At 47.8% G+C, this 71,336-nt stretch overlaps 3 protein-coding genes across 3 annotated transcripts; 2 read left to right on the forward strand and 1 right to left on the reverse strand.

Moving 5' to 3' along the window:
* Positions 1-37,939: 37,939 nt before the first annotated feature.
* Positions 37,940-42,160, reverse strand: LOC135388281 (uncharacterized). Its single transcript, XM_064617718.1, has 11 exons — positions 42,082-42,160; positions 40,911-41,138; positions 40,766-40,840; positions 40,615-40,707; positions 40,490-40,525; positions 40,315-40,395; positions 40,181-40,222; positions 39,902-40,119; positions 39,682-39,844; positions 39,486-39,588; positions 37,940-38,117 (listed from the first exon to the last, which is right to left on the reverse strand). Exons 2-11 carry the CDS (start codon positions 41,131-41,133, stop codon positions 38,087-38,089), a joined length of 1,065 nt encoding a protein of 354 aa, XP_064473788.1. The 5' UTR covers positions 41,134-41,138; positions 42,082-42,160; the 3' UTR covers positions 37,940-38,086.
* A 261-nt stretch (positions 42,161-42,421) lies between these two features.
* On the forward strand, positions 42,422-48,464 carry LOC135388280 (uncharacterized). The gene is made up of 6 exons (XM_064617717.1): positions 42,422-42,781; positions 42,869-42,937; positions 43,492-43,560; positions 44,821-44,871; positions 44,944-45,012; positions 46,378-48,464. Exons 3-6 carry the CDS (start codon positions 43,538-43,540, stop codon positions 48,149-48,151), a joined length of 1,917 nt encoding a protein of 638 aa, XP_064473787.1. The 5' UTR covers positions 42,422-42,781; positions 42,869-42,937; positions 43,492-43,537; the 3' UTR covers positions 48,152-48,464.
* Positions 48,465-53,886: 5,422 nt separating this feature from the next.
* Positions 53,887-58,413, forward strand: LOC135388282 (prolow-density lipoprotein receptor-related protein 1-like). Its single transcript, XM_064617719.1, has 2 exons — positions 53,887-56,939; positions 57,330-58,413. The coding sequence occupies exons 1-2, from the start codon at positions 53,983-53,985 to the stop codon at positions 57,445-57,447; spliced, it is 3,075 nt and encodes a 1,024-aa protein (XP_064473789.1). The 5' UTR covers positions 53,887-53,982; the 3' UTR covers positions 57,448-58,413.
* Positions 58,414-71,336: the final 12,923 nt, after the last annotated feature.

Below are 71,336 nucleotides of genomic sequence, written 5' to 3' on the forward strand. Positions count from 1 at the left end.
CCGAGGCACCTCCGTATTGTCACGCATCTTGAGAGGGAGGGGGAAAGCGTAAATGGCGTTCTCTTTCTCTCATAAACGAAGAACGACACATGCGATGCGTTCCTTTTGTGTTGATGTCTATAGGTAACCCAGCCTCTCATTCCAATATTTGCAATTTAGTGCCCCTTTAACTTTCAGAACTCCCTGTTGCATACTTTACAATATACTTTTTCTCTCTCTTTTTCTTCTTTTCTTTTCTTTTTTCATGAGCAGCAAAACAGAGCTCTTGCCATCAAAGTAGGATGAGTGCATTTGTTGAATATGGTATAAAGCTTTTTGTTGACTGCATGCATGTGCACGAGCCATGCATGCACCGCGTCGATTTGGATATGTGAGCCCTATATCGCTGTAAAGAAAATGAAATTGAGAAAGCCACAGCAAAGCTCTCGTTCCGAAAACCTTTCGCAAGACACACAGTTGCGTCAGGTTGAACATTGGATCGAGTTTTTACAGAGTCTCATGTTACCATGGAGAACGGATTGAATGGGATTGGAACAGAAAAATAATAAGGAGATTGCGGTTCCACGAATGGAGAACCACGTGCCTTTGTGATCTCCGCCGCATATCGTGTTGCTCATTTACTATAAGACGACCGCGCATCACCAATATGGGAATCCCACACATACTGCTATTGACGGTGAAATTCCTATTACACATAGTTACAGTTCCTATTATACGAGGGGCGTTCAAGTCAAACCGGGACTTTTCATTTTTCGCAAAAGTACTTACAGGCGAGAAATTAGTTTTATTTTTCAACGTAATCTCCAGCTGCACTAATGCACTTGTCCCAGCGTTTCACGAGGGCTTGGGTGCCAGCAGCGTAGAAATCCTTACCGACGCGTAGCAGCCATGATCGGACCGCATTCTTGACCTCGTCGTCGCAGCTGAAGTGGCGGCCCCCAAGGAACGCCTTCAGTGACCCGAAGAGATGGAAATCGCTGGGGACGAGGCCTGGACTCTAAGGGGGATGTGGCAGCAACTCCCTGCCAAGTTCCTGTAAGGTGCGTGTCGTGAGTTGCGCGGTATGCGGGCGTGCGTTGTCCTGTAGGAGGAGGACTCCGTTGGTGATGAGGCCCGGCTTTCCGAAACTGGATGTGTTAATGAATGATAGTGTTCAACGTTCCCACAGAAAAGTCCGTCTTTCGAGCCAGTTCGAGAAATGTTATCCGTCGGTCCTTGAGGATCAGGCGCTTCACAAGTTGGATGTTCTCAGGAACTCTGACACTGGGCTCTGAGCCGCCCCGGCCGGGGTCGTCCTGCACTGATGTACGGCCGTCTCGGAACCGTTTGCACCACTCAAACGCTTTGCTGCGGCTAAGTGTATCGGGGCCATACTGAGCCTGAAGTCTTCTGTGAATTTCAGATGACTTTACGCCTTCATTCACGAGAAACTTCATGACAATTCGCTGTTCGATGTGCGCCCTCACCTCGTTGTCGACCATCTTGTCTGGCACGTGTCTTCTGTTTTGCACAAACTTTGGACCACTACGTGGTGAACGCGGAGGCCTGTCGCGTGTGAAAATGATGGAAAAAGAAGTAGCGGGAGCCATTTGGGTACACTCAGGAGACAGATTAGACCCGGTTTGACTTGAACGCCCCTCGTTCATAACATCTTGTATGGTCGTGCAATCAGCGCACATCCTACACTCTTAAAACAGAACTTCACCACATAACACGCTCAGAACAAACCGGTATTGGAAGGCGTACACTCTTAAAAATAAGTTCCATCACATAGCACGCGCCTAGCCAACCGTCATCCCGAATGCCAACGTTCTCGCCCCGGATTTGTTGAAAACTGCAGGCGGAGCCTATTTTGTATCCATTATGCACGTGCATAACGATACTAAATAGGCTCTGCCTTTCGTTTTCAACAAACCAGGGGCGATAACGTTGCCACTCGGGATGATGGTTGGCTAGGCGCGTGCTATGTGGTGAAACTCATTTTTAAGAGTGTACGTCTTTTTGTGACACTTCAAGATTATCATCATCAAGATACGTTAATCATCACAAAAAGTCACAGCTCCTTACACAGCTCAGGAGTGATTACGGCGTCATTCTTCGGAATGGTTGGATTTCAGCGCTCCTGACTTGTGTAAAGCCCGAGTCGTATACCGTTTTGTGACAGTTAACATAACTGCATAAGTGTCACACTAAGGCGTACCCCTCCCCTTTTCAACGAATCAGGGGACAGAACGATATGTCATACGGAATTGGGAATCGCTTGCACTCACAACGCGCTAAGCCGGCGTTCACACGGGGCAACTTTTCCCAGCAACTCGAAGCAACTCAAACCAAAGTCTTTCGAGCAATTTCGAGTCCGCGTTCACACGTAGCAACTCGGTAGCTCCACCCACAAGCAACCTTATGGCGACCGGACAATGTGGGTTCGAATCGAACTGGTGGAATCTTTTCTTTAGCTGCTGTTTATCAAATTTCAGTCAGTTTTATTGCCCAATAGATCATTATTGCCTTCCAGAAGTGGCAACTGATATGTTTTCGTGAAGTTCGTAAAAAAAAAAGAAAAAGTTATTTCTCAGTTGCACCTGCAGGATTTGAACCCATGAACCCACAACGAAATCCACAACGCCATCGGGAGTCACGTGGCAATGCTCCGCTTTCTTATTGGCCGGTGCACGAGCAACTTCTCAAGTTTTCGGTCGGGGAGCGATTCGCAGCAACTCTGAGCAACTCGAGTTGCTGGAGGTTGCCGGCTGACAGCAACTCCGAAGTTGCTCATAGTTGCTGGAAAAAGTTGCCCAGTGTGAACGCTGCCTAACGGGGGGTGGGGCACTCGTCGAGAAGCGCACGTGACAAAACACGTGCACGGCGCCCTTCGCGCGATACATGAAGGGCGTAGCGTACGTCACGCGCAATGTGTCACGAGCCCGTTTTTTTTTTTTAATTTCCCGTCCCTGGTTAGCTCGTTAGACGTACAAGCGATTAAGCTATAGGGGCGTGTTACGCCGTCAACTATCCCGGAGCTTGCATTTGTGTTTCCGAGAAGCTGCCGCCGCATAGCCTGCCGCGTCATCTGCGAGGATCATTGGATCTCTATATCTCCTTTCCTTTCCCCTGGCCGTTTCGTCGACAACGCTATCCTCCTTTCCGTCGTGCATACAACTCTATGTATTTACTCACTCACGATCTTCATATACGAGCCACACCTGGACCGGCCATAGTACGGCCGGTACGACGACAGTGGTGATATTACGATAGGCGGTCCTGCCTCAAACATCGCATACATGACCCCTGGCGGAGATGCCCCATAATGAGGGACAGATTACGTTCCTTCCCGAGCTAGCTGCTGACGACGCCTGATGACACGGCGCTCCAAACGACCCATTAGTTGGCACAGGTACATATAACCCCTCGCTGTCGTATAGTAGTACTCTCCGTGCTTTTCTGCTGAGGCGAATATCATCTGCCCTTTATTGCGGAGGGGACGCGCTCAAATTGAGCGTCTCCGCGAGAGCGCACTTTATAAAGAAGCGGCCCCCATCGTGTGAAATGTTAAAACTGCTCGTTATGTGATGCCTAGATGACGCGCGTGAGTGTTCGCTAAAAAAAAGAAGTGCAGCTAGAAGAAATTCGAGCGAGGATTAGGCATGCATTGGGGATCATTCCTCTTTGTTTTCTCTTTCTTGAATAACGTCAGTTGAAGAAAACGGACCAGCAGTGGGATTCGAACTAACATCCTCCGATTGCTTTCTGTTGTCTTTGCCCGTTTGTGTTTAGTTGTCTCATCGTTTTCTCTCGTATTTATTTTGTTTTATTTATTTATTTATTTAAAGCTGTTCTCTTTTTTTCTGCCAGTCTCGTAGCAGAATGTCGTCTGAGGGTGGGTTTAGAGAAATTAGCTGGGTGAAAACGACAACAAACATAAAAGAAGAGAATATTTTCGTGCACTGGCCAAACGGAGGGAATATCCTGCGAGTCTGCGACACAGCTACAAAATTCTCCGTAGCAGACGACAGTAAAACACGCGCACGGTGTCATCTGCTGTCATCTGCTAAGTGCGCAGTACGCCACTCCCGATATTCCGGCACCGTGCAAGTGCTCTACATAATACGCCTTTTTGTGTCAACTGGATATACGATAATTGACATGATAACAATAATGATACAGCAATCCTGTCCACAAACACCCAGGCTCGCTTCCGGACTGCTACCTACCGTTAAAGGGTTTGGGACACCTTCGTAGCTCTGGCTCATTACATCATGGACGCGTTGTGCTGAAGTCCAGAGTACTGAAGAAAAAAGAAATATTCGTCTACGCGTCGTACTTAGCAAGATACAAGCCCTCGAACACACTCCCGAGCAAAGCGCCGACGTCAGAGAGCTCACAGTTGCGCCCATTCCTATTGGCAACCATAAGCACGTGACTTCTCGTGCGCTGCCTCACTGGCGGCGGCGTGCGCGATTCTGTCAGAGCCGCCTAAGTTTCAGTATTCACAGTGCCTATTTCCTCCGTTTCTGTTACCCTCTTCGTTGTGAAACTTTCAGTGCAGGTTCGCATTGGTGCAAAGAACCGTCGTTTATGTTTATCTGGTATAACGTGCGATAACCTGTTCCAACCCCTTTAATAGATAAGTAAGCAATTCAGTCAAGACACTTGTTCCTGACGATGGGAGCAGTACTGCTCCCGAAACGTCCAGCTTTTAGTTGTTTTTAATGTCGTAGTGCCGGTGCGCGTTTTTCCCAATAAACATGACAACTACCACCCTTTGGACTATATTCAAAACAGTAATAATAATAATAATTCACACAGAAAGGCGTACGCCCACTCTCTGCTCGAATCAGTAGCGATAACCCAATCATTGGCAATGGTTGGCGCATGTGGTTGGTGAAGTTTTTAGAGCGTAACGGAAGAGACAAGAGTGTTATTGCAAGTGCTGCTTGACCATGAACGTCTTATGTGGTGAAGTTCTGCTTTTAGTGTGTACTTTATAAAAACAGAACTTCACCGCGTAGCGCGCTCTGCGCCAACCATACTGTCATGGATTATAGGGTTATCGGTTCGGTTAGTGAGGAATACGTGCGCCTTTTTGTGTCAATTTCCAGATATGATAATTGGCACAAAAAGGCGTACGCCCCTTTTTTTTTTCGTGGCAATGGTTGGCGCAGAGCGTGCTATGCATCTTTGTGAAAACGCTGGGAGCGCGCCCTTTCGTGGCAATTAAAATAACTGCATAAGTGTCACAAAAAAGGGTCCGCCTCTCGCTTTCAACGAATCATGGGAGTGAACGATGTCATTTGCGATGACGGTTGGCTAGGAAGGTGTTATAAGGTGATGTTCTGTTTTGCACCTCACCGCATCCCCATCGTTCAACCTCCTCTATCCTCCATCCGTCCGTCCTTCCTTTGTGTTTTGTTTTGCTTTGCGTTCTTTCTAATTCTTTTTTTTTTTTTGCTATAGTCCTGACGACGCCCACTTCAGTGTGGCCAATAACGGCGAGCCTATCCTGCCATTACCCCCCCCCCCCTCATTTTTAAGAGTGTAGCAGTAGCTGTCGGCTCATTTCGGCCTGTGTGCGGACACGCATTTGAGATCACGTCACGCCCCTGAATATTCATCTCATCCAACAGTGAAAGCAGAGCACAGCTTTCCACAAACTCCACTCTAAAAACAGAGCTTAACCGCATAGCACGATCCTAGCCAACCATAATCCCGAGTGACAACGTTGTCACCGTTGATTTGGTGAAAACGGGGGGTGTACGCCATTTTTGTGGCAATTATGAACTGCATAATGCCACAAATATGGCGTACGCCCCTTGTTTTCGGCAAACGAGGGAAAATAACGATGTCGCTCGGGATTATGATTGGCTAGGAGCGTGCATACGTGGTGAAGTTTATATTTAAGAGTGTAGGGGTGTATGCCTTTTGTGGCGCTCGTACAGTTATGTTAATTGTCACTAAAAAATATATGCACCACGCTTTCCGCAAATCACCAGTGACAACCGTATCATGCTCTGGAATGTTTGGGGTTCTGAATGCTATGTGGTGAAGCTCTGTTTTTAGAGTATTATAATCAATTTTTTCCCATAACGATGCAAGCAAATCAGTTCGAAATTTTGGGTTCTGTGTCACAAATTTGTGCAGTTCGGATGGAGGGCCGCGTGGAACGTTTTCAAATATATCAAATATATATCGAAATATCGGCGGCTTCTGTCCTGAGGCAACTTCCTTCCTACATTCTACCGGTTCGCTGGATTTCTACAGACGAGGTTCTGGAAAACCGAAAAAATCCTGACGCGTGCCAAATAAGCTTCATCACAAGATATTCCAACGCACTTCCAAACATCAAAGCCATTCTACAGAAGCACGAGCCCCTCCTCCAAAGCAGTGACCGACTTAGCAATATATTCACAAATCCTATACAGGTGACATACCGACGTGCAAAAAACCTGGCAGACTCCTTGGTCAATGCCAAAATCAGCAAAACAAGCACCCCGTACACGGGAACACGACCCTGCAACCTCCCGCGCTGCAAAACATGCAAGCACGTTCAACACGCTAACTCCATCAAAAGCACTGCGAGCAATTACACCCACCCCGTTAACCACGCATTCACATGCACAAGCTCCAATGTCATATACTGCATTGAATGCGGCGACTGTTCTATGCAATACATTGGTGAAATCGGCCAACAAATGAACAACCGCCTTACCGGACACAGAACCGACACGTCCAACAAACTCCCCAAAGCAGTCGCCGAACACTTTAACGTTCCTGGTCACAATTTTGACAACATTAAACTATATATTCTAGAAACCGGGTTTAGATCCACACGTGACAGACGTGATAGGGAGTCTTATCTCATATACAAGTTCAACGCTCTTCACCCGTCCGGTATCAACAAATCACAAGGCACCCTAGAAACACTTCACAAATAAAATATGCTTTTCCCTTCTACCTCCATTATCATCTGTTATGTTATGCATGGCCACTGCTTTCTACTTTCTTTATTGCATGCCACAACTTTGCATTACAAATAAAAAAAAACAAAAAAACCTTTGCTGGTTCTGGAATTTTTTTTTTTTTTTTTCCCACGTAACCACTAACCTCCTTATCTTTCGCTATGCTTGCCAATTCTTGCCTGTTGTCCGGTTTCGTCCACGTGTTCGTGAACCTTCCATTTTTCTATAACCGGTCTGTAGCCTAGATCACTACGTTCACATAATCCCCTCCACACTTTAACAAAGCAGCCATTTACTCCGGCCGTAAAAACCCGTACGGAACCTTTCTTCCCTCCGGGCTGTTGACCCACAATTCGCATGAACCTTTAAACACGTCACACCTAACCCTTTAAATACCATGCCAATGATGAGGACGGTGCCCAGAAGAAGAACAGTCTCTGTTCGAAATATCGGCGGCTTCTGTCCTGAGGCAACTTCCTTCCTTCCCTCAAATATACAGGGTGTTTCAAAAAACGTGTCATTCGGACTTTATAAAAAAACGGAGCGACGGAAAAATACGGGGTAAACGGCATTTGTGTGGCAACTGAATTTGCCATCTTGCAAAAATATTTTCATTTGATTTTAATTAAAGAAATCGAATATCTTTAATTGAACTCAAAAATTTTCCAAGTCAACCTAACGTTTTTTTTAGAGAATTAGAGAGCCCGTAGCGAACTTAGTCAGATCCACCAAGAAATCCGCTCAATATTGCAAATGGAACTGCCCAAAAAAGTCCCGAAATTGAGGCTCCAAAGTTTCGGGTGCACCAAACCAGTCCGAAAGATGCGCGGAGAGGAAGACATGCTCCTGCCCCCATGAAGCTAGAAGAATTTATCGCCGCACCGGCGTGCAGCACGAGACGCGCCGATGACAAGGCGGGTGACATTCCACCATACGTTGATAATCGTCAAAAAAATGATTCCGCCTCTTCCTTCCCGCCCTCTTTTTTTTTTTTTTCGACCTTCTATCTTTCATGGGGGCAGGAGCATGTCCTCCTCTCCACGAATCTTTGCGACTGATTTGGTGCGCCGTTGAATACCCGAAACTTCGAAGACTCAATTTCGGGACTTTTTTTGGGCAGTTCCATTTGCAATATCTAGCGGATTTCTTGGTGGATCTGACTAAGTTCGCTACGTGCTCTCTAATTCTGTGAAAAAAAAAAAAAAAAACGTTAGGTTGACTTGGGAAATTTTTGAGTTCCATTAAAGAAATTCAATTTCTTTTAATTAAAATCAAATGAAAATATTTTTGCAAGGTGGCAAATTCAGTTGCCACACAAATGCCGTTTGCCCCGTATTTTTCCGTCACCCCATTTTTATAAAGTCCGAATGACACGTTTTTTGAAACACCCTGTATATTAATTCCATGGCGCCTTAGAGATGTATTACGTCCTTGCTAGTTGAAAAATAATGTAGATGTGGGGTATGTACCGTCTGTGGTTCGGAGTGAAGCTTCATTGGGTATCTGGGTATCGGCGTCTTGAACTGAAGCTGGATTGTACTCTTGCCTATCAGCTAAGAACACATGAATGCAGAGTAGCGGGTCCAATCTTTTGGGACGCATGATTATCTCCTTCCATCCGGAACGCAATTGAGATCGTACGCGCAAGTAATCTGGCTTCTATTCCTTTTTCCCCCCATCACTCGGGCTACAGTTCATAGTACCAGCGCATCAGTCATTCCATGGTCCACAATTTGGTTCGAATTCTTTCGAGGCGCCTATACTCCTTTCGTGCCCACACGCTCCGATTGGTTCGTTCTCATTCTGTTTTCTCGCGCCGCCGATGGGAACTCCTTTTTGCTGCGGAACGTGATCAGACTACCCAATGTTGCCAGGTGCTTACCCGTTTCGTAGCCCCGAATTGCTCTTTTCATTCCGCTAGGCAAAGGATGTCCGCCTGTTAGTAGTTCCCTCTCATCTGGTCGAAGCATTTTTCCTTTCTTGCTTTTTCCCCTCTTCTTCATTCACACTTGCAGTGCCTCTCCTCTCTGTACACTGTTATAACCTTGGGTGTGTTTTTCTTTCTTTTTTTCTTCCTTTTTTTTTTTTTTTGCGGTTCCGCGATTGGGTTTCTCTTTTTTTCCCCTCTTCCCGAGATATTCGGTGATCTGTAGCGCGCCGCGTCAGCACTTTGCGCTCCCTCCTTTTTTTTTTTCTCTCTCTCTCTCTTCTTTTCCCGTTTAGACAGGGAAGAGTTGGTAAGGGCGGGACTCGATTATGTGAAGTGGGTTGATTGGATCCCGTTTCCAAAGCACGATAAGTTTGTTTCGTAGTTCCACTGTAACTCGTGCGGAAGAAACTACGAGGAAAGTGTGTTGGAGTGGGTGTTTGCTAAGGGGGTAGACCGAGAGGCGGGTTAAAGAAAGGGACGCACGTGTAAGTGGTTTAAAACGACGAGATGCCGATGCCATGTCGTTGTGTGCTTGTTTAGCATGGTATCTGTGACAGAATGAAGGAATTACGAGGGGCCCCGCCAGCGCAGGGTGAATGAAATCATTTGCTTTCTTTCTTTCTTTTTTATTCGTGTGTGTGTGTGTGTGTGTGTGTGTCTTTTCTGTGTTCTCGCTTTTCTTTATTTACTAGTGCCTATTTTTAGCTTTAAAGGGGATCAGCAAGCATGGCCGTACCAGGCAACGGAATGATGTGCAAGGCGCTTGCGAACACTCTTAAACCATTAAAACAGAACTTCACAACGTGACTCACTGAAGGCGAACTATTGCACGGAATGATACGGTTATCGCCTTCCATTTGTAGAAAGCGCAGGGCTTGCGCCGTCTTGTGGCAACGTCTCGTGACAACGTAAGTGTCAGATAAAAGCGTACGGCTCCCGTGTTCGAGGAATCAAGGGAGGGTATAAGATGTCGTTTGAGATTATGATTGGCTGGGGGCGTGGTATGCGGTGAAGATCTGTTTTGAAGGGGCACTAAACAGCACCCCGAACATTTCCGAAATACGACGCCGCGTGAAAGAACGTGGTTGACAATATTCAAACGTGTAATTCCTTTACTTGTAGCGAGCGTATTTACCAATAAACAATGCCATTCAAAGCATAATCCGCGTGCACTTCTCTTTCCTTCTCGGAGAGCATCTACGTCACACGTCTCACAAATGGAGCAAAGCTGCATCCCAGTCACGGGAGGTGGGGGTGATTTCGGACTCATAGCCAATGACGGGCACCGTTGAGACAACCTGCGATGCGCGGGGAGAAGCGGTTGTGCTGTGACATCCCCGAGCAATATAACGCTCAAGATATAATGCGCATATGAAATGAAACATTGCGGACTTTGGTACTGTTTGAACTGGCTATCTTGTGCACTTCAAGTGCAGCGATGTTTAGAATTTACCTCACTTCCCGATATTACAATAAATCAATGTATAAGGGTCTCGAATTTTGGCTGCTTGATGGAGCGTGACCTCAAAATATCAAATCGTCGGCAGGGCATCGCAGCGCGGGGCATGGTATGGAAAGAGAGCAGTGAATATTGTGTCGGCTTAGAGACATTATTTTCTTTTTGGTGCCAATAATTTTGGGAAAACGTTCACCGCCGGGAACGTAGGATAATGTATTAACAAAAAGTGCACCTTGTATACCAGTTTAGTGCCCCTTTAATGGGACTACCGCATCTGTTGCAGTCGATTCCGAAACTACAGTGCCATTATACTCTTGGTTCATCACCGACAATAACGACAAAAATCCGACGCGAATTAGTAGAGTTGTTTCTGTGCAGTTTGATGTAATGCATGACAAGGGCAGACGACGGATGTTGAGAGCATTCCGGAATTCCCTCTCTGTAAACGTCACTTCGACAAGGCCAATCAGTGGGCGCCCTTCGGCACGGACAAGGCCAATCAGGGAGCGGTAGAGAGACCTTGGCTCCCGACCGTCGGAGCGATGGCGTCTGTAGGTCGCGGACAAGTCTGAGATCGGCCCGTGGGATGCTCTTTTCTGGTTAGTCTCGTACGTGTTTTTACTGTCAGGAGCCTAACACCGTGTCCCACGGAACATTGTCACGTCAGCTGTCACACTGGTAAGCGGAAGTCGGCGCATTTGCCGAGGTTTTTTCATTTAGTATATTGCGGTGCGAAATCGAAGCAGACGACCTCAGAGACAATCACCTGCGCTGCGCTCCCATTCGTGTGCTCGGCTTACGTCATTCTACTCAGCTGCAGAGGGCGTATGAATCTTTAAGGCTCGTTTATTTAACAAGTAAGCTGTTTTCGGAAGAGAAACTTGGCCAAGTAGAGTGTGAAACCATGCCGGACATTACCGTATCGGTCTCATACACACCTCTCGGGATGCGATAGTCCCTGTATGAGTGTGCCCTGGGCATCTTGCTCGGGTGGATCGTGTGTCATGGGCCGACTTCACAGGAAGCTGTGCGGGTGTTTGTCTTTAAAACTATGAGGAGAACTCGGGGAAACCGCCCAGACAGCACAGCCGACATTTGTCTTAAAGGAAATGTAAAGTGAAATATAACCACCACGTTTCAAGATACCATATGTAGAACTTGACTGTGTGCTGATCACACACACAAGTAATCACCTCTCAGTTCTCGATACTTTTCGTGCTAATTAATTTCGAAGAGTTCTACACTCTCAACGCAGAGCTTCACCGCATAGCACGTTCCTAGCATCATCCCCGAAAGACAACGTTCACTCCCTTGAATTGATGAAAACGGGGGGAGTACGCCATTTCTGTAGCAATTATGAACTGCGCCACAGAAATGGCGTACGCCCCCCCCCCCCCCGTTGTCAGCAAATCAGGGGAAAGATCGATGTCACTCGGGATGATGGTTACCTGTAGGAATGATGGTTACCTGTAGGAGCGTGCTATGTGGTGATGTTCATGCTCGGACGCTTTCAGACATATGTCGGCACAGCTCCCTTAGAAGTCGGCCCAGGACGCACATTCCCCAGGACGTCAGTCGTGATGTTGCCCACCTCTGTGAGGCAGAGAACAGCGGGCCCTTTCACTAGCACCGCCACCACCACCGCCACCACCATTTTAAGAGTGTAGAAACTGAAAGGTGTCGACCATCGACTTCCGCAGACAAAGTGGGAGCCGGCCCCGGGTTGGCGGACAAATATCATGTGATGCTGAAGAACTACGTAATTACCGTTAGACATGTTTTCAAGAACAACGGCAACTCTTCGGATGTTCGGATGTTCGGTTTAAACTGTTAACAATCCAATACAACCTGTGCGTCGCGTGCCTGTGAGAAATATATGGGCGACCTGCGCCATCTGTTGGCCTTTCTCTCTCTCCGCGTCTCTCTGTCGCCTGTTCGCTGTATCGCTGCTGCCAGTAAAACCTCGCATCCATGCGATTTATACTCCGGTCGATTAGTCTGGTTTACTTTCTTGTGTTTCGGGATACACAGACCGTGCACATTCGTCGATCAAACGCGCACTGCACGCACGGCAACTGCCACGACCTCGCCTTGGATTCTAGATGGCTCGCCTAGTTGTCTGCGCTTTCAATACATCTCTCGGAGAACAAGGAGCAGTAAAAAACAGGGACAACGACACAAGAAGACACACAAACAGAGGCTCCTTTGTGTGTCTCTGGGAGCCTCTGTGTCTGAGGAGCCTCTGTTTGTGTGTCTTCTTGTGTCGTTGTCCCTGTTTTTAACTGCTCCTTGTTCTCCGAGTCATGTACCAACAAGCCCATCAAGCTACTCTAGTCTTTCAATACATGGCGCGCGAGTCGCCCCAGGGCTGGCGCGTCTGAGAGTCTGCAAGCTTTGCCGCAGCAATCTTTGAAATTCGATTGCTCCAAACATGCTCAATGTGCAGCAGAGCCATCACATGCCTGAAGCGTCCAAGTTATAAGCTTTCAGAAAAGCATACAGTTTCGCCATTCACTTCATAGTTCCTATAAAGCATCTCAGGATAACATTGGGAAAACACCCTGGTAGCACAGCCGGCGCCAGATTTCGAACCCGGGTCACCTCCCAATCTCGGCGTGGAATGACATCATCGCTAAGCCACGGGAGCTCGTTCTCCTCCGCCCATATCTTGCACAGTAAAGTCGCTCGTCCGGAATCCGGGTTGGCTACGGCTATCACAGAGTTAGCGGATGCTTCAACGTCTTTACCTGTTTGCAAAGATAATCACAGTTCGTCTGAGTGCTCGGAGGGGTCCTTCGCAATTTATTTGCTTTTCTGGTGTGTCTTTTACAAATGTCGTGAGGGTAATTAAATATGAGGGCGATTCGTGCTGTGTTTCTGTTGCCGTCATCTGGGGACACAATAGTAAGGTATGAAGCACGTCGCTGCGAGGGAGAAGCCTTATAGCTCACACCTCTGCTGGCCGAGTATACGCAAAACAGTCGGAAGAACTCCAAATGGTAATATCTAGGGGTCCGTCTGCGTATATAAGGTAGTGATGGAGATTTTTTTTAAATGTATTTACAGCAATACGCGGATGAGCTATGGGACAAAAGGCCATTAGGCCTGACGGGGTCTCGAGCCCCAATGATTAGTACATAGATATACTTGTACAAGTTAAGCATGAAACAAATTAGTACACTAGTAATGCACTTAACAGTATACATTTTAACTTAACACTTAATAGATGATATGTAGCTACCTGACGCAGCTTCTTGTTCCTGTTGAACAGTTCAAATCGTCTCCTGACATAGCTCATTCCTCGCAAACGCCAACACGCAGAAAGTCGTCATTAAAGTTGCATGTGTTATGGCAAACTTGAATACAGGGCATTAAGTACAGCCGTCAGCAGTTGTCATTGAGAGGCCGCCCTACTGGTCCATTCTCACGTCAATACATTTGCTCGTGTGCACATTCTGCACATGTATCGGGACGACACATGCGCAACACCCTATCCAGGAAATCCTCTCCGTGGATAAAGGCTCATAATGGTAATAATAATTTATTGAACCACAATAACTTCTTAGGACGAGTGACATAAAGGCACTGCGTGTGACTCACACTGGCCTCATGGCTTGATCATTCCAGCCAGACTTGTAGAAAGTTAATTACAGCTCAAAAAAATTCTATCTGATGTTTATTAAACACCATCAGTGACCTCCTGAGGGCGAAACGCCCCCTACAATATAATATGGAGACAATGTAAATCGACGCCCTTTTCCTTAATTTTATAAAAAAAAGATCTCAAAGAAATTATAAATTAGCACTCACGATGTTTGTGTAAAGTTCGGACTTGGCACGTTCCAAGACCGCGAACAAGATATGGTACACAGTTTCCTGCACCCTACCAACGCTATTAAATAGTTATGAATTGTTGAAAGGGACAAGCCACGGAGCAAAACTAACAACAGCTTTACAGTCTTGAAGCGTAAGCGCAAGTGACCAGAAGAACTGGTGCGTGAGAGGTGTGCGCGCCAGACAACATGAGTCATGCAATCTACTAGCATTAAACACTCTTAATAGCAGGGCCTTATTCTTTGCCGCTGATAGGTTATTCAAATCTCTCGGCGAATATGAGTGGGACTTGCATGGCAATTCAACTCAGCTGTGCTCTGTATGCGTCTGTATATATTAGAGACGGGACGAATCCAGAATTTTGCGAATCCGAGTCTAAGGAAGGTTATGCGAATCCACGAATTTTACAAATCTCGAATCTTTCGAATCCTTTCTTAAAAAAGAGTTTGAAAAGCCAGAAAAAAAAACAACACTTGTGTTGAAAAGTGTTTTGAAGCAGAATTTGATATCCTTGTTTAATGAAAAACAAATTAAAAAATAGTTCACTTTCAGGTGAAAACATACCCATATGTATATTTCTTTTTAAATGTAATTTATTTAACACGTTGTTCATCGACTACAGGAAATACATACACCCTCGAACCTGAAAACTAAGAAACAATAAAAAGCAAAACCGTGTTACTTTTAAACTTGTAATGTCGGAGCTTTATGCTGTGGTTTTAGCGCGCCCCGGGGCCCGCCGGCCAATCAGGCTTTCGGCCGAGCCACCAATTTTAAAAAGGAACAAATAAACGTGATTGGTGGATTCGAAAGATTGAATTCGCTGTTTTGGGCACTGGGATTCGGATTCCCGAATCTCGAATCGCTGCCCAGGATTCGCGGATTCGGTTGGCCCATCCCTATAGTATTATTTTTCAACTCAGTTTGTGCTTGTGTGCGACTGTATAAATGTAGTTTTTGTTTGTGATACGTAGTGTAAAGACTATGTCCTTTTTCTGTATTTTTTTCTGTGTGTGTGTTTATTTATTTATTTTATTTTATTTTTCGCTGCTGCGCTGTCTGAAGCGTACAGGGATGGGACACGTCAAGTTATACAGGGTGTCCCAGCTAACTGCAAACATATTTTTTAAAAATATATATAACACTTTTTCTAAGATGAAATCAATTGCAATATAGCATATGCTGAAGGGCACTCCCTAGGATGGCATTAGCAAAGTCCAAAGCCAATGTCTTAATTAACTTTCATTAATTAACTTTTTAATTATAAAAGCTACAAAGTTGTCCCAATGAGAACATCTGTTTCTTTCGGTCACCTGATATCGTAGCCGTTTTCAGAACAAAAATCCGTTCGATAGATCGCCCGCAAAAAATTCGTGAAGGAAGGCTGTTTTTTTCTTTATTTTGTTCATTGCGCTTCTTAGAAGACGCGTCTTTCCTTCACCCCCAATGTGAGAGGGAGAAAGAGCACACTATCGCTTCTCGCGTCCTGGAAAAAGATTAAAAGAAAACAGAAAATGCAACCCAAGATAAGGGTAGTTCCGATAGAGTCACCTGATACATTTGTTTTTGTTTTGTTTCCGCAAGTTAAAACTCATCTTCGACGCATGAGGCTGCACTGTACTCCTTTCCCCTCTCACGTTGGGGATGAAGGAAATACGCGTCTGCGAAGATGCGCAATGAACAAAATAAAGGAAAAAATGGCGTTCCTTCACTAATTTTTTGCGGGCGATCTATCGAACGGATTTTTGTTCTGAAAACGGCTACGATATCAGGTGACCGAAAGGAACAGATGTTCTCATTGGGACAACTTTGCAGCTTTTATAATTAAAAAGTTAGTTAATGAAAGTTAATTAACACATTGCCTTTGGACTTTGCAAATGCCCTCCTATAGGGAGTGCCCTTCAGCATATTCTATATTGCAATTTATTTCATCTTGGAAAAAGTGTTATATATTTTTAAAAAATATGTTTGCAGTTAGCTGGGACACCCTGTATATAACGCAGCTTTTTTCCAAGTATCCTGTAGCCTGCTGTTTTACTTTTAGTGTGTGATGGAATAAAATGAAGTAAATTAAACAGAGAGAGAAAGGAGGATCCCGACCCTGACTACCGCACTGTATGTACTGACTCCAGGGGGGAAAATCTCGTCTCACTTTGAGGTAGAAGGGAAGTTCCTTTGAAAATTGGGGAGTCTCCTTATCTGCACTCTTAAAAATCGAGGAGGGGGTAATGTCAAAATAGGCCTAGGCGCCTTTCAAATATACCACTTATGCAGTGCATAATTGGTACAAAAAAGGTGTGCGCCTCCCGTTTTCAACAAATCCGGGGCGAGCACGATGTCATTCGGGATGATGGTTTGCTAGGAGCGTGCTATGCGGTGAACTTCATTTTTAACAGTGTGGCCGTCAGTGAGAGGAAATCTTTGAACGACAACTGTGTCGAGCAATACTTCTCGAAAAAGCTTTCCCTGCCTTGCAACATATAGCTACGAAGTGACTGCTAACTGCAGGGCGATTAGGGAAGTCTTTGCCCCCTTCTGTCCTTTGAGGGAAAGGAGCCCCCCAAAATGGGGCTAAAAAGCCAAAGAGGGGAGGAAATTAGCGCGCGGCTAATTAAGGGCGCGTGCGGTAATTGCTCGATTAGCGTCCTACAGGGCTTTTGGAATAGCTCGACGCGTGCCGCTATGCAAAGTTCTTTCATCCGTTGTTCTCTTGCTCGAGAGTACACTTCCTCCCTCGACTTCTTTACCCCTGCCCTCGCTTACCCTTGTTCTTAGCTGTCAAAGTTGCGTGTATGCTGCGTTAGAACCCGTAAAGGCGGATTTTACAGCGATTCTCGCAGGTTTAACGCGCCTTCACGCTAACGTGGCAGTGCTTTCATGCGAGACGTTCTTTATACGGAGAATCTACAAGGGAGAATGCAGAGCTTCGACGCGTAGCTGCTTCAAACGACTTTGATTATCAGCTTGTCGAGATGATGCGTGCAGGAAAGCTTTTCATGTGACCGCGTGGAGTCTCGCCTGTCGTTATCAAGGCGTCTGCACGGAGCTCGGAGTTGAATTCTTTCGATGTAAAGTCATCATTGATTGACCAAATAGTGTCTGGAGTAATCGCTTTTTATTGTTTTTTATCTGTTTATTTGCAAATACTGTGAAAACATAAGAGTAAAAACATGGACGGCAATGAATAATAATACAGTACAAAACAACAAACTACAAACCGTGTACTTCACAATATAGCCAACAGTGTACAGGAATGCAGTACGGATTTGTAATTGTTATTAAATAAGAATGTAATTAAATAAAAATACCTGCACGTTATTACATCGTATGACGTCTTCGGGGAGCCCCTTTTAATCGCCTCTATCTAATCTATATAATATCTAGACGTATCATTGTTTGAAACGGCTGTCTCGCTCTGATTCAGACGCAATGACCAGAAGTTAGTTGTGACATGTAGTTACTGGTTTCAAGGCGAACTTGATCGTGATCAACTTGAGAGAAAACACATAGCACTTGATTTCTATGGGTGATATTTGTTACTTTATTATTTTTGGTGCCCGAACACAAAATAATCAAAACCGGGCCCAAAAAAAGAGCACTACGGACATTCATATCAACTAAAGATGTGCCCAGACTGTCCGCAGATAAACAGTCGTCTGTGCCTCCTGCAATGTCTACGTTAATTTCTACGGTCAAACATGACACCAATTCCCAAACGTCCGGCGTCCATGGTGTCTCCCGGATGTGTTTCCAAAAAGCCGTCCTAGAGTCGTCATGGGTAAATGACCTTTTACAAGACTACAGTTACAGTTAGCTTGTGAAAATAGTAACTGAATTCACACGATGGTAGGTAACGTACGACGCTGTAGGTTACACGAGAATAACTACTAGGACTAGACCTTCCAGTATCACTGACCGAAAATCCAAAGTTGTAGGTTCGAATTCTACAGCTGGCGCGCTGTCATCAAATGCCATCATTTAATAGAAACGTGCAACATAGTTTTGAGAAGCTTCTGTTCGTATTTTTACGTTTCATCGCCTCAGCTGCTACTATACGTAATAGGTAGGACACGGGTATAGCATATTGCGGTCACGTGTGCCGAAACTCAAATCGCGATATCGTAATTTCTCCTTGGTTTAACCATGGCGATCACAAAATGGTATATTCTACCTTAAGTATAGCTGTCGTAGTAGTGTCCAACCAAGGGCAGGTCATCGCAAGCACAGGGGCGGATCCAGACTCTGGGTTTGGGATGGGGCGTTGGGGGGAGGGGAGAGAGGGAAGTCCCATGTATAAACTTACGTTTTGGGGGCGATTGCCCCCCCCCCCCCCTCACGTGGATCCGCTACTATGCAAGCATACCCTGTGAACCAGGTCCGACGTTAGTATGCTGTTTACAAGCCTGTACTTGAACTTGAAGTGAACTTGTCTTTCACACTTCGCTCGACATTCTTCTAGCTCTTCCAAACATGTGGGCTAGGATATTTCTCTTGAAATCCCCTCTGCCTTGTAAAGTGTCTTAAAAAGGGCACTAGAACACAAGAACATGTCTGCATTATACGGTCGCACACATTGTACTACGTTTATCTAACCTACTCTAGTTCCAGTAGGGATCCCAGACATAGAGATCATTAGGTGCAGAGCTGCAACCGTGTAACGCACACGTTCGAGATTTTTCAGCAGTATCGGAAGCTATTACGAGCCCATAGATATGGTTCATGTTCGGTCATGTTTGGTCATGTTATGGGCATTTCGTAAACAAGTGAAATAAATATTCTATTCATCAGAAAAGCTGGGATTTCAGGTACCCGATTGTTGTCGTGGTTTCGTGACCTGTTTTTGGAGCAAATTTCGTTACACACGTTTAAACTTGTACTCACGGCTAAGCGGGTGCAATTGGAATTAATTGAACAACATTGCACATATACTCACCGTATGCAAGTTGCACTGGCAAGAAAAGCTGCAGAATTGCATCTGTCGGCAACAACAAATTCTCTTTCAACGGATACTCCGTTTCCTATTCGTAGGTCACTGACATTCTCGCAATCGCTTCACATACAATACCATCCAACCTGCCTTCTTCCTGACGGCTTTCTTCCGTCGCCGCTACCAAGAGACAAGGTCGGCGTCCACCTCTCAAGTTCGCGTGCCACAGACTTCTTATCGCTTCCTTGCGTGAGGATCTACGTTGTAGACTTCCGGTTGACCACGCCGTAAATCTGCGTCCGAACGGCGAAATAATGAGGAAGAAATATCGAAAGGAATTGCGTAGCGAGGCTACGTGGGTTTCCTGGTGTGTAGATTTTATCACTGAACAGAGATATGTTTTGGGCAGATGTAGGCGGTAGGTCTTGGGCGGAAGGGGGTGTAGCAAGGAGACGTGTTACTTGTTCCTGCGTCCTTTTAAAGGGACACTAAAGTGCAAAAATTCCCCCTACGAAATTAAAGGTGCCGTTACCTTTACGCCAAACCAAAAGGAACGAGATTGATCCGTTGTGTCGTTCGTGTTTGATAATCGATAGAAAAAAAAAAAGCACTAGTTGACGTTTTCCTTCTCGCCCTCCTTCTCAAGAAGCGAGACAGTGGGGAGACGCCTCGGATTGGTCTCCTCAAACGATATCACGCGGTAATAGGACAATTCGTTTGAGGAGATCCAATGCGAGGCCGCTCCCATGAATCACGTTCCTTTTTTTTTTTTTTTCATGTCAAGGTACCGGCACCTTCCATTCCACTTGGAAAACTCCTTGCCCTTTAGTGCCGCTTTAACCGACTTTTCCGGAGAAAACTCCAATGCGTAATGCGCACTGCCTCTTGGCGATATTTTGTAGTAACCATCTATAACGCGTGTTATATACCGGATAACACCGTACTAGACCATCGCCCATGAGTACTGACGTTAACGGTAAAACAAAGCCCGTGACTTATCTTCATCGTATGTTTAAAAAGATAAAAACGCTGAAACTACCGTTTATTAACGTACAAGCTCTCGTGAAGTAGTCTGCATTTCGTGTCTGACGAAATGCAGACAACTGCAAGAAAGCTTGTACGTTAATAAACAGTAGCTTCAGTGTTTGCATCTTTTTATCATTTGTGTTGACCACACTTGACAACGTTTCTACATTGCTGAATCGTATGTTTTCCCAATATAGTGGCCGGCTGACTGGTACCGGTACTGGTTCACTGGTTCCGGCGACCGGTGGTACTGTGCGGCCATAAGTGAACCGGACATTGCGTACGTCCACAGGAAAGTATCTCATAACGCAGATTGTCATTCATTCAGCAATGACATAAGCATCGTCCCTGGCAGTGATAATTCCCCATTCGTCATCTCAAATAAAGTTGTTCTTCGTTGTCATTCATTACGGACCGAATGAAATGAAACAAGGACGAAGAAACTGGTTCTTTTTCCACTGCGTGTGCCTTCTTTAACGTAATGTATCACAAAGCTCTTGTAACTGTGCTGTGGCGCGATTCTTGCGTAAGGAGAAGTAAACGCTCAAATAATGCATGGTCGATGCTCCGACATTGACTGAACGCCCACATGCACATCGTGAAAGCATTCCTTTGGGTCCTGCGGGCAGCTTGCGTAGGCGAGAGAATGATCGGCTAGCCCAGACTACTCCGCCTGTTCCGAGTTCGATGACTGCTTTTTACGTGGAACGGAATTCTCGATAAAACGTCAAACGTTTTCTTCGTCCGTTTTGCGTGCTTCGCACGTAACGCACCCTTCATTAAATCAATACAAATAGTACATACTGAGTACGACTTTGTCGGGTCTCACATCTCCATATTTTTTATCTTAATCAATCAATCAATCAATCGATCAGTACACGCTGAGTACGGCTCCAATTGAGATCGATGAGATCATTACAGGCTTTCTTGAGTAGACAAAGTTCGTTGACGGTTGCGTGCAGCATACGCTATGCAAGCACACCTTGAAGCAATGTTGTGATCGTTTGTTGTCTGTGTGTTTCAGCCTCAGAACAATTGAGCCTCTGTATGCAATAAGGGGATAAGTCTAAAAATCCCAAACCGAGAAACCTGCAAGTGAATATTTGGTAAATTAATTGCAGATACGTTTCCTCGAATAACGCAAATGTAACGTAAAGTAACACATGTGCATGTGTCTACTCTACATGCGTGTCCTATTAGCATCATTTGTGTGTGTGATTTAGCAGAAATTGAACAAAATCCAGGAGCATGACATATCCCCTTTTTCAATATAACAATGCATGCGCAGGGTTTTCGTGCAGGAAAACACTGTTTTCAGGAGTCGGACTTTCATGGTGACGGCAGGACGGCCGATGTTACCTTTGTGCAGTGGAGCAGCCTAGATCGTGATTATCGTGCTGATAAACGAGTACAATCTTGAAAATAATATTCTGCAGGGCCAGCAAAATATGACTTATTAGCACAGTGCGCACGTTTTTCCGATTACAACGCTCAGCAGGACTGCTGACACGGTCATGTGAGGTAGGAAGAACATGTGTTTCGAATGGAAGTCGAAGTTCATTTCCGCATCGCTGCAAAATTTAAGGTTCGCCATTTATATGCATGTGTAGAAAATGGGCCTGATCTGGCTGTCCATCCCATTGACACACATGCATTTTCCGTTTCTTCCCTTCCTATAGCGAGTCAATAAATTGCGTTATGGTCCTAAATTTTATTTAGCAGGTACATACTGGTATGTAGATGTCATTGCAACAAAAACACTAAAAATGGGATAATTCGGCTTATCCCCTTATTGCATACAGAGGTTCAGTTACTTTCCATGATGAGACAAAGTAACAACGGTATCCTTTTCATTGGCCTCACCACGAGACGAAATATATAATGGTAGCGACTCCAAAGGGACTATCACCACGCGAACATGCTCGAAGCCAGCCCTTGCAGAGGATGGTGCCGTTGTCACGCCTTATTTATTTGTTTATTTATTTCCATACGTTGAGGACCTCCAAGGGGGTATTACACTACGGAGGGGCAAGAGATAAACAAGGAAAACAACAAGCAAGCCAAGCATGCAAAAAAATAATAATAAAAACAAACAGAAAAAAATTTAAACAGATGTACAACCAATATACAACAGAAAAGATGCGCAGTACTAACGTAAAGTAAGTAACGTAAAGTAAACGTACTAGTAAATATGCGCAGATGCAGTACACATTGGATGAATACAAAAGGAAAAGACGGACGAGGTGAGAAAATAAAAGAAACAAGAGGTGGCGGAAAGTGACGCTGGAGCGATCATGAGATATAGACTATGTTTTGTAGTGTTGGGTGATGGCAGCCTTAAAGCGGGCAGGGTCTTGCTTGAAAACGAGCGACTCCGGCAGGTGATTGCAGTCCCGAATTGTTTTAGGAATGAAGGAGTACATGAAAGAATTAGTATGACATTGTGGTATTCTAATCTTGTAAGCGTGGTCGTGACGTAAAGAGACGTATTCCGCACGGGTGAAAAGACGATCATGGGTGTTTCTGTTGTGGAATAACTTATGAAAAAGACACATACGGGAGACCGTTCGTCTAAATGAGAGATGATCCATGCCAAGGTCTTGTTTTAGTCCCGAGACGCTACAATCCGATGAATAATTGGAGGTGATGAAGCGTGCGGCCCTGTTCTGAACTGATTCGATTCCAGGGCTTGCATCAAATACTCCTGGTGTGGATCCCAAACAGCAGAGGCGTATTCTAATTTCGGTAGTACGAATGCTCGATAAGATAGGAGTTTGATGTGAGCCGGAGCAAGTGCAAGATGGCGGCGAAGATATCCCAGGGTCCTGTTTGCCTCAGACGCAATCTTATCAATATGCAGGGACCAACGCATTGTTGAATGTAAATGCAGGCCTAGGTATTTATACGTGGGAACGCATAACAGCTGGGAGCCGTGTAGCTGATAAGATGAAGAGACATGTGAAGGGGAACGTGAGAAGGACATGACCTTGCACTTAGTGATGTTGAGAGACATGGACCAAGTGTTACACCATGAGACATGAGGCTATGCCTTTTTGTGATCATCAACATAAATGTTAAGTAGTCCAGAGGGGTTGTGCGCTGTTTAAAGGAGCACAAAGTCATTTTTAACACCTTCTTTTCTTCCTATAAAACTGTAAAGTAGGCCAGTAAGATGCACCATGCGAAGTAATTCACAGCGCAGAGTCATACTTATCGCAGCAATTGAACTTAAAGAACGTCGCAAAAAGCGACCGTGCGCAACGGCGGTGGAGAGCAGTGTACTAGCTTGTGATTTGCCTGGAACCTCGCGCTGACGCTACAAGGATCACGCTTGCTGATTAGTTCAGAGAAATGTTGTCTGCTACTCCGCTGTCGTCTGTTACTCGGCTGTTCGGGGTTCTGGGAAAGCATTGCTCCTGGCCCGGTCATGATTCGGCCGCTCCTTCTATCCCCAATAGACCTCTACCTGTTTGTAAACAAATGACGTCATAATGTTCGACAGCGCCACGAGTTTGGTAGAGTTGAACTACGTTCAAAGCTAGTGGCGAACAGGGTCGCGCCCGAAAGCCACGGTCTTGAGGGGATTACGACGGTCTCTGAAAAGGTCGCGGCCTTCGGTCCTACTTTTCTTTCAATAGGAGGCAGCGAACGATTGCCCATTCGTGGAACTCAGCTCTCCCCTTCCGATCTGTTTTGGTTTCGGTGTGTCTACCAACGTCATGATGACGTTTCTCGGGTAGAGGTTTATTCTCTGGGAGAACTGGCAAAACTGGTTTACGGCGGCAAAGGAAGAAGGCGTTGACGCCCACTGACCGGCGAACCACAACGAGTTCTCCTTGTAACGTCATACCTTCTCCTCCTCGTTATACCCGGAATGGAGAGTTAAGGGTGAACGCGCCATGTTTATGTGAGTTTCTGTTTTTCTGGGAAACAAACTGCACACATCAAAACCGTTCGCGCTGTTCGGTAAAATGATACACACTTTCATCAGACGTCTCAATCTGAGTTTTTTTTTTATGGCCCTCTTTGCTCCTTTAAAGGAGCACAGAGGGCCGTCCAAAACGTTTTTAGTTTAAGACGTTCGATGAAAGTATATGGGTCAATTTGCTCAACAGCACAAACGGTTTTGATGCATGCATAGATGGGTAGAAATCCAGCGAACCGGTAGAAAAGTACGAAGGGAGTTACTGCATGACAGGAGCCGCCGATATTTCGAACAGAGACTGTTCTTCTTCTGGCATGCAGTTTTTTTTTTTTTTTACAGAAAAAAAAACCGTACACAAACACAGCCGCGCTCGTTCACTCTCGACTCGCCGCCCAGGGTGTGACAAGGAGGAGAGGTACTATCTATATCGTCATAACGCTCGACGCGCGTCAAAACAAATTCACGTGGATAGCACAAAAGGACCAAAACCGGTCCGGAGTGGGACCGACGAGCTCGCGCCGTTCGTGCGGTCTCCCCACTGGTCCCCCCACTGGTCCTCACTTCTGTCGTCCCCATACTGCGCCATCTAGTGAAGACAGAGATAACCCTTTCTGGCGCATCAAGGTCATGCGCATGCGCATAGGCCATTGTTGAAAAGGTCAATCAGAGGGAATTTCCATGTAATTTCTGCCACTCATCAAATTGCTACACTCTAATGGAAAAAAATAGGAGTGATTTCAGTCCTTTGGGGGACTAGATGCACTGCCACAAGTGTTAGTCCTTTTCGGCACAACATGCACAGAATGTTATGCGAAGTGTGGGGGCCATTTGCAGTGCTGGTGGGAGGTAAATTTCAGGGTTGAGGGACTAAAATGGGAAGAAATTGCAATCTAGAGGAATAGCTAGAAGATGTAATTGCTTTCCAGTTTAGTCCTTTTATTTTCCCGTATCGTGCACGTATAAATATGTGCAAAAAGAAGGCAAGATTTTTTCCTAAAAACCAGTCAGCCCACGAATTGAATGCCTGTCGTATGAATGTCAAAATTAGAAGGTTTCAACTCCTGATCATCGCATTCAGTTTTGATTTTGAAATGAGCAGCCGGAACTACCTCATCTACACCATTCAGACGCGTATTCTTCTTGCAGTGCACGATAACGTTTCCTAAACAGTACGTTGCGAACAATCTATTGATTGAAGAGAGAGAGGGAAGAAAACGCTTACTGGGAACAGCTCGAACCTCATTACATCCTTGTTCACCCAAAGTTTCCGCGTGGGTCGTTTTGTACATCGGCGCTGTTGGAGCTCTTGTTCTTTTAGCGGCTTTGCTAATATACTTTGTTTCTTTTTTTTTTTCGTGAAGGAAGCTAACCCTTTTCCTTTTTTGCACCATCCTTCGTGAACCTGTCGAAGTAATCGAATTACCAGACTTTCTTCAGTGTAGCAGCCCTCTCACCCGATGCACCCTTGTATAACCCAATTCAGAAGATGGGTAAAAAGCAGCCCTTTAACCTCCATTGCCGCATATTTGACCTGATAATCTATGTTGGAGCGTTGCAAGCCTTATCTACGTATTATCCCGCTTTTTAAGAAGTCGTCCATTGTACGGAGGGCGGGGGGAGGGATTTATTTGCGAAAAAGAAAAAAAGGAAAGATATAAGAGGAAGATCCGCCAAGCAGCACGCCGGCTTACTATTCCCTAAAAAAATAAAGAATTAAAAACCAAGATGAAAAAAAAAAAAATCCCGGCTCACAAGGAGCCTCACAGGGAGCCCAGGAGGCCCGTATCACACAGAAAGCGGATCACTGCCTTTGTGACACTCCACTGGCTAGCTCGCTGCACGGGGCCCACGAGTACGAGTGTTCCGAGGGAAACGTCCGTGCACCCAAGCTCTGAGAGGCGGTGCCAGAGCACGGTCCAATGATGAAGGTGACGCCGACAGCGGAGGAGCTGAGGGGGGATGTCGTATTCTACGGCGCAGCAGGGGCAAGTGGGAGATGGGACGCGGCCCATTTTGAACAGGAGCGAACGGGTGAGCAACGTCCAGCTGAAGACGATGTATAAGGGACTCCTTCGCGGGTATATAGCTGCAGCCGATGACAAACTCCAGTGAGGGGTCGATGGACTGCTGTAATGTATCGAGCGGTAGTAGGAGCACCGGCGTGGCTGCATGAAGCGCGGCGCGTCTCGCAGCCGTGTCAGCGCAGGTGTTTCCGTGCAGCCATGTATTCCCGGGTACCCACTGAAGGCAGATACGGTGGCCGACCGAGGAGAGGTGGCCGTACTCCTGAAGTACCATAGTACGCAGATCAGTCACGACGCTCGGTTAGTATGCTGACAGGAGCGCCAAATACGCATTGTCTGTGAGGACCTGTTAGCGGTGCAACGCAGGGCACCCCATGTCTTGTGGAACGGAGACAGGAAGAGAAACCGAGACGTGGCTGATCCAACTTCAACTGCTTTTTTTAATGAATGCGCTGGGCGCGAGCAATGCAATCTATGCCTACTCTAACCCAACAAAGAAAACGAAACATTGCGCTTTCGCCCTCTGGTGGCAGTACATTACACACAGAAACACCAACACGCCCCCTAATGCACTGACACCATAATCTATACACATGTCTTGATGCCCAGGTTACGGTGTTCTGCAGTTTTCGTTCCAGGCAGGGCCTTCGTGAATATGTCGGCAGCGTTTCTGGAAGACTCAATGTGCTGTAGATCCAACTTTCCCTCTTCAACCTTCCCTCGAAGAAAGTAGTACTTGATGTCAATATGCTTGCTCCGTTCTGATGTTATCTGGTTTTTGCTAAGAGAGATTGCTGCCTGGTTGTCGGCGAACAACACTTGCGGTTTCCGTGTGAACTCTTGGTCACCGATTTCTTCTGCGAAGTGCTGAAGCGATAGCACATCCCTTGCTGCGTGATGTATTCCGCTTCGACCGTTGACAGCGCGATAGTTGCTGCTTTTTGCTGCTCCATGAGATAGCAGTACCTGCCAACGTGATTGCGTACCCGCTGAACGACTTTCGGTCCGTCTTGTCTCCATCCCAATCCGCGTCGCAAAAAGCCTGTACGCAGTTTCCGCTTCAGCGGTAAAGGAGTCCGTGATTGATTGTTTGCTTCACGTAGCGAAGCATGTGTTTTATTCCACTCCAGTGCTCCCCGCTCGGGTTGTCGCTAAATTGGCTCATGTAGGCAGTTGCGAACGCTAGATCCGGCCTTGTTCCAGATCCTGTTACAGGCACAGATACTGCGATATGCCGCAAAGCGGCGAGCAGACTGAGCAGCTCCGCATATGTGGAGGACACTGTGAGGGGAAGTGGGAGGGCGAGGTTACGGTTTTCCTGGAAGACGTGGCCGCCGCTGATGATCCATCTGCTACCGACCAACCAGTATCTTCGGCGCGGCTCCGCGGATAGGCCGAACTGAGATGCTCGAGCGCCAGCTGGTGGGTTAATGCCACAGGCACATCGTTCTTCCTCTGAAGGCCGTGGATACTAGCACAGACCTCATGTCTGGCAAGCCTCCGCATCGCCGGGGCGTGCAAGGGCAGGGACAACTGTGCAGGGACGGACCCTTTTAGCCGAACAATTGCGCGACCGAAGTCAGAGGCTGGGCAATCTTCGTCGACGTGGCGAAGGTAGTGAAGAGTAAGGTACCGTGCGAGAACGCGGAGGGTCGCGCCGTCTGCAGGACGTCGACCGGCGGTTCGCGTGCCCTCCACTATAGGACAGAGAATGTCTCGGCGGTCGAAGAGACTCCCAAGCAGACGCGGAGGCTCCTGGCTTGGTTAAAGAGGAGATCTCGATTTCTGCTTGGGCTGAGGTCATGCAAGATGGGAAGGCTATACCGGATAGGACCCAGCACGAAGGATTCGTGGATGCGGCGGAGGTCGGAGAAGGACGGGCCCCATAGGAACCAGATAGGTAAGGAAGAACCGCCACACAGTAAACTTTTTACACTTTTTGGTGTAAATGGCTTGTCCCATGGCGCACACCTTTTTGGTGTTGCCTTTACACTCAAATCATAGGTGTTCTCTAATACACCCTTTAGTTAAGTGTATTCCTAATAAAACACTGGGTGTTTAAAACACTATAATGGGTGTTTAAAAACAAAAACACCCTTAAAAGGGGAGTATTCTATTGAAAACCCCTTTTATGATGGAATTATTTGCTAGCAAATATTCCCTCGCAAATAGTGTAATAGAAGCTTCCGCGGCAGCATACCGAGACCACTGGTCGAGGCATACAGTCCGACGTTCTTGCTTCTATGGCAAGCAGCACCGTGAACACGGTAGACTTCCAGCCGTGGTTCCATCGTAAAACCTAAACCAGAGTGCAATGCGTCAGAGGCACGCCTCGTTAGCTTGGTACCACTGTGGGACCAATGTGAGTGCAGAGGCATGAAGATCTTTAGAATCTTCCCGGAAACAACACCGAGAGCGATGCTGCCCCGACGACCGTTTTACGGGCCGCGCATTCCAAGACACGGCCCACCCGGGGGCGGACCGCGTTATCAAAGGGCCCTTCTCGAAATATGAAGGACCGGCTCCCTTGAGACCTGCATGAAGAGACCTCGGGCACCCTCAGTAGCCTATACTGACGTGTCGGATGGATCATATACTGAAATACAACTTCTTGGGGCACGTTCGTTGCATGTTGTGGGGCGGGAAACATTTGTAACGGTGACGGGAATTTGTTTTTGCAATTAACACGCACGCTTGCAACGAGTCAAAGATATAAGCTAAATTTCTAACATCCCTCCCTGTTCAATACTGTGTTTTTAACTCAGGTTATCATCTATAATGTGATTACTTGCTGAGCGGAGCTGTGAAACCAGCATAACTTGTCTCTCACGAAATAAAACGCCATTTTTAACACCATATTCCCAATTCAAATTGCGTGTAAAAAAGGTGTATTCGACGGTAAACACCTGTTTCAACACCTCACTATACACCCTTAATGATTGGATAAAACGTGGTGTATGTGGATATTACACCTCTAGTAATGCTCTTTTTGCACCCTTTGCGGAATAGAAAAGGGTGTTTTTATACGAATACACTTTTTTTGAGCAAATAAAGGTGTAAAATGATTTACTGTGCACGTAGCTGTTAATCTTGGTGTTTAGAGTCTTAATGTGGCGGGACCAGGTAAGGTCACGGTCGAGTACCACGCCCAGATACCTGCAGTACGGGACAAATGGCAGGGGTGATCCTTAGTGAAGAGCAGGGGTCTGAGCACACTTCCTCGAGGAACGCCGCGGCTAACAGGGTGGGAGTCAGTGTCCACCTCAGCGGTCCGAACCAATAAGAAGCGGTCACTCAGGAAGCCCTGGATCCAAAGAAGGGGAGCGCCTCCGACGCAGTTTCCTGCAGGGTCGCGATGATGGCACTATGGAAAACGCTGTCGTACGCAGGGTGTTGAACCGCAAAAAATGCGAGTTCAGTTCGGGTTCGGGTCCGCGTTGCTTGGATTTCGTTCCGGTTCATTTCCGGTTCGACCACGCCAAAAATTGAACCGGTTCGCGAAGCGGTTTGAGACGGTGAACCGGTTCACGAAACGGCTCAACGCCTCCGTCGCCCATAAAACTGCTGTTAGCAGCAACTCATTGATGTTGTCCGCTTTGTCGTTTTTAGTGGCCAGGCTCTCTTTAGCTAGAGAATGGAGAAATGGATAAACACTTGCAAATAGTGAGGAGGTTCAACCCCCCTACTTCATTCGGTGTGCGATGGCAGGTCACTCACCTTTCAGATAATACAGCAGGTGCTAGCACAGGACGGCCGCGTCGTTTGCTTGGAAACTCAGCGCTTCACAAGCATCCTCGTGGCGCCTCCCCTCTGAAAAGCAGACACCGCAGTGCGTGCGTGAGGAGCAAGCCGCGGAGCTCACAAGGACAACTGGCCTCCAACGTGTTAAAAATATGCTGAAAGCATACCTTGTTTGACTGCTAGGCGAAAATGTGCGAAATCTATTATATGGAAACCAGTGTGATATTTCTTCGGGGATTGAGAGGCTGACTTGTTTTATGTTCGAACCGTTTCGTTGCGAACCGGTTATCTTTATTATTTTCACTGGCTCTGCTCCGGTTCGAGATCAACAGTATTATGAAAATTTCGGTTCGGGTTCCGGTTCGGTTCTAGCAAAAATAACGGTTCGATGCGGTCTTCGGTTCGGGTACTGTTCGACACCCTGGTCGTGCGCTTTCTTTACGTCCAGTAAGACCGCGCCAGTCATGTGGTCTTCAGATCTTGCCTGCTGCATCTCAGTCACTAGGTCGATAACATTATCTATCGCCGCCCGACCCTGCCGAAAGCCTTGCATTACTTCGGGGAAGAATCACACGGTCGCGAGGTACCAACTGAGGCGGCGAAAAACCATGCGTTCCAACATCTTGCCTACGTAGCTAGTAAGGACAATCGGGCGGAAGAAGTCAATGTTTCGTGGCGATTGGCCAGGCTCGAGAAGAGGAACCTCCATAGCGGTCTCCCAGATTTGACAGACGTCGCCCCTTTGCCAGCTGGCGTTAAGCATCCACAAGAGGCAAACACGACCTGAATGCGGAAGGTTCCGGAGTGCTTCATAGGTGACTTGGTCCAGCCCGGGGGAGGTGCGCTGGTGGGAGTCCTGCAGCGCAGAGTCCAGCTGCAAAAGCGAGACGGGGAGATTCAAAGCCGGCTCTGCGAACGACGCCAAAGCAAGTGGAATGCCGCGGACCGAAAGTTGGTCGGCCGAGTGATCGGCTGCGAGGCGGGCACAATATTCCTAGCAATATCCAGCTCGGCGCGTTTGGTGGCTAGGGACAGGGCACGGAACGGGTGCTGGAGCGTGACCAGAGAAGAGAGTCCCTTCATCACGTTATTCCTTCATCACGAGTGCGGGAGAGAGAGAGGACGCAAAACTTCGCGAACGGGCCTGCGCAAGCTTACGTAAATCGCGCTGGACGGCCTTCTGGATTCGACGCGAGTTTTGCTGTTGTGCAGGGAGCTGGGTGCGATGGGCTCGTCTCTCAGCACGACGACATACAGCACGGAGTCTGGTGTATTCTCTGTCCACCGCAGAGAACAGCGCAAGTATACGGAATGCCGTCATAGCCGCCTGTACAGCGGTGGTTACGGTGTCCCGCAAAATGCGCTCGTCTTCCAGCGTGCCGCTCAGAGAGACCGAGTCGACGTCCGCCTTGTACTGCTGCCAGTCCGTTCGCTTGACAGGATGGGACGTTGAAAGTTGGCGAATGTACCTGACGCCGATCAAAACAGGGAGGTGGTCGCTCTCGCTACCGAGTGTGTCAGCATCCACGCGCCATGCAGACGAACTGCCGTGCTAAGGACGCCGAGGTGACAGATGAGGTCCAGGCTCGACGAGAGGAACGTGGGGGAGTCGTCGTTGAGAACACAAATTCTGTGGTCTGCAAAGAAGCTTGCGAGCCACTCTCCTTTTGCATTGGTGTGTGCACTACCCCAGATGATGACATTATGAGCGTTGAAATCGACGCATAGCACGAACGGCGGGGGAAGGCTGGCAAGGAGCGCGACCACGTCATCGACAATGTAGTCGACTGCCGGCGGGAGGTAGAGAGAGATTGTAGCAGCAGCGTCATAATCATCACCAGCACCGCCATCGGTTACGCGCAGCACTGCGCGTGACCCGAGCTTTCGTTTTCGGTTCATCGCCATTAACCGTCATTAAACCCATCAACCTCAGTAGAGCCTGGTCGCCTCATTTCTCGCTCTACAACTGGTGACCCGGACGTGATCCAACGTTCCACCATCATGAACGGCGACCAGCACTCCACCAGCTCTTCGCCTCCCAGCCGGCCACCGCCACTTCCACCGCTCGAGGCTTCTGTGGCACCGCTCCGCCTGCCGCCTTTCTCCATCTCCGACCCTCAGCTGTGGTTCGCGCAGGCGGAGGTTCTCTTCGACGGACGCCGCGTCACTTCTCAAGCCTCAAGGTTTGGCCACGCCATCGCAAACCTTCCTCCCGAAGCTGCGGCGGAAGTCCGCGACCTAATCATCCACCCTCACCCCGAATTACCCTACGACACCTTAAGGGACGAGTTAATTCGCCGCACATCTGCTTCGGAGGAGCGGCGATTGCAGCACCTTCTGGATTTTGCTGGCCTTCCATCTCCAGGAGCCGTTGCCGTCCTGGCCCCCCGCACCTCCCCTCCACCGGTGGACGTTGCAATCAATGCCATCAGCACGTCACTCCAGCAACTCCAGACTACGGTGGCGGCCCTGGTGAACCGGGTGGACGCCATTCCCCCGCAGCGACCACGTTCCCCTCGGCGCCCGTTTTGCCGTCGCTGCTCGCCATCCCGTCAACGGTCTCCTTCGCCCTCTCAGCACCACTTCTGCTGGTATCATCGAAAATTCGGCGATGCCGCAAGGAACTGCCAGGCCCCTTGCTCGTGGCCGGGAAACGCTCCCCCCAACCATTAACGGCTGGCATGGCTGGGGGCGACAACAGCCGGCTCTTCCGGATCACGGACCGCGTGTCCGGCTGTCGCTTCCTGGTGGACACCGGGGCTGACGTGAGCGTCGTTCCACCAACCCCCGCAGAAAAACGACACCGACAACCAGACTTGGCTTTGCAGGCCGTCAACAAGTCCACCATCTCAACTTACGGTCAACGCTCCGTCACCCTTGACCTCGGCCTGCGCAGAGTATTTCGTTGGGTTTTTACCATCGCCGACCTCCCCTTCGCAATCCTTGGCGCCGACTTCCTCCACCATTTCGACCTTCTTGTGGATATTAGACGCCAGCGCCTCGTCGACAACACTACTTCTTTGCACGTTTATGGAGCTCCAGCGCATATAGCCGCCATTAGTCCCACCATACGGCTACCGTTGCCCACTGCTTTCGCCGACATTGTCACGGAGTTCCCCGCTGTCCTGCGCCAATCGCACGCCTCTTGCCCACCTCGCCACAGCGTCACTCACCACATCGTGACACGGGGCCCCCCTGTCTTCGCTCGCCCCAGACGGCTGGCTCCAGAGCGCCTCGTCATTGCCAAGAGGGAATTCGAGCACATGCTCGAACTGGGGATCATTCGGCCTTCCTCCAGCCCGTGGTCTTCCGCTCTCCACATGGTGCCCAAAGCAACACCTGGTGATTGGCGCCCATGTGGGGACTACCGTGCACTCAACATCGTCACGGTACCGGACAGATACCCGCTTCCCCATATTCAGGACTTCACCGCGAATCTTGACGGAGCGACCATCTTCTCCAAGATAGACCTCATCAAAGCCTATCACCAAATTCCCGTCCACCCCCCTGACATCCCGAAGACTGCTATAACCACCCCTTTTGGCCTCTTTGAATACGTGCGGATGCCCTTTGGCCTGCGTAATGCTGCGCAGACATTCCAACGATTCATCAACGAAGTGCTCCGCGGCCTGGACTTCGCATTCGCATACATGGATGACATCCTCGTCGCAAGTCCATCTCCGGAGGCTCATCGCGCCCACCTGCGCGCCCTGTTCTCGCGCCTGGAGGACTACGGAGTCTCCATCAATGCCGCGAAGTGCGAGTTTGGCGTTACCACCCTTACCTTCCTGGGACACACCATCACCCCGCAAGGCATCCGGCCACTCGCATCCAAGGTCCAGACCATCCGAGACTTTCCTGCCCCCACTTCTCGCAAAGGACTTCGTTCATTCCTCGGCCTCGTGACTTTCTACCGACGTTTTGTGCCTCGCTGTGCTGTCTTGCTCCAGCCTCTCTACGCAGCTCTCGGCGCTGACCATCCGAAAGAGGCCCGTGCTGCCCCTCTGGAGTGGACACCGGCAGCAGAACGCGCGTTCGCAGAAGTCAAGCAGGCCCTGGCAGATGCTGTGCTGCTCCACCATCCTCGTCCTGACGCCAAGACAGCGTTGTTCGTCGACGCCTCCACTGCTGCTGTCGGCGCGGTCTTGCAACAGCGTCAGGATGGCAACTGGAAACCTCTCGGTTTCTTTTCCCAACGCCTCTCGCCAGCCGAAACACGCTACAGCACCTTCGGGCGTGAGCTCCTCGCCGCCTACCTGGCATGCAGACACTACCGCCATTTTCTCGAGGGCCGCCCGTTTGTGCTGTACACCGACCACAAGCCTCTCATGTTCGCCCTGCGATCGGCCTCCCTCAACCACTCGCCTCGTGAAACCCGCCACATGTGCTACCTCTTGGAGTTCACGACCGATGTGCGACACGTCGCAGGCGACGACAATGCCGCTGCCGACGCACTCTCGCGGCCGGACGTCGATGCTCTCCATCCGCCCCCCGCGGTCGATTTGGACGGCATCGCCCAGGCGCAACAGGCTGATGAAGAACTCGCCGCCCTTCGTTCCTCCCCCGCCTCATCCACCACTTTTCGGGAGATCTCGCTCCCCGGTTCGACGGCAAGGCTATGGTGCGACACCTCTACTGGTACCCCGCGCCCTTTCGTTCCCCTGGCCTTCCGCCGGCCTGTTTTCAACGCCCTCCACTCGCTGTCCCACCCTGGCGTGCGCGGCACGCAAAAGATCGTCGCAGAGCGCTACATATGGCCTCGCATGAATGCCGATGTCCGTGACTGGGCGCGGGCCTGCCTAGCCTGCCAGCGGTCCAAAATCTACCGCCACACCATCTCGCCTTCATCGCGGTTCCTTCCGCCAGATGCCCGTTTCGACCAGGTCCACATCGACTTGGTCGGCCCGCTTCCTCTGGCCAAAGGCTACCGCTACCTGCTCTCGTGCATCGACCGCTTTACCCGCTGGCCGGAGGTAACGCCGATCCCTGACATCACGGCAGAGACGGTGGCCCACGCATTCCTCTTCTCCTGGGTTTCCCGATTCGGCGTCCCGTCCACTGTAACCACGGACAGAGGACGCCAGTTTGAATCGGCCCTCTTCGGTCACCTGTGCAGCGCCCTCGGAACCCATCACATCCGAACCACGGCCTACCATCCGGCTGCCAACGGCCTGGTCGAGCGCCTTCATCGGCAGCTCAAGGCTTCCCTCCGCGCCACTGACCACGGCGACACAACCTGGCCCGAGCGTCTACCCTTCGTCCTGCTTGGCCTTCGCGCCGCGATCCGCCAGGATGACTGCAGCGCGGCCCACATGGTCTACGGCTGCCCGCTCCGCCTTCCCGGATCATTCTTCACCCCCTCGGCCCCGCTCGTGCACGACCCTTCCTCCTACATCGACCGTCTCCGCCAGCTCTTCCGGGACCTCAAGCCCACGCCTACCCGCTCCGGTCCCGCAACACGCGTGTTCGTGAGCCCCGACCTTAATCAAGCCACCCACGTCTTCGTTCGCCGGGACTCTGTGCGCTCCAGCTTGCATCCTCCCTATGACGGCCCCTACAAGGTCATCTCGCGAGCCGCGAAGTTTTTTCGCCTCGATCTTCCGCGGGGACCTGACACTGTGGCCATCGACAGGCTCAAGCCCGCATTCCTGGAGTCGGCACCTCTGGTATCGCCCGACCCGCCCTCCCTACGTCCGTCCTCACCTCCTGTCTCCAGCATTCCTCCCCCTCCACGTCGAGTGCATTGGGCGCCGCAGCTCGCACACTACGAGCCGCCCGCCGCCTCGGGTCCGGCTCCTGCACTCCTTGGCCTCGGCGCCCGACCTTTCCGCCAACCTCGGCCCTCCTCGCCAGCTTTGTCATCCGCCACGGGGGGGAGCCCTGTAGCAGCAGCGTCATAATCATCACCAGCACCGCCATCGGTTACGCGCAGCACTGCGCGTGACCCGAGCTTTCGTTTTCGGTTCATCGCCATTAACCGTCATTAAACCCATCAACCTCAGTAGAGCCTGGTCGCCTCATTTCTCGCTCTACAAGATCTAATATCTTCCCGGAACAGCACCGCGAGCAGTACTGCCCCGGTGACCTTGTTATCGGCCGCGCGTTCAAAGACACGGCCCACCCAGGGGCGGGCCGCGTTATCAAGGGGCTTTTCTCCAAATATGAAGGACCGGCTCCCTTTCGCCTCCCTCCACCGCGAAAGATCAGTACGCGGATTTGAAGGGAGACCAGAGAATATTATTCTGATATATTCTGAATATTCTGATATATCCAGGGAGCCCAGGCGAACTGAGCAGCAGACGTACCCTCCGAAACCTTGCGCCTGCACGTCGCGCTGAATGACCGGTGTGTCAGATCGGACGAAAATGGCAGCGCGGCTTCGTGCACCATGGAGCTCGGACAGATGAGTAACGTAATTAGACAGACGGAAGTCAGGTGACATTCCACATTCTGCGATACGACTGGGAGGTACCCGGGTTCGAATCCCGGTGCCGGCTGTGCTGTCTGGGGTTTTTCCTGGGTTTTCCTCAGACGCTTTCAGACATATGTCGGCACAGTTCCCTTAGAAGTCGGCCCAGGACGCACATTCCCCCAGGGCGTGAGTCGTGACGTTCCCCACATACGTGAGGCCGACAACGGCAAGCCCTATCACCACCACCACCACCACCACCACCACCACATTCTGCGATACACATGACACGGAATTTATGACGCTATGCAAACTAGCGGAAGTCCTACGTACCGTAGCCCTCTGGAATTCCACTGGAAGATGGCCTGAGGTTTCTTAGCGCACTGACGTCGAGTGCTGCATGCCATTATTCATTGTGGGTCACAGGGGCACGAAGGCCACTGACCAGCAGTGGCCTCAGACCAAGCACAGCTTGAACGGCTGACCAGTAGGCGCAGGAAGCTGGTGAACGATGGCTCGCAGCGCAGCGAAGAGCATGCGGAGGATGGAGTCAAAGTTGGTGTCCTGTCCCTTGGGCAGCTGGGAGGAGCCTGCTACAAAAGGCCCAGACACCTGGGTCGCTCGACACTTGCGAGGTCCAGGTACTGTAGGAGGTGGTGGCGCTGTTGATTTGACAACCGACGCGTAGGTTTTGTGAGACCAGGGTGCTTCGCTTGTTTCGCGTGGGGGCTGTTCAATCTTCGGAAGGCTGGGGAACGCTAGGGAAGTGCTCCGCACGAACAGGGGACGGTCGCTTGTCTGGCGGCGCAGAGCTGGCCTTCCCATTTAGATGTGCAGCAGCAGCAGCCTTGGCAACTTTACACGCCCGAAAAGGTCGCAGTATGTGGTTAGGCACAATTGGCACACTTTGGCTCGCGCCGAGCAGTGCACTATACTCATGTTTGCCAGAACACACTTTACATCTTCGTGGCCCAAGGCAGGCCCTTGCATAATGACAGTGCTTTTGATAGTTGAAGCATTGTACAGGCGGGTCGATGTACTCCAAAACGTGGTAGAACGTGAACCCAAGGGGAATCTCTGCAGGGAACATGAGGCCTGGCTGAAACGTCAATAGGACGCTGGACTTCGTGATTGCAGTGGCAGTCATTTTCATGGAAGAATGCCACTACTCTTTTAACAGCGACTACACCACTGGGTTTGAAGGACTCCAATATCTGGTAACGGCGGGGAACACACGATATTCTGCCCGTAGTACACGTATACGAAGCCGGAACATGGGCTCGACAGAGATATTGGCAAGCTACTTCAGGCTGAGGAGTCTGCGCGCCGAATGGTAGGAGGAGACATGAAGGATGAGAGCGCACTGCTTCCCAGTCAACACAACATTGTAAATTCGACGTAGAAAAGACGTTGAGAATCAACGAAGTGAATGTGTGTTCAACGTTTACAGATAACGTAGATTTAACCTGGCTAATGTCACAGGTTGAAACAGGTTAAATTAACAGCAAAATGGATGCAGAAATAACGTTGAAAAAATGTGATTTCCACGTTAACATAACGTATCAGAATGCATAATACTGCTGCAAAATTAACAGCAAGGTGACAATGTTTACTTCACGATGCCATTATGATGATAATTACACGTTGACCAATAATTATTTAAACCTCCATGCAGCCTTCTTCTAATGCACAAATAATGACACGGGAATGTATAAAATCAATTATTATTAATGTCAAATATCACAGATATAGCAGTTTTACATGGGATGGTTACAGGCGCTGTCTTGCCCTGGAAGCTCCTTTTTGTGGCGCATGCGAAGAGTGACGTAAACATGTTCGCTACTGCCCAGCTGTATCAATCTTCTGCATTGTCGAAATCAGTGTGGCTGAAATCAAAACGCCAGAAATAACTGTAGGAAATATTTATAAATTCAAGGACAGTAGAATCTAATAACTAGGGAAGGCACAGCATAATGTGGCTTTTACTCCACATGTACAGGGTGTTTCACGGAAATCCCCTAGCTAAATAATTCGTGAACAGGTGGCGCTATCGAATAAATTTTTTTGGTAAATATCCTTGGGACATCGACCATGAACAGAGTAGTGAGCGGCTCATTTGCATACGCTCATTAATTAGACAAACATCTTAACTTTTAACTTTTACTTCGCACGCTTACGGAACCTCTGTATTTAAGCATCGGGACCTTCAGCGAAAAATATTGCAACAAAAAAAACGCATCGACACTTAGTGATTTTTTTTAGTAATTAATCTGTTTCGGTTTACATATTTCTTGCACAGAGCTGTGCACCAATGCGCTCTTTGGTTCAGCTATCCCGATGTCAATTTCGTGTTCATCCGCCTGGTTGCCACACGGGGTTGACAGGAGATAAGGAACGAACACAAGACAGGCAGGAGACGCCTTCGGTGTTCCCTCTCCTTCTCTACACTCTTAAAATGACCTTCACCACATACTACGATCCCCAACAACCATCATCTCGGATCACAACATTCGCTCCTTGGATTTGATAAGTATGACAGGCATACGACTTTCTTTTTTAGTACCAATAATGCCGTGGACAAGGACAAAAAGGAAGGCTCCGCCTCGCATCTTTAACAAATCGGGCGAGAACATTGTCATTCGAGATGATGGCTGACTAGGAGCATGCTATGTGGTGTAGTTAATTTTTTAAGAGTATACTGACCTGTTCACAGCGCATTGGTCATTATCCATGGTAACAGCACGCTATCTCATCTACGGAACGCCAGAACCGGCAGTTCTGTGTCACAGTCGCTTTGAGAAGGAATATCAAAGCATCTCTTGCGGCTGTTCTTAATCTTCCGTCACACCTGTGCGTCAACCAGGCGGGTAAACACGAAATTGACAGCCGGATAGCTGATCCAAAGAGCATATTGGTGCACTGCTCCGCGCAAGAAATATGTAAACCGAAACAGAATAATTACTCGAAAAGAATCACTAAGTGTCAATGCATTTTTTTTCTTGCAATACTTTTCGCTGAAGGTCCCGATGCACAAAACAGAGGTTCCGTAAGCGTGTGAAATAAAAGTTAAAAGCTACGCTGTTTATCTAATTAGTGAATGCATGCAAATGAGCCGCTCACTACTCAGTTCATGGTCGATGTCCCAAGAATCTTTACGAAGAAGTAATTTCTTCGATAGCGCCACCTGTTCACGAATTATTCAGCCGGGGGATTTTCGTGAAACACTATGTTTATTAGGTGAATTGTCCACATACCTGCGCCTTCTTCGCACCACCCCTGGGGCACACCGAAAATAATTCCTTGCAGCAGCTGCAATCTCTTTGTCTGTAGTACTGGGAAATGCCCTTCGAACGCAGGCTGAAAAAAGTTTGTACAACTTAAGTAACTAGGAAGTATAACAGTGGAGTGCAGCGCATTGAAGAATTAAAGGATTTCAAAAATTAACCGTACCAGTTAGAAGACGTGACATTAGGAGCTCCTTGAACACTCTCTTATTGGCATTATGTCCGGAGTAGCAAAGCCCTGCTGCAAATTCAAGGCTCATGAGTCTTTTCAATATGTTCCTGGTGCATTCGGCGCTGCTGGAGCCCCCTGATGTCCAGAGCTGACAAACCTGCACAGTAGAACGGCAGTTCAAATAGCTTCCATAAAACACATAGTGTGAGCGTACAAATCCTCTGAAGTTAGTTTCATCTGTGAGGCTTCTCTCAATTGCGTGAAGGCCAAGCTCATCTTTAACTGGTAAAACATCAAAAGACTCCACATTTGATACATCATCTGGTTGCATGTGCTGTTGCAACATGCTGCGTATTTGTCGAGTTTCCCTGCCGAGCTTCTTGGTGTCATCGGATAGAGCTTCCATCTTTTCAAGTAGCCGTCGGAACATCCCTGAAAAGTTATATGCCACAGCAGGCGTGTGTGTTTCGTTGTTTCATACTACGATACTCACGGCGGTTGACCTTGTTGGGATCCAGCTTGCGTGGTGAGGAACCTGTGATTCGATTTGGATGCCATATAAAAATCATGATGCATACGCATACAATTGTGTAGCGAACAGTAATGCATTTGTAATGATATGCTAACCATGTTCATCTTCACTGGCGTGCCTTTTCTTCCCTGAAGTGTATGCACTGCTTGTGCAGTATGCCTCACTGTCATCAGTGCCTGAAATATTGCAAAAATTCAAATTGCAAAAAAATTTCAAGAATGTGTGACACATGTGCAAAAAGTAATATAACGCAAGGAAACATTCACGCACTCTCCGAGGCAGGTATGCTGATAGGTACAGAGATTTCTGTAATCGAAGTGTAGTAGTAATAATTAACTCATGTACAGTGTTTAGCAAGGAAATAGAGTGATGAATGTAGCAAGGCCTTCACTCACCAGAGCGCATACTTCCATTTCCACTCTGGCTCGCAGCAATGTTTGGTGTTCCACAGGCTTGTGACGACATAGGTTGAGCTAGTGAGCACGAAGCTGTACAACAAGAACATGACTTGAGCAAGCCTGCTGAAATGTAGGGATAAATGCATACCGTCCGACTCATCATCACCATGGAGGTCGGTCATGTACTCTGCTTCTTCGGCTTGTTTGAGTGCGCTTTGATAATCTGTAATAACGCGAGCTAGGTTACACAAAGCAGTTGTATGAATTAGCAAAACCTGGCTGCAAAGAATCACCTCCAGTAAAGACCACCCTGCAGCTGAAGGTCTTCCATGTGTTTTCAGGTCTTTCGTGTTTTTCGATTGCCCTTTTCATTCGCATACGTCCATATGCCGGCCACAGTACAGACTTTCTGTCCTTGGACACCCACGTTCTTGGTACAATTTCTATTGAGTTTTCGGCCAAGAAGTGCACAACAGCATAGTCAAGACTGGTTCCGCCCCGAAGGTGGCCGCTCATTTTGCCTGGAGAAAATGTATGAAATGAGAAACAACGTAATTGTGGTCAAAAGATTAATTGCCTGTTAAACAACCACCACAGAACAATGTGAGGCATGCAAGTGTTTATAAATCATCCAATATCAGTTTTGCTGTGTACCTGCAATTCATCTGCTAGAATAAAGTAATTGCTACATTCACAAAGAACCTCGACAACGACATTCCTAAATTACAAATCGCGTTGTGGTGATGTCCCTGGACCAGTTACCTAACCGCATCTTGATTACGTGAAGGAATAGAAAGCGAGCAATACAACATACAGTTGTGCAGTTGGCATGACACATCAGTAATTCAAAGCTAGGATCATCGGCGTCTACTTTCTAAAGAGGCGATTGCTCCCCTGAGATGAGCCCGCCTGAAGAGGAGCCAGAAAGGCGATTTCAAGCAGGACGACAGAAAGCGAGAATAAAAATGAAGGATGGGGGAAGCGCAAATTCCCACTTTTACCCACGGAGGCGAAAACTAGGCGCCGGCCCCGAAATGCAGTCAACTATCAACTGGCGCGTCCTCAAATCAGTGCAGTTGCAGTGATTTGTTGGCGATTGACATACTATCTTCCACTAAAACCAAAGAGTTAAAGTTAAAATCACCATGTCACAAATCAGACCACTGAACGCAACCAACCCGATATTGGGTCAAAACTCAAGCGGGCCCGCACATATGGCGTCTTCCTGACGACATCGTTCATGGGGAGTAGAAAGTAACGAGATTGCGAATAAACTTGTGAATACATATGTTTTACCTACGTTAGAAGTTTCGTAAATGTAACTTGCAACACATAAGCCTGACACAGTGCATCGGAGCGGTTTAACTTTGAGCACAGAAGTGCTTGAAACTAGGGCAAAAATGCCGTGAGGCTCGCTGGTGAGAAAATCCGCAACCCGCAAAACCCAGAAGACACTTACGATACCTGTATTTGCACTCACCGACACTCGAGCCTGTGGATCGAATATATAAAAGACGCAGGTTGGGATGATTGAGATACGGTACGGCACACAATACAGGCGGCAGATATTCCGAAACTATAGCACACCATCCGTTAGTGATGCCGCCCAGTGCATCCCGTCCGCGGCCTCGTTTGAAATTTGGATTGGATTCTATTCTGAAACGACAACTGAAATTATTCATTCCTAAATGTTTGCTCTTGTGAGGCTGGATTAAATAATGAAATTACTTATTTTTACAAAGCGTAATTTAATTTCAGAGAATATGTTCTGGCATTCTCACAGGTGCGGGATGAAAAGTGCACCGCAGTCAGTGGTTTTGGCGGTCGCTCGTCGCTCCAGCAGCCGCTGTCCCCCTCTTTATTGTGTCGCGTATCACATGTTGCATTTAAGATGTCAAGACACTTGGGAAGGGGAAGTTCGTCCAGACAGGTACTGAGAAACCGAAAACGGCGTGTTAATTCAGATATGCGAGAGATATACGCCGCAACAGACTCCGACTCGCCCCACAGTTCGTCGCAATGCGAAGCCTCGTACGCCCTGAAACCTGAGTACTCACCTGCACACATTTTTCAATGGATTTTCTATAAACCTGCACGATTTTTAACGTCGTAGGGAATATGTCAACGCTAAACGCCTGGAGAGGTGCCGACAGGACACTCAATGGTAAGGGCTCGAGCGGTCACGAATTTCTATCCACTTTTCTTGCGGTTATGTTTTGAATTCCAAATCGATCGTGTTGTTCAATTAAAGGTGTTCGGAGGATCACGTTGGGGACTCGGAAACTGAAGCTCCTGGAAAAGATGACAAAGCCGCCGACAGGTATTCATTCTCAAAGTGCTTCAGCCGTCAGGAGTTCCACTCATTTCTGTTATATTGAGTCGTAGTTTGTTCTACAATTACGAGTACTTACTGGAGAAATTTCGCTTGCTAACCATGTCACACAGTAGAAATTTCAAAATTTGTATTTCCCTGTACACTCTACCTCCATGCACTCTTGCGTTCGCTTAGCTCATATCCCATTTTTTTGTGTCGACTGTAGTCCGATTAGTCGTCTACTAAGACGGTGGTATAGGCTGTACAAGTTTTAAACATGCTGAAATATACGCTGAGTGTTCTAGTACTCGTGTATCGAATCTTTGTAACAAGATTATGATTGGGAAGTCGTCTCCCCTTTTTGTGTTCTTTTGCATGACTCTCTTGTTTCCATTAAATATTTGCAGCTTTGAGATGTCAAATATAATTGTTTTTACCTTCCGTTGTATTTTCCTTATGTTTTGATGCACCATTTCCCCGACCGTTTAATCGGGGCGTTACCAAAAGCAAAATTATTATATTTTAAATACTACATTGATGGTTTTGGTGTCGAATTCCAGGTCTCGCAGTACTCCAACAGGAGACTCGGACACTGAAATCAGCGAAATGGATGACCAAGCTGCTGACAGGTATAATTGCTGTGAAGTTCACAATGATTTGTGCCACTTAGAACTTTTACTGCTTACAGGATGTAGTGATGCCATAATAATAATAATAATAATAATAATACTTTATTGAATAAGGTGCCTGCAAACAGCTGGTAACAAGTTGAATGACATTCATATGGCACACTGCCTTCAAGCCCCAGGGAAAATTTTGCTTTCCATACACGCAAAGGGTTTGATTGGCTGCAGTATGGGACTAAAGTGTGACGTTACCACAATACGAAGAAAATGAGTGCACATTGTGGCCCGTCTTCATTGAGAGACACAGAGGTAGGCTGTGATTACTCACGGGATGATCCGCAGTGGGTGGTGTTTTTTTTTGTAATAGAGGTCTCAAGACGTTTCATCCTGTCCCACACATCACGCGATCAAATTTGTACATTCAGAAAGCAAAATGTGCTCTGTGGCTTTGCATGATCCCAATCTAGTACACCAGGAGCTTGGTACAGCTGCGGGTGCGGACACAGGATTTTTATGAGTGGGGCGTCTCGCCTTTGACAGCATGCTAACGGTTAACTGAAGCTATCTGCAGCAACCAACCGTAACAGGGGAGGGGAGAGGCATCAGGGCCCCCTTGATCAGCCCTTGTGTACAAGTTGCTTTGACACGCAGTCTTCCGCGAGAGACGTTATGTGCGGTGTGCCATGTTTTGAGATTGCAGATCACGTTAAAGACCCCCCACTACTGTCGCTTTGCTCATGAACATGGTTGTCCCGTGAGATAAAGCCACAATTATTAATTCTAAAGGGGAAGTCTCTCGTCATCTGGAGAATCAACATATGTTCATCCCTCTGTTGAAAAAGCACTGATGTGTGACCCCAATATTTTTTTTACTGTGAAGCATCATGCAAAGAATAAAATGGGCTCCTGCGAGAGAACGATGGGCACAGGTGAGAGGCATCTGTCCCGCACATCTTTAAAAAAAAAATCTCCACTCGTGAAAACAGCGCGTCGTAGAATGAGGGGACGTCGTGGTGTAACATCGTCCTCGGCAAGTGACTCATCGTGACGTGGAAGGATTCTCATCGTGTCGGCCGTTCCCAGCTGCTTTCTCAAACTGTTGTGCGAAATTTGACTGCATTGCTGTGATATTGATGTCTGGCATACAAAGTCTACAAAGATGTTAATGTTTGTAGACTTTGTATGCCAGACATTAATTTTTGTTTGTTCATTCTCGGATACACATCCTAAGTCAAGGTAATAGAACACAATTTTGTTTTTCAGTGTTAACGCAAGTTTCAAGGAATCTGACACAGCATATTGGGAGGAATTTTCGTAAGGAAAATCATTTGACATTAAACAGTAGTTAGTGTTACACAATGTTTGAGTTTTGGTGATTTGTTGTAGGGACTTATGCCCTAGCACGGAGTGCGAAGATGAGAGGGAGGACTTTGTACGAGATTTACCTTCAGACGCGTAAGTTTGTTGGGTCTGCCAATCTTGATATTCTTGTAGCAACTGCTATCCTCATCAGCTATAACCTATGCCCCGTTTTGGTGGCTGGTAAGAGCCATCATGCATGCAGTGCATCAGTATTTGTCTGGTCGAGCAAGGGATTGGTACCAGACCACATTGTTTCTCCATGTGTTGTCGTTTCTGGCTAGTTTCATCTCAAATTGAACAATCCGGTACACTTGATGTCTCGAATGAAAGGGAAAAAAATATATGTTGAAGCCATTGGTGAGTGTGGAGACATAAACGCTTTCCGAGTTCTCTGCGCTGCGGGCTCCCAGCTCTTGCAATGCATGTGTGTCACCCCACAAAAAAATGTGAGCACATCTGGTGTTGCTCCACAATCTACGTTCAGCGATTACAACACTATTATGAACGCATGCGCTCAGAACGGTTTCAAATAATAGTAATTACTTTTTCTGTGAAGACAGAACTTGAAAGTCCCTTTGGAAAATTCGATTTGGCAGCACTCGGGACACGGTGCCACGGCTTGAATGCGCTCCGCGTTTAGAGCCGGCAAAAAATTGACAGTGCGTCTACCGATCAAGTCCGAATTTTGCTTTTTCTTCTGTGCATTGTCTAAGGAACTACCTACAACATATACAATTTTCGAGGCAAGTTTTTGGTGGGGTTTTTTAGATAAAGGCTTCCGAAATTTTTCATTTTTTGGTGGTATGGTGCTATTAAAAGAGGTATCGCTTACGTTCCTGAGAGAGCAGAGCAACAAATTATACATCATTCGATAGCCCCATTAATGACAAGTTAAATGGCATCAAGCTCAACCATATCCGTTTAGTACATCGTCTGCAAAGTTTCAGTGAATATGGCTCTTTTCGGCACTTTGAGTCAACTTTGATATTTTTTTGCAGCCAAACAAAAATGTACACAGCACTGCCAACGCAGGATCATCTTGTGCCCTAGGTGGTCTAAAGCCAGATAAAGAAATTTCTATAATGCGACAAGAAATACCCTTGTAGCGAACGCTCAAACCTGCGCGCTACGACATAGTCTTATGAGAGGCAGTTTTTTCCTCACTCTTTCCTACTTCACGAACCGCGCAGCGCAGAGAATTCAGAAAGCGTTTATTTCTCCTAACTCATCGATGGCTTCAACATATATTTTTTTCCCATTTATTCAAGACATCAAGTATACCAGATTGTTCGATTTGAAATGGAACTAGCCTTCTCTGTGTAGTGCCTGTACATCAGTAATGAGTGGCTCTCAATTACCAATCCAGGAATAGGCGAGATCAATTAAAACTGAGGAGGACGTTAGATATAGTTATCGTAAGCGGCAAAATCTACAGAATACTTTTTTGCTATCTCTCAGGAATCTCGAAAGTAACAGCACCCGCAGCCTGGAAGTGACGACTTTAGCTGCGCAGCTCGCCCTGTGGGCTATACAAGTCCGCATTCCCCTTCAACACCTTTCCAGCCTACTGTGTATACTTCATCAGTACCATAGTGAATTGCCACGTGATGCACGGACACTTCTGTCAACACCAAGGTGCACAGAAGTGGATTCATCTTGTGGTGGTGAATATGTCTACCTCGGAATTCTTAGTGGTATCAAGAGGCTGATTGATAGGGGCTTGGTGTTTTCTTCAGACAGATTAAATTTACAGATCAATGTGGATGGTTTACCGTTGTACCATAGTCAAAGCACATGTTTTTGGCCCATCCTCGTCGCTGTCACGGATTGCAAACCTCTTAAACCGTTCGCAGCTGCTGTTTACTGTGGAAAATCTAAGCCCAACCCTGTTGATACATTTCTGGCCCCTTTCATTTCGGAAATGAAAGTTCTCATGACGGAAGGGTTCTCATATCTCGGTCGCGCTTATTCTGTGGCACTGCATTCCCTTGTGTGTGACACACCTGCCCGTGCATTCCTAAAGTGCATCAAGGGGCACACCGGGTATCACGCATGTGAAAAATGTGTCATTAAAGGAAAGTACTCACCACAGTGCAGAAAGGTTGTCTACATGCAATGCAATGCAGAGAAACGAGATGGGGCGAGCTTCAGCCTTCAGAAAGATCCGAGACACCACCATGGAGTATCACCACTTTTGTCACTGGAGATGGACTTGGTTGCCCAGGTGCCATTAGACAGTATGCATCTAGTTTACTTGGGTGTAGTGAAGAAGATTGTAACAGGCTTTTGGCTCTCGACAGGAGTAACGAAAACAAGATTATCGCAGACTGCTAGACAAACTGTATCTGATGGACTGCTTACTCTCAGAACATGGATCCCTCGTGAATTTAACAGAAAGCCAAGGCCTATTACAGATACCAAAATGTGGAAAGCCACAGAATGGAGGCAATTTTTGCTCTACACGGGACCACTTGTACTTAAAAAGGTTGTTGACAGAGCTGTGTACAATCACTTCCTAGCTTTGAGTGCTGCAGTTTATATTTTGAGCAAACATAGCCCGGTTGAAATGCTTGATGTTGCAGAATCACTACTGTATTCATTTGTTGCCAAAGGACGTTCAGTTTATGGAAAGGAAATTTATGTCTTGAATTTTCACAGTTTAATACACATAGTCGATGATGTCCGCAGATTTGGTGCTCTTGACACATTTTCGTGCTTTCCCTTTGAAAACTACTTGAAAGACCTGAAGCATGTGGTTCGCTCTCCACACAAGCCCCTGTCACAGGTAGTTAATCGAATCACGGAAGAGAGAGAGTTCTGTTTTAAGCAGCATGATGATTCCAAACATATTACACTGAAATGGGAGCATGACGAAGGGCCATTGAGTGCAGCAGCTGACGGTGCTAAACAGTACAAACGAATTGACCTGCCATGCTTCTGTGTGTGTACAAACTCCGATGCTGACTGCACAGTACAGCTCAGGAATGGAAGCATCGTTGTAGTGAGAAATATTTTAGAGCACAACGGAAGAATCGTTATTTTGGGTAGCACTTTCAAGAGTCTTTCAGACTTTTATAGGACACCAGTGGCTTCCTCTTTGCTAGGCATACACTTTGCTAATGAGTTGTGCGATGCATTACAGTGTTGGGATGTTGATTGCATCACATGTAAAGTTGTTCGCTTCCCAATCAGTAAAGGTTTCCTTGTGATCCCTTTACTTCACACTGCATGAGCTCAGAGTATGTATATATGTTTAACGTGTGCGTTCTGACTGACATTTCTTGCCTTATGTTGTAGCTCAATTCATTCAATTGAGTTGTTCACGCACCAGTTGCAAGGTGACCAATGTGGTTGCATGCTGTTGTAGAGGTCACTAGTACGTATGATTTTCATGAAACTTTGCAGTCATTAATCCGCTTAACATCGGCACATTGTGAACGAATTGTTTATACTTGTATCTTCATTGTTTTGCATTGCAATGTATACTGTTTATAGGTACAAGCCTGTGGTTTTCAGTTTTTTTTTTCAATAAAACATGAGAAGTAGTTGTGTGTACTGTAATTTCTAAGGAGGCTAGAAACATGTTCAGTTTTCCTGTATTTTCCTCGACCCTGCACGACGTAAATTTCATCAACTGGTAGTAATTGGTAATTGATGATTGGTAATTTTTTTCTAAGTATGAACAAATGAGTCTGGGCAAAAGGATAACAATTAAATGGCACAGAACATGTGACATCGATTCTGACTGCATTGAGTACACCAATCAGCTTGCTTGCATTTATGCTATTTCTTACATATTAATTTCCAAGTGCGCACTCATCTAGCATAGCCAGACACAGGACCGGTAGACTATAGCTGAATGAGAGCATGATGAACTTCGTTTTTCTTAATAGTTGCGTCGCAATGCCAGCAGAAAAGAAAAAAAAAAGATACAAGTTCTTCATACCAAAACAAATATAGATGCCAAACCAACAGTAAAATGATGTGGGTTACATGTGGTATCAACGTCATTTCTATGTATGCGTGTAGCATGTTGGGTTACGAAGTGAAATCTGCGTTGAAACAATGCCGTCTCCCCTACGTTTCCAGTTACGCAAAATGTCATTATGATAATCAACGCTGTTTTAACGTGCAACTCTCACCTGTTGCACTATTGCTGTTGAATTTGCGTTGTATTCATGCACTACAGTTCACAGTGCTGAAGTACGACGTACAGTCTGCGTGAAATTAGCGTTCAGTTTTTGCGTTTCACATAGTTCAACGATATTCAACGTTGATTTTGCATTCTGTCAACCATCTGTGTTGACTGGGTTATTGATACGTTGATGAAGCACTTTCTCCTTCGTCGCTGTTAGGATGTCATGGGAGATAAGATCAGGGTTGACATTCTTGAAAGCATCCGAGTCGCTCTTGCGGGACACCCTGCTAACAGCGACACCCTGCTGCTTGCGGGACACCCTGATGGTCGCCGACAAGCATGCCTTTCGTGCGCAGGGCGCTGTCAGGGCCCAGCAGGACAGGAGCGCCATCGAGGCCGATCATAAGCTTGTTGTTGATGACCGTGGCCCGTTATCGCCTCCGAGAGCACTACTCCGGCGCCGGGCAACCGGTGACCGGCTCCGGGGGCTGAGCGACTGAGCAGACCTCCGGAAGTCACCGCTGGCACTTGACGCGCGCGGCATCCATCCGATGGGGTCTCAGCCCAAGTCCATCCGATGGGGTTGGAAGGACCAGTACCAGTAATTGAAAGCAGGGGAGAGAGCAGTGAGAAGAAAAGGAACACGTCCGTCGGGTTCGAACTAGAGCCCTTCACCATCCGCGGATGGAAGCGGATATCCGCGGATATCCGCAAGATACTTATTCGGTATATATATGTATATACTTATTCGGGATAAGATACGGATTCGGATGAAAATTTAGCACTTTCTGCGGTGTGCGGATCGGATGCGGATGGCGCGAGGTCGGATGCGGATCGGATGCGGTTACGAAGGCAGCGGATCGGATGCGGATATACCGCGTGCTGTCATTTTTCCACCAGCAATTTATTTGTATTGCGCGCCGACAGCCGACAGCGAGCGCATGCTCGGGTTCACCTTTGACCATGCACGGCGGCAAGACGGGAGAGGAGGCATTCTGGCGTCTCGAACCGCGCGAGCACCGACGAGGTAGCGTTCCGCGCGTTCCAGAAGTCTCTCCATATCGCGTTTGTTGAAAGGTTTACCTTTGCTTGTCGTCATGACTGAGTCCTTCCGTGACAGCATGCTTCCGGCGGTCTTTACGCGTCTTTCGAAACGTGCGGATTTTGTGGATCGGATGCGGATGGTGCGTTTTGCTCACCGTATTGGATGCGGATGTAAACTGTTGTGTATGGTGCGGATGTGGATCGGATGCGGATAACGTGTGCGCGGATGCGGGTCGGATGCGGATGCCAAAAATCTCATCCGCGCAGGGCTCTAGTTCGAACTACTACTTCTCATGGTGCTGGAATACATTCTTGATAGATAGATAGATAGCAGTGAGTAGGTTTAGCGATGGATTTACGTTTCGCAAAATGATCTGTGACGTTGGCGTATGTGTAGGCTATTGTCATGAACTGTGCTATAGCTGGGCATTATCTGCTCCGGACACTATAGTCTCCTCGCGGCTTCCCAAGAGGACAAACATTACCGAAAAGAAATCCAGCGACCTATATCTTTGGCATGGCTATTGCTTACCGGCAACACAGAATCTGCTTCCTCGGTTTCGGCTCATTTGTGCGTGGAAAAACTCGGCGACGAATATTTCAACGCACTTCTCGTTTCAAGATAAACAAAACGAAAAAGAATGGCTTTCAATCAGGATTGTCTCTAATTCTGCAATGCACTTTTGCCCGAAGGCTCCTAATGCAAGAGTTAATTAATGAATTTTAGGTAATTAGTCATCCAGGAGTAAATCACTAGTAATTAGTCATCCGTACTCTCTGCGAGAGGTTGTCCGCCCGGCTGTATAACACACCTGCTAAAACGGTGCCTACATTACTGTTTATTAATATTATCTATGGCTTATCTGCTTGCTGCCCAAGCTCAGGCTGTGTTCTCCTGGATGCTGCCCTTATAGCTTTTTTATACAAAAAGATATTGCGCGAGTACAGCAAAACTCCCTGTACATGTGCTTCCCCGTCAACGCCACGTTCCTACCACCGGCTGTGCTGTCTGAGGTTTTCCCTGGGTTTTCCGAAACTTTCCAGACGAACGTCAGTAGAGTTGCCCCTGACCAGTCGGTACAGTTCGGTCCAGGACGCATACTCACCACCCTGTCCTCCACTCCTTCCTGCTATCCTCTCTCCATCTGGCTGGCCACATCTGTACACCGCTCATAGCCACAGTTGCTTCGCGGCGCTAACACCGAATGAAAAAAATAAACCCCGCGTGACCACGCCATCCGCCCTCTCTCCGTTTTCTACGCAGCCTTTTCGTAACGCACTGTGTTTCTTTCGAGAACTTCTGAGAGGCTTTTTATTGCTGTTCAATGGACAGGTGCTTCGTTGCGCACACTCCGCTCCAAGTGCAGTTGCACCAGCGATGAAAGCTTGCGCACCGGCAGAGCCGGCACGTAATCATAAATCAACCCGCTTGCGTTGGTGCGTTTCGGAAGGAAATTACTCCTCCATTGTAATTATTCGCCGAAAATGATTTGTTTTGTGGCACCACCACCATTCGAGTTGCTGCTTTCCTATACCAATATGGCGCAACAGTAATTAGATAGCTTAATTGATGAGGAATACCTCATTACGATACACATTTAGAAAAGAGGTTTCGCTTGTGCGTGCTGCAGCGAAGGAAAGCGACGGAACGGATTGAAATTAGCCACGAAAGCACCTGCTGTTGTCGTCAGTACTGTGCTCATTGGGCGTGTCGGTTGTTTATGGGAGCGCTATATCGACGATGCCGTGAGTGTGTGCAGTAGAAGCGTACAGCTCGCATCACAGTTAACTTGGACGCCATTCTGGCCTGCGGACCCTGGTGCCGCTTAGCAGAAATAACGGCGGAGGGTGTTTCGGTTATCTGTTTACAGTTAGATGGGGGTGATCTTCGTTACGAATGCGTTGGTTTCTCCTAGGCGTTGCCAGGGTCGATCTCTTCCCACTTCGCAGGTTGGAGCGGCGTTCAAGTTAAGTTTGACGCGGGCCGTACGATGACCTCACATCACACCATTTTAATTCTCAATCGTTTCTGTAGAGGGGCGTCAATGGATCTCTCAAGTCACGATATCCCGGCATGCATAAGGGCCATCAAATCATCCGATAAATCCGATCTTGATAAAGAGCACAATCCCGTTTATATACGTTCATTTCGACCACAAGTACAAACTAACTTTACAGAAATAATGCTCTGGCAATTAACATGACTACAGAAATGTCACAAAGCGGTGCACGCCTCTCATTTTCAACAGATCAGGGGAGACAACGACGTCATCTAAGATTATGGTTGGCCATGAGCGTGCCCGTGCCATGGCGTGAGGTTTTGTTTTAAGAGTGCAAGTTGTGAACCCCTTTTGTGTTAGAAGAATTTGTGTTACTAACGGTAAAGGAAAAGGTGTCATGCGTCCATGTTCTTTCCATTTTCAGAAAAGCAGGCTGTGGCACATCAACATCATTCACTGGCGGTATGTACATTCATCCATATTTCCTGGAATTCTTTGTGACAAAGGTAGTTATGGTGACTCGGTGTCGTATCATCTGTAATTAACGCCCAGACGCAACTCTTCGTATACTCCCCACCTTCTGTCTTTCCCTTTCACGAACACTTCTCTAATGGCATCTTCGACTGGCAACCACCGACCATTCTAGAGCAGTGTTTCTCCAACTTTTCCACTACGTGACCCTTTTGAGTAGTACCAAACCTACCATGACCCCCAACCTTCAGAAGCCTTCCCAAAATTAACTTTTTTCAATGACGCTGATACGTTTACATTGTAATTTATGTCATCGCGATTGTAATTATGTCATCGCGATGCCATCGCTGAAGGGCCTCCTCATTGCCCAACACGAATGTAGTGCTAATATTAGCGCAGAAAAAGTTGACACGAGCTGAACTCCGGCAAACTCCAACTTATAGCGGTTTGGAGCACTGCGAGGAGGAAAATATCGCGCTATTTTCTAGCGCTATATATCAAAACACTATATGCTGGAACAGGCCTTTGGAGTTCCCCGCACCATTTTTGTGCCAACGGGCCCTGGTCATATCGTCATTTGTATTCCTTTTACTCAACGCGAGTCTGCTATCGAGGACGCTCTGCCATTTGGTGGGAGGCGGGACACACGTCTTACTCCGTAGATGTAACTCGGCGCCTGCGAAAGAACTGCCGTGTAGGCGAGATTGATTCGGAACCCGGCCACCGTGGCCTGGGTCATTCACAGATGTGTCGTGACGTCGAAGTGCGAGTTATATTCATTATTTGTAAATTTCTCTTGATTATTATAAACATTATTATTTATTTATTTATTTATTATCTTTGTATTGATTACTATTACGCCGGCAAGGTTACCCTTATTACGCCCTCGTCCGGCTGCGCAGGCTGAGAAATGTGCTCACTTTTGTTCACGTTTTGTCCTACCTCTCCAATCTTCAATAGTAAAATACTTTTCTGTACCACTATCACCGTCATTGTCGCTGTCAGTAATTTGCAACACACGCAAGTGCAAGGAGAACCGTAACAACACGGCCCCGAGGGGTAACGACATTGTTCTGCGACATAAAAAAAAAAAAAAAAGAGAGAGAGAAATCAGTCAGTAATGACTGCATAAAGTTATGCCCCTATACGTTCTACCTACGCGTAGTGAGAAACCAAAGGTATGACCTTGCGCATGCCCTGATACCCCGAATAAAGTCTACAAGGAAATAAACCGGGGATCAAATCTCTAGTTTCCCTTACAGCATATCGCGCGTCACACCTGCGACACGCGCCTCGGATTTCCGTTGGGACCTGCCGAAGGGACGTCCTGTTATATCGTTCGAGCTTGTGTGTGCATGTGCGTGCACGCAGTGAGGGTCACCAGCGAGGAAAAATATCCATCGTACTGACATGCAAAACTTAATCCTCGTAGCGCTCGCTTGTCTCGCTGTTCATTTAAAATGCCAGGACGCTGCGGAATACATCGACTGCGGCAACGGAACATTCATCTCATTCACTTCAAGGTGCAATGGCACAGAAGAATGCCACGATGGTCGCGACGAAGCAGGTTGCTTCGAGGTCAACTGTGGACCCGATGAGTTCCAGTGCGAGTCTCAGATGAAATGTGTTCAGGAAGCAAGGCGATGTGATGGGGATTCAGACTGTCCCGACGGCTCCGACGAAGTAGGCTGCGGTCAAGGGAGATGCCCTGGGTTCGTGTGTGTGGAAGAGGACAGGTGCATACAGAGCCACTGGCTCTGCGATGGAGAAATGGATTGCAAGGATATGTCCGACGAGAAAGACTGTGCCAAACACATTTGTTCCCCAGGGCAATTCAAGTGTGAACACAGTAATATCTGCATTCCTATGCCTTGGATGTGTGACAATGCTATCGATTGTTCAGATGGGTCTGATGAAAAGGATTGTGATCAGGGGGCATCATGTGGGCGAGACAATTTTCAGTGCGTCGAAGGAGGCAAATGCATTCCGATGAATTGGCAGTGTGACGGTGACAAAGATTGCGTTGATGGCAGCGACGAGAGTGACTGTGAAGGAAGCGTTTGCGAAAAATTCTTGTGTCGAAATGGGAACTGCATAGAAAACGCATGGCGTTGCGACAACTCAGACGACTGTGGCGATGGATCCGACGAGGAGACTTGCGACACGATGTGTCGTGACGGCCAGTTACTTTGTACGGAAGATAATCGATGCATCCCCATCACGTGGAAATGCGACGGTGCGAACGACTGTCTGAACGGTAGCGACGAAGCTGACTGCGTGGAGCCGAAATGTGAGGGGTTCCTGTGCCCTGAGAACAGATGCCTCCCGTTGGAGATGCGTTGTGACGGTCGCTGGGAGTGCTCCGATGGCTCTGATGAGACCGGCTGCGAAAAGGTTGCGTGCGACAGAATGAACTGCTCGCAAGGATGTCGTCTAACACCCAATGGAACAGTTTGCTACTGCAACCCAGGCTTTGTGCTTCTGTCCAATAACAGGTCGTGCTCTCCAATGAACGATGCTGGAACCAACGTGACGAGGAGTTCTGGGCCTTTACTGCTTTATGCAACAAGTAATCGGGGTATCCATGGCATATGGCTTCAATCGAATACATCCTTCCCAGTGCACTACTCCACTTCACCTGTGCTGGCAGTTGACCTGGATCTGACTCGTCGGGTGCTAATCTGGAGTGAGCTTTCGAACAACGGATCTGACGTCTACGAGCGGTACCTTAACGGATCGAACGTGACGTTGTCGTTAACACTGCCACTGTCGGCGTTAGAAGGTCTGGCAGTTGATGCAGTTACCGGCAACCTGTACCTCACAGATCGTGGACTGAAACGAATCCTTGTATGCAGGTTGGACGAATGGGCGTGTTCTGCGCTTCTCACTACTGGCATTGGCAACCCTGGTGCTATTGTGTTGCATCCAGAAGAAAAGGAAATGTTCTGGATAGAACGGAAAGGAAAACCTTCGATAATGCGTGCGCACATGGATGGAACGAATGTCGCCCCACTGGTGAACTCGTCTATCCTCGCACCCAGCAGCCTTGCCTTCGATGACGCCACCAACAGGCTGTATTGGGCGGACTCGGAATCCAAGACTATAGAAAGTATTGACCTTACTACTGGAAAGATAAGAACTGTACTAATGAATCAGGACTTCCACCCCGATATCATCGCGATCTTTCACGACGAGCTTTATTGGAGCGATTGGCGAAACCTTTCGATCAACTCAGGTGACAAGTTTAACAGTAGTGGATGGGACAAAGTCATCACAGACGTGGGCACTTCTGTTACGGGACTTGTAGTTCATGAAGCAGACGGAAATGCCCATAACGTGACGAACCCCTGTGAGAACACTCCATGCGAAGACATCTGCGTACTCAGTGGAGGCGGTTACAAGTGCCTCTGTCGTTTCGGCTATGAGCTCAATAAGGACGACAGCACTTGCAAGTTCAACAGCTCACCCTTAGCCAGTGCGAACAGTTCCCACGTCATAGCAGCAGTAGCCGCCAACGGAACTGAAGCAACGAAAACTGATCTCCTTCCGGGTTTCGTCATCGTTGCAGAGGGTTCCACGTTATACCGGGTCAACCTCGGTGAAGCCACTGATCATCACGTCAAGAGGTTAGATATGGGAGCACCAGTTCTAGTTGGTGCAGTGGCTTTTGACTGGGAGGGACATACCTTGTATTTCGACGACCAACTCAAGAACAGCGTTCTCTCCATCCACGTGGGATCAGCAGATGTAAAAGTCGTTCATCTCGAACACAACGGCTCCATCTCCGGAATGGACTTCGACGGCAGCAACAGGAACCTCTACTGGGTAGACGAATCAAAGAAGACTCTCGAGGTTTGTCGCTCCAACGGGTCCGCCCACACAGTTCTTCTGAAAGAATTGGGAAAACCGATAGACGTCGAAGTGTACCCCGAAGAAGGTGTATTGTTTGTGCTGTCTTTGACCGACTTCCCCGCGGTTACTCGTTATGCTATGGACGGTACGAAGCCTGAGATGTTGTGGTCGCTCTCTTCTGTCCGGTCGATGAGCTTTTCCGTTGACGAGACGGCAAGGCTACTGTTCTGGGCAGACCCTGTACGTAACGGTATAGGTTGGGTTAGCGTCCGAAACCAAACTTATAGTCCAAGGATGTTCGTTCAACCGGTAGCTGGTGTAGCGACGTCATTATCAGCAGGGAGAGGCCGTGTGTTCTGGGTGACGTCGACGGACAGCACACTCTTCTGCCTGGATGTTGGTCGAGGCCAAGTTCAGTCGGTGGCACTTCCGGCTCGGAATGGCACTGTGGCAAGAAAAATTGTGTATGCGGCTCCAGCGCCCGGAAATGGCCGTGGTGTATGTTCTATCCCAGAGTAAGTATTGATTGCTTCAACATGAGGCGATCGAAATGAGATGTCATATATTTTACGTCGTATGTTAGAATTGAGCAGCAGAAAAAGTCGACATCTGCATTAGTTGTTACCCGTGGCGCCCCTATAGTCGTGTTCCACTTGAGAAGGAAAAGAAACCTAATCCTTCAGCTCTCAAAATATTACTGCGCCGCAGATAGGATGGCTGGGTGGCTGGGCACAGAGAGGTCACGCTCCCTCCGGTGCCAGATTATGCAATCCATCATACTCTCTCTGCTTCCGTATTGGCTGTTAAGACTGGCCGCACCTTTTTGTGACAATACTATATGATCAGATCACATTCGATAGACATAGGTAAATATCGAGAACTTGAGCATGCAACGTGTGTTTCAGGAATGGTGGCTGCTCCCACATCTGTCTTCCTTCTGGATTAACAGCGTCCTGCATCTGTCCTTCGGGAATGGCACATGGCAGCGATTCCCATCTCTGCAAAGAAACGCAGACGAAATAGACGACTCCCCGTACATCCTGATGCAAGCACGTTCGTTGTGTACTGGAAGGCATACATCCCTGTGCAGGCGCTCTTGGAGCTGCTTAGACGCCTATACAGTCAACCCTCGATGTATGAACGGCACCCTCCGTTCCCCGAACTATCGTTCATAAATCGAGGGATTCATAAATCGAAAATTCCGTCAAGTGATCACTATCGAGCAAATGGAACAGTATTTGCGTGTTGGGATTGTGTTCATAATGCAATATAATGTATAATTTTGCTTTCAACCATGTCTGCGGCTGTTAGCGCATTCATACTCTGTTTATTATTCAATACTAAAGTGTTCTTTGGACCATGCCCTGCGCTGTGTCAATCTTAGAAAGTAGAGATGTCAGCACATTCGCACTCGACTGCTCTCGGATTTCCTGCGGGATTTTTAACCTCCGTTTATTTATCTCCGGGTGACAGCGACCACCTAATTGAAGAATTGAGGTCAGGAATACTTGGTCGCCCCTTGTACGACCCCCGAAAACCGTTTGTTGTTCGGATTTCCAGGGGTAAAGAACGGAGGGTGCGATACCTGGAAAACGTTTTGTCCGTTCCGGTGTCATTCATAAGACCACGGAATAATCCCTTTGAAGGTTTCCGTTGACCTCGGAACGATCCATTCATAAATTGAGGGCAAAAACGCTGGACAACTCCTAGTTGCTTCCCAGAAATTCCATTCGCTGTTCGAATATCGAGATTCCTAAAACGAGGGGAAAATGCATGTAAAAAGTTCGGTTCCTCGTTCTCGTGTTTATAAAACGAGGGAATTCATAAATCGAGGGTTGACTGTATATGGATCCTGCGCAGTTCAATCTTTGTGTTCCGATCACTTTGCAGATTTGTGGGATACATCGTGGTCGATGGGAGAAAAAGCTAACAGCCGTACTGTAGAGGACGCAAGCGTAAACCATGATTAAAGAAGATGGGTTTACCAGATTTCAGTTACTTCTGCTGCACGATAGTTACCATACCTTATAATACCGCAGGGCGAAGCGTTCGGCTTGTTGGTAACACACTGGGAAACACGGAAGTGCATGAAAAACGCACAAGTGCAAGAAGTACAGGACAAGCACAGGTGCTCGCTCACCCATCTGCCACCATCACCCACCCCATTTCTGCTTAAAGGTTGTGTCCGGACAAAAACCGCAGTTGAACTGAAGATGCGATCGGAATAGTGGGTGCTTGAAATACGTCTGACCGTAATATTTGTTTTGAAACAGTCCGAAACATTAGAAAATGAACTTAATGGGATTTTGCAGCTGGCTGCGCGCTCCCGGTTGAATACACGCAACAGTGTGCCGACTGACGTCATTGGAGTCGGTTATGAATATGAAGACAGGCAGTCCGGCACAAAATGCGGTCTTCTGACTCGCAATGGGTGGTTTGCAACTGCCTGTCAAAATGACGTAAGGGAAGTTGCAATGTCACGTGAATTTACGCTTCCGGTCCGTAAATACGCTTGCGCTTCCGGTCCGGTAAAAATGGGCGGATGTTGAGCATTTAACTGCACTAATTCTGCGGGTAAGGGACATAAAATGTATCTTGTACCCTCGGGGTACCTTGTACTTACCATTATTAATTGTAGGGTAAGGTGGGGTAAGATGAGACGAGGGACAAGACGCGACATTTTTTGCTCGACGCCGCCTTTCTCAGAGACGTGTTGCTCCATGCGCTTCGAAGTTTACTCATAGGTGGCCCAGCATGTCAGCTTTATTGCACGTGAGAATTGTCCTGATTGGTCTATGCGTTGAAGAGAAAAAGAAATCAGTTACTTCTGCCTGGAATGTAAAGGCCCGCGAAAAAGGCGCGATTTTTTGCAGTCCTTTTTCTTGTCATCTGTGCAGCAGCATTTCACTGGCTTATTCTGTCAATGTAAGTCCACATCCTGTTTTTTTATTCATTCGTCCAGATATATGCAAAATATGGGCACTCTTGGTTTTCCGGTGTTGAACAGAAAAATTAATGCATCTGAGATATGCACGGGGTAAGACGCGACAATTTAATGTAATTTAAATTTAATGCCATCTTAAATGTAATCTCATTTAGAAACTGATAAGTCAACTATTAGGTGGCTTTATGCCTGTTCTTCAGATATTTCTTTTTCGCATATTGCCTGGGATTCTCCAGCAAATCTTCCTCTTTCCTAGGATATTTACCGCAAAGCAGAAGCGCACGCAAAAGCGAACGACCAGCGACACATCAGACTTGCGGTGTCGTCTTTGCAAAGGTTGGTGGAGCAAAGTTGGACCGGGTTCTGTGTGGTCTTATTGCACATCATGTTGGCGGTGGGCTCAAGGGGGCTGTGTTGGGGCCCACGGAATTTATTTTATGTGCTTGGATTGCAAAAACTAATTTGTATAATTCATTACCACGGCGTGTCTCACCTTGCCGCACGCGATGTCTCGTCTTGCCCCGAGGGTTGGGGCAAGCTCTTTTCTTTTTTTTTCTTCCTTCTTTCTTCCTTTATTTATAAACAGTCGCTAGAAACATCGGCGTTGATACTTGCGGTGGTATCGTATTCCGAGGCATACCGGACGTGATATCCCCACTCTTATTAGACCAACCGATGTAAATTATGTATTCAACACGTACATGATCGTACTACTATGCTAATCGATTAGAAAGTTTCACAAGAATACCTTGCATTGTCGAGTCGATATGTGCGGGCAAAAACGGTTCCCGTAGTCTCGAGTTTGCGCCCCGTTATTTTTCTCTCCCTTTTTTACAGAAATCGCCTGCACAAAACAATTCCTGTTGCCACCAGTTACCATCGTACAGGTCAGGCTTCCAATTCCATCAAATATTTAAAGTCGACGCTGTCGATGGGATCTCCTGGCCTGATATAATATGAGATCGACCACTTCTCGTCGGCTAGCAGTTCATGAAGTACACACCTCGGCTTCTTTGTTTCTTTTTGAGCGCGAGAGAAGAATGTACAGAGGGGGTTCACGACTCCGTACGGTGGTTCACGTGGATGGAGACATCAACAGGCCGCAATGTACCGCATAAAGCGAACCGCTTCGCTTCTTGAACTTCACGAACGAGACGGATCTTCACTGGGTGCCGTATGGGAACATACTGTGTTTGTGAGCCCTTTTGTTTCATCGGGTGCAGATTCGGGTGCAGATCGGGGGGTAGGATAGAGGAGGGGCGAATGAGCCCAAATTTCAGATTCAGCGTCATTTCTATTTTATTTTTGAGCCCATACTCCGTTGGGAACTGATCTTTTACAAATAAGGCTCTGCTAGTCTGTTGGAACGGCTCGCTTTTCTGTGCGCGTTTGGTTTGCTTCGTCATCATATTTCGCTTTGCAAAATCGGTTTGTTTCTCGTATGCTCGAAATATCGGAGGCAACGATTTAAAAAAAAAAAAAAAACTTCAGGAATAATCATAACGCCATTTAATTGCTAGCATGCGTCTTTCTAAGTGAAACGTGGTCGCGTTATGCTCCTTGCGTGCCCATACCTAAACAGAAAACGAGCAAACCCAGAGAGTCTACTTTGTACAGATCTAGAGTCAGAAAGATAAACCAACTGAATGTAAACGACGCAAACAACGAGAATTAGCCGAGGCAGGCCACGCCCAGCGTGACACAAGCACGTAAACTTCCAACGCCGATAAATATAATGAATTCAAGTAACTCAGGGGAAAGGTGCTGACGCCAGAAATCGACCCTGGGCTTTCTTAATTTCTGGGCGTTGGGCTTTCGTGTTTGTTGTCGTCTATGTTTGTGGCCTGCCTCCGGCTGCTTCTCGTTGTTTCTCGTTGAATGAGTGAGTGAGAAAGATGCAGAGTTCGAGGTAACTCGTTACAAGTAACGCGTTACTGTAACTAGGTTCCTTTTTTTTTTTGGTAACTTGTAACTTAACTCGGTACTTTTGCGCCGTGGTAACTTTCAGAGGAAGTCGTTTCTTTTTCAGGAAACTTTGCTAAAGTAACTTAAGTTCCAAGTTACTTTTAACTCGCTTTTCACTCACGTCCACATATTTTCTTGCTTTCTATCCGGTTCGTTCATGGCATTTTTTTTTTTTTTTGCCATAAAACGTGATTTTCAATCAATGACAGTATTTTATTCAGGAAGTCAGAGCCGCTGCCATTGAAATGAAGCTGAACCATTGTGCACCCACAGGGAGTAAGATGCAAAGCGTTCGAATAAACCAAAATAAAATAAACCTCTACAAGAGAAACGTCATCATGACATTGGTAGACAGACTGAAACCGAAACAAATCGGAAGGTGAGGGATGGGTCCCACGAACGGGCACTTGTTCGCTGCCTCCCATTGAAAGGAAAGTAGGACCGAGGGTCGCGTCTCTTTAAGGGACCATATCGTAATCCCCTCAAGACCGTGGCTTTCGGGCGCGACCTTGCTCACCTCTAGCTTCGAGCGTGGTTCAATTCTACCAAATTTTGGCGCTGTCCAACACTATGAGGTAATTCGTTTACAAACAGGGAGGTGTCTATTGTTGAACATGAACGAAAACGACCTAAGCGTGTTGCACTCCTCCGCAGGCAACTCAAAGTCTAACTCAACTGCTCACGCGCGCTGCACCTGCGTAATGCTATTTTGTGTCCGAAGTAACTTGGAAGTAACTCGTTCTTCTTTTTTTTAAGTAACTCAGTAACTGCGAGTTACATTTCAGGCTGAAGAACCTCGTTATTAACTTAGTTAGATTTTGCACACAGTAACTTAACTTGTAACGAGTTCTTTCTGACGGGTAACTTCTCAATCTATGGAAAGATGTAAGAGAGAATGGGAACAGCGTGATTGGTTGTTCGTCCCCCTTGTACTTGACGCACTCTAACCCAAGGGAAACCGTGCTGTCGTGGTGCAGCGGTAGCACCTATCTGACCAGAAATCAGAAGACACAGGTTCGGTTCCTGGTGTCAGCACTTTTTTCCTGAGTTACTCGAACTGAATGTAAACTCGCTTTGACATAGTAGGCTTCTAAAACGCCGCTGAATACACCTCTCCTCGTTTGTAAACAAATCACGTCATAGTGTTCGACAGCGCCACCAATTTGGTAGAGCTGAACTACGCCCGAAGCTAGGGGCGAACAAGGTCGCGCCCAAAAGTCACGGTCTTGAGGGCATTAAGATGGTCCCTGACAGGGACGCGACCTTCGGTCCTACTTTTCTTTCAATATGGGGCAGCAAATAAGTGTCCATTCGTGGTGCCCAGCCCTCTCCTTCCGATTTGTTTCGGTTTCAGTCTGTCTACCAACGTCATGATGACGTTTCTACAAAACGATCTACAGAAATTCGCGCCTCTTTGGCGAGTCCTCGCCCTCTATAGTCGTGAAGATACCTTTTCTCTCTCTCTCTCTCTCTCTCTTCAGGGCTTGCACCAAACTCGACAATTCCCGAGTCAAACAAGCAGACACGTAGAGGTACCTCTCAGGTAACTGTGAAGTTAATCAAGCAGCGCGTTTCTGAGATAGATGATATCAAGCAACAACAAAAATAAATAAAAATGTTGCGTTTAGCCCCTCGTCTTATTCTGCCCCATTCTACCCTACCTGCTCTTCACCCTGGAGACAACCTGCCAGTTCATCAAAGTCTGTGTCGTTTAGTACGTAATACTCAGTTGGCCTCATGTACCGGGCAGGTATGCTACGACAGCGTTTCTCTGCGCATGAGAGGAGGTGAACAGAAGAGACCCTACGTGACTATATTGCGAAGGAAGGGGTGCAATTCATGAAACGTCGCTTCGTCTGGCTTAGTTCGTTCTGTCGCCGATGCTGAGATTATGCGGGAATGCACATGGCCCGCCTCAAACTTGTTTTCTTCTGATATTTTGAGCATAGTCCAAACAGGGAATGGTCTTCACAAACGGCAAGAACAGGAAGCTAGGCGGATCCTAAGTGCCTTGACCTATTTGCGCAGCTCATACGTATACGGTCAGACTTTTTCAGGTTAGACACGATTCCTCCCGATTGTTCCTCTTCCGAATCAGTTTCGGAATAATTCTGGTTAAACCCGACTTTTACCCGAATTCGTATCACGTACTACATACACGGTTTAGTAGCAATATGTGCACACACCTGATGAAAATATTATCGGAATGTAACAATAAACTATGCGAAGCACATTTAATGTCACATCATGTGGTGGTTGTGATTATAAATCTCGAGAAATGCATGTTTGACCAATATGTGCACATCTATCTACGGGCCGCTTGCTGGATAGAAGGAACAGAAAGCAACCCGATAACACCCGATTGTATCAGCAGCACTCGACTTCACCGCGAATTTGAGATTTCAAATTATCCCCCAAGAAGGTGAGCTGTCTGCGCAGCTCCAAGTCTTCCTCTTTCCGATATTGGCACTGGAGCGATCTCATCGGTCCCTGTCCCAAAATGAGGAGTCAACATTTCAAGGTAAGTCGCCTAGGGTTTCTTCTGTAGACCCATGCTAGTCTACGAATACCCCATTATTGATGCGTTGTGAGTGGACAGACACTTGGTCACGTGGTTTAGCGAAACGCTTTCCCGTTTGCAAAGTCAAACTATCGTTGCCTATTCGTCGACTTCGTCCAACTGTCATTTTCATTATAGGTTCGCTGCGCTGCTGCTTTCTTTCAAGTGTCTCGTTTCAATGGCTCCATGCGGTCGTCGTCACACAAACAAAAATTCACGCGTCAAAGACACCGCCGTTGCTTGTCGCCCTGAAATGTGGCCAACCAGTCGGATAATGGACAACGGGAACGCGCTCTGTCGCGTGTCAGAGCCCCTCACAGTAAGCCCGTACAGATACTGCGAAGATGTGAAACGTTTGCGACGATTCATGGCATCCCTAAACCTATCTGTGCGGGCATACAAGCCCTTCCATTCTCACAACTGCCGTCCTCTGATGTCTTTAAACCTGGGCTTTCAGAGAGGCGTTCCTGTTTCCCTCGTGTGTACACAGGCCTTTGGAAAGACACGGAAACGCTTTTAGAAAGCCTACTTTCCAAATGACGCTGGTCTGTGACAAAAGCGGTTTCTTCATGACGCAAAGAATGTCGTCACTTCTGTTTCGTCTTTCTTCATTTTTCCTACCTTCTTTGATTTTCTTTCTTTCTTTCTTTTTCCGAAAAAGACGAAGGGTCTTGTCAGATGGCAAAGTGTCTCTGTATGTAGTCTATACAGGACACGTTTCGTGGCTTCCAAGAATTGCGTCGGTTTCGAAGAATTTTACGGGTTGGTTCGTCGAGAAGCAGTGTGGCGCTGGGCCTGAGCCCTGTGTCGAGTGGCTCGTTTACAGTATTGAGCTGGAAGTGTTGAACGACTTGAGGAAAAAAAGTATTCAGGAGATAAGAATGAAACGTAGGGATTAGATCATGTGAATAGTGAATAGTGTATTTACATGACGTAACCCGAGGGTTGCGCCACAGTCACCAGCAGATTTTCCTTTATGATGTAGGTTGTGAGCGCTTATATAGTGTGCAAGTAGGTCAACTCTCTGCGCAGCTCCTCAGATTCCCCATACCTCAAATTTACTGTTGAACGACCTCGTTAGTCCCTATCCCAATCATCGGGGACACATTTCAAGGTGAAGTGGACGTGGTTTCCTCTCTGGACCCATGCCTGCCTGCCTGTTTTTTTTTTTTTTTTTTTTTTTTTTTTCAAGTGCTTCTAGTGCGTGCATAATATTCCCCGAAATCTTCACGTTTCCAACGTTAATAGTCTCCTAAATAGCATGTGACAGCCAATCACAACCGACACCAATATTATCTGGACCTACATCATGGCAGCTGTCTCGCATTTTCGAAGTCAGTGCCTTCTAGGAGCGTGACGTCATTTAATAAACCCTCTTACTATACCTCTTCGTGGGGATTGTGTGTTGTAGCAGGTCATGGTAGACCAACGAAGTTTAAACCACGAGCAACAATGGTACGCAAAGTGTACGTACTTTGCATATGTCAAGGGAGAGCGCACCCAACGGACCATCCTCGGGACGTTTGCCAAGAGAGATCTTTTTTTTTTTTTTTTTAAACCTATACGGTAGATGACAACGCATACCGAAGACTGCATACTCCATGGCATACTCATACTGAATGATGATTAGGGGTGAAAAACAACATCTTTATTTCAGGATGATGGGTGGGGTGACTAGGGGTGACTTTTTCGGGTTAAATGCCTTGCTCAGATTCGGGGGGTAAAAATCGGACGCTCTTTTTAAATCAGTAATTCGAGGAGAAATCGGGCTATACTTGTGCCTTCGGGTATTTTTTGTTTCTCCTCTTGTCTACTAAGTCCTTTCCTATTTCTTTTTTTTTTTTTTTCGGTGACCTACCAGCGCTAATACCCGAAGACATAGACAGTGCTGACACACATGGGTATATTTCTGGGAACGTAAGTGACCCATTCTTTCATGTGCAATAAGTGGCGACCTTTGTTAGTCCCCAGTGGAAGCGTCAGTTGAGGATTTCATATTGACTGGAATACAAGGAGAAATCGGGTTCAACCCGAATTGCTCGGAGGTCAGTTCGGGGGAGAAAAATTGGGTGGAATCGGGTTTAACCGGAAAAAGTCACTCCCTAATGATGATGGTACGCGGAAGAAGAACACTCTCTCTTTTCTCTCGGCTTTCCGTTAACAATGCATAATCAGTGTCGTTTTCACGTTGTACGGGAAAGTAACTAGTATGTGTATATTTTTCGACTCAACTGAGTTGTTGTTGGTGGTGGTGGTACCGCTGAAGGAGCTCGCCGTTGTCGGCCTCACAGAGGTGGGCAACGTCACAACTAACGCCCTGGGGTGAATGTGCGTGCTGGGCCGACTTCTAAGGGAACTGTGCCGACATATGTCTGAAAGCGTCTGAGGCAAACCCAGGAAACATTGTGGTGGTAGTGATGTATGGTGGTAACATGGTGGTGGTGGTGGTGGTGGTGATAGGGTTCGCCGTTTTTGGCCTCACAGAGCTGGGCAACGTCACGACTGACGCTCTGGGGGAATGTGCGTCCTGGGCCGACTTCTATGGAAACGGTGCCGACATATGTCTGAAAACGTCTGAGGAAAACCAAGGAAAAACCCCAGACAGCACAGCCGGCACCGGTGGTGGTGGTCAGCATCTTTTAGCACGCTGTGTCGCCCAATCCTGTTACGTGGCGCTGCTCCCAAATTCGAAGGCACGAGTCCGACGAGGAGGAAGGTGGTGGTGGTGGCGATAGGGCTTGCCGTTGTCGGCCTCACGTATGTGGGCAACGTCACGACTGACGCCCTGGGGGAATGTGGACGAGGAGGAAGAACGCATTTCTAGAACGCATACTCGGCCAATCATCACTCGGCCTCATCTGGTACTGGCCAATCGCCCTTAGTGGATAACGGCCATTTCCCCGAGGATGAAGAAGAAGAAGACTCGGCCAATGTCGAAGAACGAAGAAGAGCTGTCTTCGCCGCCAAGGACGTCCAGCCAGGTTCGCCTCTTATCGGGGTCAATGAGTGATGTACCTCCACATGCGATGCCGGAACCGTTTCATCCCAGCCGCACCGCGACACCCTTGCGGGGACCCATGGCTACTTCGCTTTCGTGGACTCCTCCCGAAGGGTTAAACGCCCACGCTAACATCGATTCACGGGACGATGGTCATGAAACTCCCGTTCCAGCACCCAGAACGTGTTGTGGCCTTGTACACCATCACCGACGCCCTGGTCGGAGGTCGCCATGGTCTTATGTCTTCCCTCGCGCGCTTGCCGAAAGCGGTTGCTTGCAGGTCAGTTCACTTGCAAATCATAGCGGTGGCAGAACGACTTGGCAGGTGGACCAGCATAATAACTTTCAGCTGAACGCTGCGCTTGAACCGCATGTACACTGTTCTGCGGCTGAGCACGGAAGTGGCTTCAGAGGAACACCCTGCATTCAGAACGATCTCATGGTTGGGAGCGCGTCGAACTCCATTGGACATCCCGATTACGAGCTATCACAAAGGTCGTCATATCTTTCCTTGGAAACTCGACGATCACCATTGACGGAAGCCTTCCGCGAACTGAGCAAATGTTCGATATCGCTGAAGAAAGGCTCTCTGGCACATGACCACAAAGTTCGCCGTTCTTCAGAGGTGGACCCGTTAGAAGACTGTCGATGGTTTAATCAACCTGACATTCGGAGTTACAGCAGTCCAGATCAATTGTCGACGATTCAAGGGGACCATTTCTTAGCTTCAATTGACTCTTCCGATATGATGGCTTACGGGTGCTGTAGCCTCGATGACCTGATCTCAGAGGATGCATTAAGAAGCAAGGCGACTACTGAAGTTTTCAAGCCATCTGAACCTACCTCGCCAAACTGCGGGCAGCTAACCCAGCACGTTGATTCGTGCACGAAGATCCCGTTGAGTGAACAGTCTGAAGGCTCCAGTCAACTTGAGAACCATAAAACACGTTCTGGCACGACTCCTACGCCACCTCGGAGATTCTCTGATGTATTTTTGAACTATAAAAATGCCCCAGATGCCGGAAATGGAACGAAATTATTGAGTCCATCTACGTGCAGGTCCGATAGAAAACATACTGTTGATTTACTAACCGCAGGAATAAAGCCGATAGAAAATATGAACGTGTCATACAGCGCAGCGAACGTACAGGCAGTGGAGGAGCAACCCTGGGCGACAGTCAGTGGAGGACGTGTTCGTTCTAGTGAAGACGACGAAGGGAAATGCTTGGCGTCAGCAATGGATGTATTGATCGCAGATCAACCTGCTGCGAGTGAGGCTACGTGGGAAGACTTTTCGCACAATGGGCTTCGTTTAGATTATCAGGCAGGCATGAAACTTGGTCCAGACTGTCACCGTCCAGCAACTGCCTTCGGAAATGTAAGCAGCGATGTCCAAACTGCGTTAATCTGCACTCAGCCCCCTGTACTGCTAAGCACGCATCCTCTCATCGAGCTACCACGCAAAGATTTCGTTCCGGAGGGAGAGTTCGATGCCAGGTCTTCCCGGACATATATCAAGCAACCAAATGGCGCCGTAGCAAATAGCAGCAAGACTGTCAAGCCTTGCCCCGACGACAAGAGTACAAAGGATACGTTAATATCAGAAAAGGATGAGAAATCAGTTAAAAGAAGCTGCTCTGGTGAAAGTAGGCAGCACCCGCTTCTAAGTTCTGATGAAAATGTAGGGCAATTCCTCGTACTAAGGGGATTGAAGCCGAGTTCATTTCCATCAGAAAAGGGGAGCTTGGGAATTGACCGCCGTGACAGTTGTCAAAGTGCTTTCATACCCTGGACAGAACCTGTAGATGTGCCGCAGAAATGTGACTCTAAAGTTCATGTTTTGATGACAGCTACGAATGACACCATAAGGAGAGACAGTATGGCAGAATCCCAAGGTGTTGCAGAAATGGGGGGAGAATTCGTGCGTAATCTAGTTCGTGATAAGTTTGTACCGTTCGACGAGCAAACCAGGTGCGATATAACATTTCAAGGCCAGTCCCTAAAAAGCCCTTTCTTCACACATGGAAGGGGTGGTCCTCCTGTAGTGACAAACATACAAGCTAAAACCTCATGGGATTTTAATGGTTGCTCCCCTCTTCGCAAGAAAAGTATCCTCGCGGAGCGACATACGTCACCTCGCTCTAAGACACATGAACGGGTTGCTGACAAACCTGGCCACTATATTTCGAGCAGTGGCGACTACGAAACTGCAGGCGAATTATCAAGAAATCTAGAAGCGACTGACGTTGGATACGTATTGCACCAACCACAAATGCGTCATACAGCAGCAGTTGCCGAAACAACAAAACAGAGACATCCCGAAAGGAATGCTTACAGGTTGCAGGCTGGTATTCCTTTTGGTACGGATCAGGTTCACTCTGCGCCTGCCACCCGATCAAGTCTTGAATCGTTCGAAGACGTGCGAATGCCACCGCTTCATCTGCATCCATCAAGAACTCGTCTTCCCTGGCGTATGCCATTTTTGAACACTGGCGAACGCATGAGCGGGAGGCCTCGACTGATTATGATACAGACCTTGCCACCTGTTGGTATACGACGAAGTGGACGGAGTCAGAACGTGCTTGAAGACTTTCACTCTGAGGATAAAAGATCTCCTGAAGAACACTCCTCCTTCAGAACTGCAAGGTGGTCCTCATCGTCGACTAATAGCTCATTATCGGAGCCTAATCTCAGTTTGCGAGATATTCTGTTCCTCACAGGACTTGCAAGAAGGAGTCGGTCTCTCTCCGGAGGCGTGACGCCTGGGGCAGACCTTCTGGGTGAAAGAAGAAACGGTAGCCGCTACGACAACACTCAGCCCTTTGGTTCAACAGGGCCTCCGGTGTTCCCATCGCTTCCAGCACAGGAACCGAGGCCAGAGAGCAGAACATTTACGAGAGGCCAGCAAACTGACGACACAAGTCGCCGTCCCAGAAAGCGACAAAGTTCGCCTCGCAAGAAAGGTAAATCAGCCAAAGTTGTATCGCCTGCCACGAAACGACTCCGGTCTAGCAGTTCACGTCAAATGATAGAAGGAGAGAGCGGTGTGAGCTTACCTGCCAACGACCAACCCTCGTATTCCACGCCACGCCTTGCTGATGCACCAGGAGCTGAAGTACGTGTCATTTACAGGTCCTGGACCAAGCGTCTCATCGTGTGCTTCTTCGTTCTCACGTGCACATTAGTCGGAATCCTGTTCCTCGTGAAATTCTTTAATCCGTTCTCAGCGCCTACTCAGGCACTCGTGGAGATGCAACCAGGACGTGGAGGTGTGAGTTCAACCAACATAACCTCGAACGCATCTACAGGATCGGGCTCACTGCGTCCAGATACGCGGAAGCCGAAGGGATTTGCAATTTGCAACTCAACAGCTTGTGTTCAAGAAGGCAAATTCTTCCGCAGCGTCGTCTCCTGGGAGCAAGACCCTTGCGTCGACTTCTACGAATTCGTTTGCAGCAAGTGGCGAGAAGCACGCTCAACAAAAGATTTCGTGGATACATCGGTCCATTCTGTGAGAGAAGAACTGGAGTCTGAGTTTGAGCGCGGCCTCCTCGATCTGCTCTCTACGGCAAATTTGCAACCCCATGACTCATTTCCGGAGCTACAACCTCTTCAACGCCTGTACGCGACCTGCAATGATGTAAACGCTCACAATGTTGGCGGCTGGAAGCCATTTGCTCGTGCCTTACGCGACTGTGGCCTTGAAGACTGGCCCTACACACCTCCCATAGCACCTCGAACTTCGGTGTGGTCATCTGCTGCTCGTGTCTTCATGTGTTCGAACACGGAGACGCTCTTGAGTGCTACAGTTTCGGATCATCCGCTGAAGCAAAAACAAAGTATCATAGTTCTGCGTAGACCAAAGCTTCTTTTACAGCCTCAAGACCTGCAGGGCAACGCGTCCATGCAGTGGATTCAAGATGCTGTCGAGGCGTCGGTTACCGCTTTTCGTGATCTGCCGGTATCCCGTCTCATCGCTACAGCCGTAAGCAGTTTCGCGTGCCACCTTGCACGCATTGTCTATTCCAAGGAATCAATGTCGGAAGTTCAACAGCACAAAATCTCCAATCTCTCGTCTTACCCACAAGCGTTCGAATTCCTCAGCGTCATTCTCAAGAACATAAGGGAAGTTCACCATTTCACGGACATCCTTCTTCTGAAGTCAGCGGGAATGCTAGGCGACTTGGTGTATCTTGTTGACTCTACTCCAGCACACATCGTCCTAAATTACTTGGGCTTCCGACTTATGGTCCACGTGGCTCTCTTCTTGCCCGAAGTACCGTCGGAGTTGTTCTCCCTACGTGCTCGTCAGCTTCTTCCAAGGATAGCTTCACTTCGCAGGTTCGTCCCGAGGTATCGTCTCTGCATACGCCAGGTTGCCGAAACGCTGCCGTACTTGTTCTTGTTAGCGACGCGCCTGGTACTCGATAATCGGGTACAACTTC

Source organism: Ornithodoros turicata, chromosome 3 (assembly GCF_037126465.1).
Source record: "Ornithodoros turicata isolate Travis chromosome 3, ASM3712646v1, whole genome shotgun sequence".
Lineage (NCBI taxonomy): Eukaryota > Metazoa > Arthropoda > Arachnida > Ixodida > Argasidae > Ornithodoros > Ornithodoros turicata.

What these genes read in the sequence shown, in the direction of transcription:
- LOC135388281 (XM_064617718.1), bottom strand. Translation starts at nt 41,133, where the DNA reads ATGAGCGGCCACCTTCGGGGCGGAACCAGTCTTGACTATGCTGTTGTG. An exon ending in AAACTAACTTCAGAGGATTT is followed by an intron (nt 39,845 to 39,901) that starts GTACGCTCACAC and finishes TCTACTGTGCAG; the next exon opens with GTTTGTCAGCTCTGGACATC. An exon ending in AATGTCACGTCTTCTAACTG is followed by an intron (nt 39,589 to 39,681) that starts GTACGGTTAATT and finishes AACTTTTTTCAG; the next exon opens with CCTGCGTTCGAAGGGCATTT.
- LOC135388280 (XM_064617717.1), top strand. Translation starts at nt 43,538, where the DNA reads ATGGATGACCAAGCTGCTGACAG. An exon ending in GATGACCAAGCTGCTGACAG is followed by an intron (nt 43,561 to 44,820) that starts GTATAATTGCTG and finishes TTTGTTTTTCAG; the next exon opens with TGTTAACGCAAGTTTCAAGG. An exon ending in CGAGATTTACCTTCAGACGC is followed by an intron (nt 45,013 to 46,377) that starts GTAAGTTTGTTG and finishes GCTATCTCTCAG; the next exon opens with GAATCTCGAAAGTAACAGCA.
- LOC135388282 (XM_064617719.1), top strand. Translation starts at nt 53,983, where the DNA reads ATGCAAAACTTAATCCTCGTAGCGCTCGCTTGTCTCGCTGTTCATTTA. An exon ending in GGTGTATGTTCTATCCCAGA is followed by an intron (nt 56,940 to 57,329) that starts GTAAGTATTGAT and finishes CGTGTGTTTCAG; the next exon opens with GAATGGTGGCTGCTCCCACA.